The sequence below is a fragment of the Pteropus medius genome, unplaced genomic scaffold (assembly GCF_902729225.1).
Source record: "Pteropus medius unplaced genomic scaffold, Ma_sr-lr_union100, whole genome shotgun sequence".
Classification (NCBI taxonomy): Eukaryota; Metazoa; Chordata; class Mammalia; order Chiroptera; family Pteropodidae; genus Pteropus; species Pteropus medius.
Window position 1 is genome coordinate 558,608 of NW_024350319.1, and position 72,089 is coordinate 630,696.

Consider the following 72,089-nt stretch of genomic DNA (forward strand, 5'->3'; position numbering starts at 1 on the left):
ATGAAGAAATAGAGTAAAAGGATAATATATTGTTACCAAATCAGATTCATTCCAGCATCAAAAAGGTTGTTAAATATTGAAAATCAATCAGTGTAATTCGCTACATTAACAGAATAAAGGAGAAAAATTATATCCATAAACAAAGAAAAAAGATGTGACAAAATTCATCCAAGATTAAATATATAATGAGGAATAGAAGAGTATGTCTTTAATCTGGCATAGTATTTACAAAATTTAAAAAACAAAAACAAAAACAAAAAACCAATATTTAAAACTTTTACCCTGAGATTAGGAATGAGACATGGATGTCTACTTTCCTATTCTTTGTCAACATGACCATGTCAGAAGCAAAGCGCTAGAAGAAAGAGTTGGTAGCAAAATCTCTAGAATCACAAGTGACATGATCATTTCCCATTCCTCCTTTATGCCCCAACATACTTCTATCATAGCACCTAAAACAGTTGATTGTACTTCTATTTATTTGCAAGTCAGCTTCCATTAAGTGATCCATAAATTCTTTGAGATAGGGATCTCATTGACTCTTTGCTATATTTCCCAGAACCTGGTAGAGTGCCTCATATCTAGAAGACACAAGTTGAATGTTTTTTAAATAATAATCCCCAAAGCTTCTTGTCCAAGTTACTATTGTGGGAAAAAAAAAAAACATTTCAAAACTTAGAGATTAAAATGTTAACCATTTTCTTATATGTCATGGATTCTGTGGATAAAGAATTTCAGCAGGGCTTGGTCAGGTGACTCGTCTGCTCCTTGACTGTGGTACTTAGTTAGTAGATAGGCTACTGAAGAGTTTGAGACTATTTCATTAACATGTCTGGGTCTTAGTGGGCATGGCTGGAAGACTAGGCTCATCTGTGACTGTCAGCAGAAGTGTCAGCATATGGCCTCTCCATCATAGAGATCTCAGGGTGATCAGGTTCTAGTCAAGGTGACTGGCTTCCCATAGAAAAAGAGATCTGAGAAAGCCAGGTGGAAGATATAGGACTTTTTTTGGACTTAGCCTCAGAAATCACACAGTATTACTTCTGTTGCATTCTATTCATTATCAGTGACTCATAAGGCCAGCTCAGGTTCACAGTGAGAGAAGTTACCCTCTACCTCTTGGTGGGGGAAAGGGGTAGGACATGACAAGATCACTTTGTAAAACAGCATCTGGGATAGGATATACTGTTATGGCCCTCTCCAGAAATCTGCTACTCCCATGTTGTTTAAAGAGGTTTCCCCAAACATGGCCAGGGTTTATTACATACCATCATTAAAGATATATTTAAATAAAATATTCATAATATGTATTCAGAAAAAAATATCATGTCTTGGAATTAACTAAGCCATATCTTTAAAAAACAGTAGATAAGATTTCCCTCTAAGAATTAGTCTATAAAATCAGCACATCTTCATCACTGCCCCTTCTGTATTAGGAATTTGACCCAGCACCAGTAAAGTGGAAGCTCTGTGAAAGGCTGATTCCTTTCTTTGCTCTGTTCAAAATCAGAATCTCATGTTGTTGAACCTAATGTCTAGCTGCAAGGGAACCAGAGTTTTGACTTCAATATCGAAGAGGCTGAACTCATAACACAGGAATTTTCCTAATTGTAAAACAAAGTTATTCGTAATATGATGGGCACCCATGATTATGAGTACAAATGATCCTTGTATAGAATTAATTTTTCTGCCATATATTTTGTGAATACTTTGCCTAGTTTGTTTTTCCTTTTGTTCTTATTTTTTGGTTTTGTTTTTTTTTTTACATAGAGAAATATATATCTTTTTTCTAGTCACATTTATTATTTCTTTCTCTAGTCAAATCTATTCATCATTTCTTTGTGGTTTCTTACTTTAGATTATGTTTGAATTCCTAAGTGATCTATCTACAAAAAGTACCTCATCACGCCCACGAGAACATTCTGATCCATAGTCTCCACTGTTTTAATTCCAGTCTTTAGCACTGTACTGATATGCTGCTGCCATTATTGTTCAGTGTGTGGAAACGGAAATTATAAATTTAAAATTTTTATTTCAGCCTTCATTAAAATTAAATGAAAATATAGACCTTAAGGCATAATGGTATTTAATCAGAAGGCTTGAGAGGAAGTAATGTTGTTGACATAAGTACTTTGATAATTCAGAGCACTGAGCTAGTCATTCCCTTCCTCCTGAGATAAGGAAAGGAAACTGGAAAACATTTACATTTCCGTCCCCTTAGAAGCACCAGAGTCTAGACAGATGAGGAAAAGAGCAATTAAACTGTAATATATCTTATTTACTTGTATGTGCATAAAATACCTCTGAAAGAATGGACGAAAAACTAACAATAGTGGTTTTCCCTAAAGAGCAGAAATGGGTAACTGTGGGACATGAGCTAAAAGACTCTTCATTTTTATATCATTGTACTTTTTGATTATTTATCATGTGCTTGTGTTGCCTACATAACGAATGTTAAATAAAAATAAATTTAAATTTATATAAATTTTAAAAATATTATGTTATTGAGAAGTATCTAGAAGCTTCTTGTGATATTCAAGGTTTTTAAAAAAATTCTTCCAGGACTATTCAATTCAGACTTCATATTTAATCTCACAAGAATGTAACCTCCAACTGTAAACAGAGAATGACTACAAGATCTTATAAATGTCTTATTGTTCATTTAACCCCCAGCATGTTTGCTGTAGGAAAGGGAGTTTGTTCTCTTAAGTTGAAAATCAAGTATCCAGTCTTGTGTTAAACCAGCTCATCGCTATATAAATCAGATAAGCCCTTCTGTTCATTAGAAAAGACCTGAGACCCTTTGCCTACACTTTTCTCCTTTCACTAAAAAAAAAAAAAAAAAAAAATTGAAGCAATTATGTTTCTTGCAGCAAATAAATAAATTGAAATTTGGGTTTATATTTCAGCCTTCTATGAGTTTGATTAATTAAATAAATTCTTAACAGATTGGTAATGCCACCCTATTACTTGGCAGCCATTCTTCTTCCTGGCATCAAAAATGTAATTGAAAAGTCTATATGTGGGGGTGGCTCCATAGTGTAGTGGTTAGCATGTCTGCTTTACAAGCAGAAGGTCCTGGGTTCGCGCCCCAGGTGGAGCCACAGACCATATCCTGGGTGCGCCAAGCCACGGGTACACCAGGCCCCGGATGCACCAGGCCCTGGGTGTGTGGGAGAAGACGCCCCAACTTCAGAAATCTAGTTGTTAAGGGGAAACAGCAACACTCATAGGTCAGGAGTGGAAGTGGAGTGGGGGGAAAGAATTAAAGAGGGGAAAAAAATAAAATAAAAAATAAAAAATCTATATGTAAGTAAATTAATCCTTCAGTTATGTAAAAACTTAGATGTCTGTAAACAATAGCTAAATTATAATAGAGAAATGTAATATTAAGTAATGATAATAATAGCTATATTAATTGTAAACGTACTCTGTGCCAAGCATCACACAAAGACCTTTACCCATACTATTTTCTCATTTCCAAAACAACATTAGGCAGAAATTGTTACCTTATAGATGAGAAAAATGAGGTTTAGAGAGGGTGTGTAACTGGCCTATGGTCATAGAGCTAGCAAGTGGCAGAGCTGGAATTTGAACCCATGCCTGTTCAAAGACTGATCCCAACCAGTAACTGCTTCTGAGAGTTCTGGGAAATGTTTTGCTTTTTACAGAGCAATTTTTAAAAATTTAATGTATTTTTGAGTTTAAAACTCAAAAAAAAAAAAAAAAGAAATATATACTTCTAGGTTTCTGGTAAAACTATAAATACATATAAGAAGTCAGTCATAGGTAACCCAGCAGGAACTATAATAGACTGCTACACCCTGTCTATTCTGGTAATTCACTGTCAGCATCAGAAGCTGGGATGAGGCTTCTAAGGACCTGGAGCCCAGTGAGACCACAGCTGAAGGAGGAGGTGAAGAAAGAGGCCCAGAGCAGGGGACCACATCCAGGGCTCTGCTTTTTCTAGGGGACTTCTGCATGTATGAGAGACAGATGGGGGAAGAAGAAATGAGACAGCACAGAAATCAAACTGCAGCCTTTGGGAACATGATCCGGTGATTCTTGCCTCTGTCCTCCCTCCACCTGTCTCCAGGCCACCCCCAGGACCACAGACACTATGCTGAAGTGGAGGGCGAAGTGGAAGCTACAGCCCAGTAGCATCTGCCCGGCTGATGCTTCCAGTGGGTCAGAGTGAGACAAGGAGGCCTTGAGCCTGACTGTACCTACAGCCAGGGTCTCTGGCCTTTAGATGTTTTCTCTTGTTTATGTCACCTTTCATTCTTCCAGAGATTAAATGTTTTTTATTATGAAAATTTTCAAACATACAGCAAGGTGAAAAAACTTTACAGTGAACACTCACACACTCACCACCTAGATTCTATCATTAACCTTCTGCTCTACTTGGCTATCACTCATCTATTCATCCTGCTTTTCAACCAAGGTTGAGTCTTGATTCTGGAAATTTAAGATAGAGCAGAAGAGAGGGTCATCTTCAGAGATATGTCAACTTCCAGTTGGACCATTTTGCGATGCAGTTTATCCACTTTGCTTGTTTGTCTTGGGGGTCTTATCCCCTCCACAGCTGCTCAGCTCTAGCTACTCTCAGCCTTTCTTCCTCCTCTCACCATCAACACTAGTTCTTAGCATCTTCGTTCATAAGGTGTTGGCTCCATAAAATATTATGCAGGGAAAGAGATTTTGATGGTTAGTAAGGTCCAACTCATACAGAGTAAATAAGCCTTTCCCTTGGGCATTTAGATCTTCACAGGGATGTTCTGAATAATAATAAAAATATAACAGCTTTCATTTGTATGATGGCTTGGAGTTACAGAAGGACTTTCACTTAACACCTGGCTCACAGAAAAAATGATGACATCTATGAAGCTCATTGGGGTAAACCAAGGCAACTAGTCCATGGGTTTTGGTAGCCCATGTTCAACTTACTGCCCCTGAGTTTGAGGAAACTTGGTATCTCAGCATAACAGCAACCTATCCCAGGCATGGTTGCGAAGCTCCTTTTTTCTAGAAATTAATACTGTGCTAATCAAGGCCAATTACTAGTCAAGAAAGTTGCCCAACATCCCTAAATCTCAACTTTCTCTTCTGAGAAGAATGGGGATATTGATATTAAGTACCTCAAAGAATTACTGTGAAAAATAAAATTGGATAATTCACTTATCAAAGGGGTAAGCCCTTTGTTAACCAATTTATTTCCCTTAAAGTATTTATCCTCTCATTAACCCCTGGTGGTAGGTAATGTTTTTTTCCCCCATTATCAAGTTGAGAAAACTGATTAAAAATAACTTTCCTAAAGTGACATAGTTAAGTAAGAGTCCGTGCCACAACTTGGATCCAGGTTGATCTGGCTGCAATGCCCACCTTTAAACCTCTACACTAGTAATTTTCAGTGGAGGGTGATTTTGCCTCCAGGAATAGCTGGTAATATGGAGAAATTTTTGGTTGTCACAAGTGAGGGGGTCTAGCATCTAGTGGGAGAGAGAGCAGGGATGCTTCCAAATATCCTACAGTGCACATGATAACCCTTCACAACAAAGAACAATCCAGCCCAAATGTCAATAGTGTCAAGGTTGAGAAACCATGTTCTATATTTATTCCCAACAACTAGAGGAGAAACAAAAATCTAAAGATGAAGTATAAGTTTGGAAGCATTGATTGTTGTTTTAGGATAAGCCACTTAAGAGGGGGCAGGTCCCCATCAGGACAAACATTCCAGTGGGAAGACTGATGTTGGACCCACCCATCAGGCATCATCCCTGTGAATCAGGCACCATCTCTGTTGACTAAGAAGCCACATTTCCCATTTGGTAAGAGTCAATGGGTCCAAAGCCACATTCAATTCCTTTTTCTATAGTGTCATTTGTGCTACAGATCCTAAACTCCCTTGGCAAATTGTTTGAAGCATGAGATCCTCTCAGCTGCAGCTTTGTTCAATGCTCTGGGTGCTAGATAATTAAAGCCAAACCAAGAATTCAGTAGGGAAGGGACAAGACAAGCCAGCTTAGGAGCCAAAAGAAATTTCTGTTGTCACTTGCCTTCAGCGTGACTTCCCCAGCAGCTGCTCCTTCCCAAGGCTCAGCAGGAAGGTTGTGACTGAGGAGAAGAGAGCAGCCTCTAAGCCTCAGGCAGCTGCTGTGGTACCCAATCCTGGGTCTGCGGAAGCTTTTGTTTAGTTATTGATGTCTGGGGAAGGAAGCTGGCCCGGCTGGTTGGACCAGGATGGCTGTCACAATCCAAATAAAGCAGGAAAATCATTAGGATGGGAGAAGAGGGGGCCTAGTAAGGTCTGTTTGTGTTTATCAACATGAAAACATGTCCAGGAGGGTGATTATGTGAAAAAGCAGTTTATAGCACAGCTCGAAGGATGAGATCATTAAATTAGTGTGTGTGTGTGTGTGTGTGTGTGGTGGTGGTGATAGATGTTTACTAAAAAAGTAAGTAGCGGTTATTTCTGAGTGACAGGATTTTGAACAATTTCTATGATCTTTAGGCTTTCTGGATTTCTTTATTAATAAGGAGTTGTTGTTTTTAGAACCCTAACTATATTCGTGACAGAGGTGGGAAGAGAAAGAACATGTAGAAAGGGGTGTGCAGAAGCTAACCATCAGGCTTTCAGATACTGCCTGAGTCTTATTCAGGGGCTCCATGCCTGGGACCTTTACCAGAGAGAAGTTAGTTAACATACCCAAAGAAGTGGCTGGCCCATCATGGCCATAGGGCAGGAAACATTGCTTATCAAGACAAGAGAAGCCCTGGCTCCTGCCTCAACCCTCATGGTGCAGAGGCTTAGGAAGCCAGCTGTCTCCCCAGGAGCTCCCCGTTGGCACAATGGTGCGTTCTACACTAGGAATGCCTTCTTCATCAGAAATGAAGTCCCGACTGGAAAATGTCCAGTCCCCAAATTAGAGTCACAGAATCACATATTGGAAGGTGGAAGCTACCCCAGAAGTCATCCCCTAGTCTAACTCCTACCCCTCCTGAAGCTTGAATCCCTCTGTCCTGCGGTTAGTTATTCTGGGCTTATGTCACTCATGCCAGAAAATCCCCAATTTAGGGTTTTAGAGTATTAATGTTGGGAAGTTCTTCATTCTTCTGAGCTCAAACTGGCCTCCCTATAACCTCCACATTTAGGTCCATACAAAACAATTTTACCCCTTTTCCTCTTCCCTTTTTAAAAATCATTTTATCAGTTGTTCCATCACCTTCAAATAAAATTAAAAATTTTTTCTTGGTGTACAAAATCCTTAAGACTTTGGGTTATAAGTACCACAAGTCAGCGGGCTCTAATATAAGCAGGAAATGGGGAAACGGGAACCTCATAGATCCAAAGTGCAGAAGTGAAGGGAGCTGCTGGGACTGAGAACAGAAGTCTGCTTTCCCTTGATCTATACTTCCTTTTTCTCAGGCTCTTGAGGCCACATGGTAGGCAGGACTTGGCCTCCCACAGCTCTTGTTTCCTTCTTCCAGTTACAACAATCCAGTCCCAGAGCTGGAATCTCTTAGTCCCAGTTCCAAACTCCAAAAGAATTATTACTGGCTCGTTGGATCCAGTGCAACCAACTGGGGTCAAGAGAAAGGGGTAATGAGTACATACATAGCTCGTGAGAGCATCTGCTTGAAAGAAGAACTTAAAGAGGTTATGTGACCTGTACAGACACCCCCTCCTCACCTGCCAAAGTGTCCACATCAGCACACAAGATTCATTATGATCTGTACCCAGCAGACCTCTCTTACATCATTCCTTAGCTCCTTTCCTCTTGTCACTCTTCTCCATCTCTTGCTTCTTTGTCCACCATTGTCATTTCTTCTTAGAAAGTCAGTAATGCATACTGGTTAAATCACAGGCTCTACAGCCAGACCGCCTGGGTGCAAACTCAGCCCTGTCATTGGTGGCTCTGTGTCCTTGAGCAAGTTGCTTACCTTCTCCATATCTCTGATTCATCCTTTACAAATGGGTACAATAAAAATGTCGGTCTCGGAGGATCGCTATGATAATTCAATGAGTTACTAGAGGTAAAGCACTTGGAACAGTGCCTGGGGTATAATAATCACTTGATCAAGGTTAGGTATAATGGTGATTCCCTTCTACGCACACCACTACTCCAGGAATACTGGATGCATTTAGTCAGGATTCTCCAGAGAAGTAGGACTGATAGGAGATAGATAGATTTCTAAAAATTTATATTTATAAAGGGATCTATTATAAGGAATTGGCTCACACAGTTATGAAGGCTGAGAACTCCCAAAATCTGCGATTGGCATGCTTGAGATCCGGGAGAACTGGTAGTGTAGTTCAGTCCAAATCTGGAGGCCTGAGACCCAGGAGAGCCGATGGTGTAAATGCCAGTCTCAGGGCAGAAGATCTATGTCCCAGCTTAAGCAATCAGGTAGAGTCCCACTTATTCAGCCTTGTTTTTTTCCCTATTCAGCTCTTCAATTGATTGGATGAGACCCACCCACATTAGGGAAGGCAATCAGCTTTACTCAGTCCACCAATTCAGATGTTAACCTCACCCAGACATACCATCACAGACATACCCAGAATAATGTTTGACCAAATATCTGGGCATTCCATGGCCCAGCCAAGTTGATACATAAAATTATCCATCACACTAAACAACCAGCAGTCCTCTAAACATGCATGAAAAACTTCTACAGAACAATGCTTATGTAATATACATTTTTAGAATGGCCACATATTTTATAGATCCTATCAAACCACTACTTGAATCTGGGTTTGGCTACATGACTTGATTTGGCCACTTGGGAATTAATTAACAAATGAAATGCGAACATAATGGAAAAGGGCTTGTTCTCCGCAGCAGTTTTTGGAACCCAGTCTCCATGTGAAAAGTCTCAACTAGCATGCTAGATGCTGAAAATATATGGCCCAGGTGCCCTGTTGTTCCAGCTCATTGCCAAATATATGACCCGGCCATCAGTGATCCTCCAGCCAGCTCGGATTAGAAAAAACATTCAGCCAAGCCACAAAATCTTAATAAATTTTTTAAAGCGTTATTATTTTTTTAAGCCAGTAAGTTTTTTGGGTGGTTTATTACACAACTATAGATAACTGATACATAAATCGGTACCAGAAGAGGGCTGTCGCTATAACAGAAACTTAGGACGAAGTTAAGCATTGGCAATGAGACTGGCAGGCAAGAAGCTAGAAAAGTGGTATGGAAACTGTTAGCAAAGACTGGGAAAATGATGAGGATGTCCTTAGAGGAGACTGGAAAACCATTGAGGAGACTGATATGGCAGGCTTGAAAAAGGAAGACCCATGTTATTTAGTAGCAGAACAATCGACAAAGTGTTGCCTGCAGAAACCTGAAAGATAGAAAACAACTAGCAAACTTGTGGCTCTGACTAAAGCCATCTCCAAACAGGAGTTGAAAGTGTAAGTTGGGTGCTTTCAGCTGTAACAGAGATGAGCCAAAAAAGGAACTGTTCTGTTTGCAGGCAGAATTCAAAGGAAGTTTAGATGGACCAGGACTTGCTAGATTGGTAAATAAAATGATTTCACATTTTTAGTCTCTCCAGGGGACCAAAGGGTCTTAGAGTAAGAAATGACTCAAGGCAAAGAACAAATCAAAGACCTGTCTGTAAGACCTTTGTCAAGACTTCCCAAATATTCGATTTCAGGTAATACCTAGTGTGAAATAATAGAAAAGAAATATATCGATCTCTGCCCCTGGTTCCTGACACAGAACTCCTAAAAGCCTTGTAGTTTCCTAAATGATAAGAACACCAGCAGCACCTTTTTTTCTAACATTTGGTCGTTGACTCCAGTTCCTGACACAGAGTTCCTAAATCTCTTGAGATTTCCTGGGCGATAGCAGTTTTTTTGTTGTTGTTGTTCTAACGAGGTGACTCTTGGTAGGCCCTGGATGGGGGCTGGTCACTGGAAAAACCAAGCCATAATTAGAAGCTTGGAATTTTAGCCCCACCCCCATCCTCCAGAGAGGGAAGAGGAGCTAGAAATGGAGTTAATGATTGATCACACCTACGTGAGGAAGCCTCCATAAAAGTCTAATAGTACAGGGTTCAGAGAGCTTCCAGGTTGATGAATACATCCACACAGGGAGGGCGACACTCCTCAACTCCAAAGGCGCAGGAGTTCCTATGCTCAGGACCCTCCTAGACCTCACCCTACTTATCTCTTTATCTGTATCCTTTGTCATACCCTTTAATAAACTGATAGATGTGTTTCCCTGAGTTTAGTGAACCACTCTTGCAAATAACCAGACTCAAGGGAAGGAGGTCATGGGAACCTCCGATTTGCATCTAAGATGGATAGAAGTTGTGAGTAACCTGGGGATCTATCTCTTATAGTTGGCAACTGAAGTGTTTGGGGTGGAGGGAACGCAGTTTTGTGGGACTGAGCCCTTATCCTATGGGATCTGATACTATCTCCAGGTAGGTAGTGTCAGAATTGAGTTGTAGCGCTTTATTGCACTCACTTTGTTGTGCCTTGAAAATATTGCACTTACTACAAATTGAAGATAAGATGCTCCACCAGCAAAAAGATTACAACTCTCTGAAGACTCAGATAATGATTAGCATTTTTTAGCAGTAGGTATTATTTAATTAAGGCATGTATATTGTTTTTTAGACATAATGCTATTGTGCACATAACAGACTACAGTATAGTGTAAACATAAGTTTTGTATGTACTAGGAAACCAAAAAAAATCATGTGACTCGCTTTATTGTGATATTTGCTTTATTGCAGTGGTCTGGAACCGAACCCACAATATCTCTGAGGTATAGCTTGTCCTCACATAAGGTCATTTCATTCAACTTCGTTTCGTTAGAACGTTCATGAAATGTCATAGGAACTTAACTCTTGTTTATAACAATTAGCCTGTGATAAAATCGGTTTTGTTGTACTTCGTTTCACTTAAGTTACAGAACCTATCGACGGCATTAAGGGAGGACTTACTGTATGCCTAGAAATTATAGGACACCCAGCCAATCGTGCAGAATTGCTTGGTGTAGGAAACAATATCACAGAAGTGCTGTGATTTTGGTAGTGTGCAAGAAGCATTGTGAATTTGGTAGTATGTGAGAGTAAAGGAGAAATACAGAAGGAAGTCTGGGGTTCTTTTTTAAACCTAGTAAAGCTTCTCAGCTGGACAAAAGAGCTTTTAGAATCTTCTGGTTGCCATCCCACAGAAGCCTAATCTATGAGTAAGTCAGGAAAGAGAGGCCGGCCCATCTCGGAAAGAATGTCGGGGGTACCTTTGTCTAAAGGAGCGAACTATAATCCAATACAAAGACTTTAAGGCAGTTAAAACAGACTGAGACGAGTCAAATGAAATATCTTTGCACTTGAGTTTCTAGGAGTAGGAAGCAGGCTGATAAAGCTACACAGCTGAAAATGGTGGCTATTTCTTATAGAAAAGAGAACATTTCAGAGAGCTCGCATAAACATGGGGTTAGCACCTAAAAGTGAGGGCCTCGGTAAATTGCACACCCAGGTTCCCTGCTCACCTCACCCTAGTGCTGGCCCCGGGTTCGTGTACTAACTTTGCCACTAACTATAGTGTGTCCCTAGGCAGGTGACTGAATTTCTGTGTCTCTGTTTTGTCCTCAGTAAAGCTTGGGACTCAGACTAGAGAATCTTAAAGTTCTCTGAGAAATTTTTTAAATAATGGGGTCCTCTCTGCCACAGTCTGGCTCAAGAGCTCTGATGGTAGAAAATCAGACAAGAGGAGAATTAAACACATGGGAAATGGCTAAATGACCTCATCTAAGCAAATGTGGAGAGAAGCCCTTGTAGTTATCCATTTTAGCTATAAGTAGAAAATAAATACCTTGTCTGATAATGGAGTTGAGATTGTGGCAGTCAAAAGGTCCCGAATCTTGATATACGAGTTAATGAAGTGATGAAGCAAGAATCAGAATATTATGGTATGATCCTCCGTGTGAAACAAGGCCTGGATCAAGCAGGAACCTTTTATTTACACCCATAAGGTCTAGTAGGAGAGGGTATATTATATAATAACTAAATAGTGACTTAACAAAATAGAAGTTTCTTTTCAGCTCAAACAAAGCCTAATTGGTAGAGAGCATGGAGATGGTTGTTCTGCTTTACACAGTCTTTCAGGGACCCAAAGAGATGGAGGCTCTACCATTTTCATCATGGGGCTTCCCCCTGGAAGCAGATATCTAGCCAGCAAACAGGGAAGGAGCAGATGAAAAATTGGGCCTGGACGTGGTGCAGTTCACTTCAGCCCACCTCTCATTGTCCAGACCTCAGTCACATGGCCACACATAACCGCAAGGGGGGCTGGGAAAGATAGTCTAGCTGAATGCCTAAGAGGAAGGGGAAATGGGTGGGTGTGCTCATGAGAGATAATTGGAGGAAGTTCTGAATGACAATAGAATTGAACGTGTTTCAAAGTTATTATGGTTATTATTGTTTTTAGTATTGAAGAGTTAAAGATATATATATAATTTAGAATCCAAATATATAAAGCATATAAAATGCAGAGTGCTTTTTTGAAGCACCGCCTTTGGAACAGGGCAAAATTGGGTTCATGTCTGGCTTCTGCCCCTCAGTGTCCAACACAGGCTTAGGAGACCATGAACCCAGTGATTAAGAGGATGCACTTTGTGGCCAACCATATTTGTGTTAAATGCCATTTCTGCCATTTATTAGTTGTGGATCTTGCTTTATTTTTCTGAGCCTCAGTCGCCATATCCATAACATGGAGATTATATTACCTATCTCATAGGGTTTTTGGAAGAATTAAATGAATATTATTATGTAAATTATTTACTACCTACTTATGCATTGTAAGTGATAAATGATAGTATGTTTATTATGTTTATTATTGTTCTCTAAAGAAGTCAGTTTTCTAGGGAATGTCTCCTTAGAAATGAAAGGTGAAAGCCAAGGTCAGAATTCACAGAAAAACTAGCAAGTCAACCAAAAGCATGGCATAGGCCAGTAAAAGAAATAAAAGGCATTCCTGACATTTCAATAACAGAGGGCTGCTAGTGCAGGTGCCCGAGGCAGCCTGTCACTACAGTTATACTGGAAACCTCAACCAAATTCTCAGACCCCATCCCAGATGGCCTAGGAGCAGAGTCTAATGCTTCTCATTAAAGACACAGCCAGACAGCACTTTATGAGCCTTCCTCTTTTTTATTGTAAAATTCCTAGTTCCTCTCCACTATTCCTGCTTTCAAATGAATGTATTTTTGACAAAATGAGAGCTTATGTGTTGCAGTTTTCAAAAAGTTCAACATCTTACTTGCCATATCGTGATACAAAGCAAAAATTGAAAAGGTGATAGAAATAATTACCAAGAAGCACAGGGATGTGAGAGTTTTTGAAAACAGTAATATCTTTGGACTGGTTACTAGTAAGACCAGAAGAATCCCAAGCAATCATCTAGTTGGATGCTAGAATTTCAAGGCAGAATATTTAAATATGAATCCTGATTCCACCACTAAATAGCAATGTGATCCTGGGCTAGCCTTATTTTCCTCAAATATAAAATGGAGGTAATGATAATACTTACTGTTCACAGTTACTGTGAAGATCAAATGAGATCACATGTAGAAAAACTGCTATGTAAACTATAAAGATCGATATGGATATTAGATGTTTTTATTATGGGTTACCTCAGTTCCACAAATCCTGTGAATCCCTAAGGTCCTCTGCTGAGCACAGGGATGCATTGATGCATGAGGAACTCAGAGCGTGGTGTGGGAGAGAGGTAACTAATTTGACATGGTGTCAGAAAGGATAAGTAAGAGAGTGGCTTTCTCATCCTGCTCTTAGGAGAGGCTTTCTCCTCTGCCGAAGGAGAGGCACTGGCCTCCATAGTTAGGACCATTACTCCCAGATGGGAAGACCAAGGAGCAACCCCTGATCATAGCTGGGCCAATCAGATTTCCTTCCCAAGATTTTGGAATTGGGCTATAGAAGTTGTGCCTATGAAGTCCTGTAAACTTGAGGGCCGAGGCAGGCATTTAGGTGGGAGCTGCACATTTTGGAGCTTTGTATGCTGAAGAGCAAGCAGAGAACTTGTTTGCAAAGAGAAAGGGGCAAATGTGATGCAAGAAAAAGAAATAAGAGGGCAGGTCGGAGAGAGAAAGGGAGAGATAGACAGAGACAGAGACAGACATAAAGATTAAGATAATTCTCCCTGTTTCCAGTTATGAGGTCTAAATGCATCCCTACTTTAGGTAAAAGTGAGGTATTCCTAGAGTCTTGTATTACATCCCTCCCCCAACCTTCCCTTCTCCCCTCTAACTTGATTTTGATTGGATTCCTCTTACCTAAAAACAACAAATCCAAAAGTAAAAGAAGATAGCTGTAAAAAAATGTCCTAAACACATGAGAATAGAGTGTTGCATTCTCTTAGGACAAGTTGGTGTTGAGAGGAGCTTTACAGAGTCTAACTCCCTCATCTCAGAGAACTGGATACCAAGACCCAGACTGATAAGTGTAGACACAGAACTTCAACCTGAGTCTGAACTAGTCTGAAAAAATGATCTAACTCCAGGCATAGAGGACAAAGGCAAACAACGAGCCCCCTTCTCCCTCCTGTCTGCTTGTCTAATCTCACTTTAAACCTAATTTAAGCCTTCCCTCACCTCTGCTACTCTTATACTTCCTTTTTTTTCCTCTTATTTGGCCACTTACCACAACTTCCTTTCATTGCTTTTTATGTTCATTTATCTCCCTTACTCACCTGACTCACCAAGTCTTGAATCTTTTACTCAACTGGGAGGCAGAGTTCTATAGTGGAAGGGCAGAGGGCTTTTTAGTCTTACACAGGGTCAACTCTTGATCCTGCCTTTTACTAATTGTATGACCTTGGGACTAATGCTGGTCAATGATAATGACATTCACTATGTGCCCAATACTGTGCTGAGCATTCACTATGTGCCCGATACTGTGCTGTGTGCTTTATATGTAATCTATTTAATATTCACAACAACTCTAGGTACTAGGAATGGTTATTCCATGTTTACAGAAGAAGAAACTGAGGTCAACAGAGGTGACAGAGATAACTCAAGTATGTGGTTAACAAGAGGCAGAATGGTGATAAATAACACCAGCTCCACAATTTCTAGGACTCGCAGCTTGGTTATGAAGGGGTGCTAGAGAACTTAATTTACATCAAATTTTCCAAACCAAACAAGCTAAGTTAGAATACATTACGTATTAATAGAAATAGCAAAAAAAAAAAAAAATTCTACAAATGCTTGAATTCATTTTTACAGAAGATTAAGAAAAAAACCAAGTGCCTATATCGAAAACTAAGGACACCCAAAAAATGATGGCTTTGGGGGCGCCGATGGCCAAGGTATAGCCCTCTTAGGAGTGTGGCCAGGAATTCCTGCTCTCTTTGGGGCATCACAGTGCTTCTCCAAGACTGCCTGAGGCATGCGTGGTGGAGCTGCTGTCCCCAGAGAAAAGGACAGGAACGGAAGTCTATGAAGGTCTGAGTGTGCTTTCTGCGGAATCAGTAAAGGGGAAAATCATAAAATCAGTTGAAATAGTTTGTCTGTGATTAATCTCTGGGGAGAAAAAATCCCAAAACAAATTCCCAACATAATTAGACTAAGTTAATTGGCTTAGCGAAGCCCACAGTCTCTGCTCTTCATCTGTTAGTTATAACTGGAACCACAGAACCCACCATGGATGGAGCTGGAGCCGAAGAAAAGCCTCAGTGTTTACATCTTCTGTTTTAATATTTGGCACACAAGAACAAGGATCCGAACCCATAGATATCATTCAGACGTTAGCATCCAGAGCCTTTATAGACTCTCAGTTTAGCACTTGTTTGTATTTCCTATTCTCCAGTTTAAACAGAGTCATTGGAAGGAGATTGTTGACAAGACGGGCATGCAACTCCAAGTCACCTCCCCCTCTAGTCCCTCACCGGGGTCTCCTGCATCCAGGCTTTCCCATTGCCTTCTACACCCTCTCCTGAATTCATGTCTCCCACTCTTTCCTCCTTCTCTTCCTTATCCTGTGTCCCTTCCTAACTGGGTTTGTCACAAGAGGTCATGCGTATTGAGGTATTTTGTAAATGGTGATGTACTGTAATAGATACAAGTAGCTCCCACTTCTTAAGTATCTGCTGGTTCCCAGCCTTGTGCTGAGTATCTTATATGTTTAACTTCATTTACTCTTCACAATAAGCCTATGAGGGAGATACTATTATCCCCATCCTACAGATGAGAAATTAGGAAGTAAGGAGGTTAAATAACTTCCTCAAGATCACAGACCAGATGTGCACATCTAAGTTTTAAAATTCTGAAACCATAACCAAAATGACAATGCTATTGTATCATTACAAATAATAATGACAGCTACTAGTTAATGTTATTGAAAATAAGATAATTCTTTTTCAGATTTTAGCTGTCTCTTGAGTCGTTAGCCTTCCAAAGAATGTTGCATGACAACATGCAAATGTAAGTTCCCCTGAAGACCAGCCATGATCATGTGAAAGTATTGCCTGCCTATACCAGGTGATGTCTTTTGAGGCCCAGTACACTCCCTACCCTCCTCAACTTTCCTTTGAACCACACAAGTTGAAAACCTAGATATTACATTTTCCAGAGCACCATGCCATCGAGGCTTTGGCTAGACTCTGCCAATGAGAGATGATCCCATGAGATTGGGAAGATGGATGAGAAGGAGAAGACAGTGTTTCCTGGAGGCAGCCGTGAGGCTCCTAGGTACCGTCCTGAGAGCTATCCACTGGGTGCTGCTGACAGCTGAGATCCTTGTGCCAGCTTCACAGGGATTTCTACACATACAGATTCCTTAACAGTGAGAAGCAGCCTTCCCCATCCTTGCCCCCAGCTCTTCCAATAGTTGTAGGCCTCTATCTCCCTATTTGAATTCGCTTCTAACCTGAAATACCCAGAGTGGCTTTTGTTTTCCTGAAGAACCCTTACTGAAACCCCTCCCAAGGTAATGAAGCATTACTTATAAAATTAATACAATTTCTAAACTAATATATATTGATTACCTACTAAGTTCAAGGCATTATTTTTGATGTTGGATTGGTGACACAAATAAGAAACAATTTTCCCCTTGAAGAATTTATGCTATTATGTTTTGTAAATATTCATTAAATAAATGAATACAAACAATATGAAAAAGAAATTTAGAAACAGTAGTGTAGCTAGAACAATAGAAGGAGTTCGGACTTGAGGGCACTATATACCTAGGTTCTGCAGTCCACTCACGGTTTAACCTTGGATTGTCCTTGAGAGCCTCTTAACATGGCTTAAATTTCAAACTGTGGCAGCAACATGGATCTGGGTGTACCAAGATCAGCCAATTCTTGGTGACTATTGACCTAGGATAATATTTTCCATCTGTAAAATGGGGTTTTCATGTACCAATGTTTGTACATAAAGTCAAGGCTCAAAACTGTTCAATTCCTGCCTGAGCGGCAAAGCGTTTAATGAATAGGGTTCAGAGTGAAATTTTTTGTCTTGCTTCATGTCTTCCTCAGACATTTAAGGATAGTTATGGTGGCTGGCTCCCAGGTGGCCCTCAGTGGTTCTCACTTCCTGGTATTCATTCCCTCGTATAGGCCCTTCCCACACTAAATAGGACTGACCTTTGTCATTAATTGGATACTTCTGAAATGCCTGTGTGTGTCTTCTGAAATTGCAGTGTCCATTTTGCTCTCTGTTGATCACTCACTCTGGGGCAAGCCAGTGATCATGTCATGAGGACACTCAGTGGAGAGGTCCATGTGGTAGGCCATGTGAGTAAGCCATTATGGAAGTGGCTCTTCTAGATCTAATTATGCTTTCAGATAATTACAGCCCAGCCAAGACCTTTTCTGCCACCTCATGATGGACTCTGAGCCGGAACCACACTGCTAAGCCATTCCCAAATTCCCGACACATAGAAATTACATGAGATAAATGTTTGTTGTTGTTTTAGGCCTCTAATTTTTGAGTTAGTTTGCAAGTAGATACCCAATGCAAGTCCCAAAAATTCAATTCATAGAACTGCATTAAATCTCTTGTCCTCTCTTCTCCTCCAGCACTCCAAACTCCTGAGAGTCTCTTACCCTCTGCTTAACAGAACATTCTCACCGGCTTTCCCTGTTCCATCAGGTTCTACCCATGTCTCTTTTTCCTCGCCACCGCAACCCCACATGACATATTCCTGACACATATCTTATCGTCTCATAGAGAACAGTCCTTCAGGGATTATACTGGTCCTTTGTTTTCATTGATTTTTCTTCTGGAAATTTCTCTCGGTCATCTTTATCTTTTCTATTCTCAGAGGTGAGGAGAAGAAGGTGTGGAGAAAGATGCTAAGTGGGCAAAAGAGAAGGAATGGTTGTAAATAGGTATTGCATCACAGAACACATTCGGTTACTATAGGAAATAAAGTGATATGTGTACAATGCCCCATTCAGTAGGTGACAAATACACACCAAGTCCATCTTAGTTCCCTCCTATCTCTCTTATGTCTCACCTTACCTTCCAGCCAAAGAGAACCACTCGGAGTTCACCTCCGTCTTTCACTTCTATTTGCATCAGCATTTTTTGTTGTTGTTGTTCACTCTGACAGGAATGCCATGTCTCTTCTTGACTCCTTGGGGACCTCTTAGTCAATCTACAAAATCAGCTCAAGTTTTAACAGTTCTGGAAAACCTTCTGTATTCTCCTCAGGCCAGCAACGCTATCTACTTTCTTCTTCTATGTTCCCATATCATTAGCTTCCATCTGTTGCTATAATTATTGCTCTCACTTGTCGCTGCCTAATCAGCCCTAAAGGGCCATAAGGGCAGGGAATATATTTTTCACGTTTGTAGCCTCTACTCCAGGCACAGAATTTGCCACAGAGGAGAAAAGGAAAGAAGGAGAGAAAGAAAGAGAAACAGAGAAAGAAGGAAAGGAGGTAATAGACACTGATCGATGCTCAGTTCTAGTGTTGAGCTATGATTGAGCCTACCCCCAGGAGTGGGCCCGATTGGCCCAAAGAAATCACAGTATCTCAATACCCTTACTACAGATTGGTTCAGAGATGAGTATATGATCCAAACAGAGACATTTTCTGAGTCTTCAGGGAAAGACAAGCAGCTTTCTTCTATAAGAGGTACCAGAGATACTTTTTTTTTCCTTCCTGATTTATATGAATAATAAAGAGTATAGCCCTGGGAACTGCTGGCACCATCCTATACTTCAAAGGGAAAATCTGTCTGAGAATAAAGCAAACATTTAGAAAAGAGATGTCAGAAATGAAAAGAAAAAAATAATAATAAACTACATCTTGATCACACTACATCTTGAGGCCTGCATCTAGCTACACCTAAAAGTGTGAACCCCTGGCTTTCAGATAAGAAAATGCTCTTTATTATTAAAGCCAGTTTCAATTGGATGGGTTTTCTGCTACTGGCAACATAAAGAATCCTAACTGATACAAGAAGGAAAGAAAGAAAGAACTTAAATTTTCTCATGTAAAATGTCTAAGATACACACAATTTGATATTTAAAGGAATAAGTTTTATTTATCTGGAAAATTCATTTATCGAAAATTTTTTATTTCTTTTTGATGTCAGATAAGAAAGATACTGCTGTACCTATCTGCCCATCTAGAGGACAAGCTCATTAAAAGCAGAATCTATTTCTTCATTCATTTGACAAATATCGAATATCTTTCAAAAGTCAGGCGCTGGGTTAACACAAGAAGATAAGGTCCTTGTCAAGTGAAGGAGGAAGACACCTCTGTCCATCCTCTGTGGTATCTAGCACAGAGTCCTGTACATCAAGAGTGGGCAATAAAATCAATGAATTATTTCATGACTGCTTGCATGCAGCTGCATAGCAGCTGAGTGTTGGTTACCAGCAATAAGATGAGAATAGGAAATTCGAGACTGGAAAGAATGCTAATTTGGTCCAGGTCGAAGGAATGGTAAAGGGAGTTATAAAAGAGAATGCCATTTGAGAGACTCGGTCAGTCAGAAAGGAGTTGAGTTCAGGGACTAGCTGAAAGAAAAGCTGACTGGTTATGGACTTGCTGGGAGACTTGGAGGCACCTAGAGAGAAAGCACAGTGGGTTTCTCAGGCCCATAGTGAAGTAAATGTGAACGGACCAGGCTAGGGAGGAGGAAGCCAGGAACTATAAACCCCTGACCATTCTGGTAAACCAAGTTAAGTGGAGTCAAAAAAGATTGTCTGCACTACATTCTCCAGCTCCCCGTTAAGTCCCCTCCCCTTGGCACCCTATTGCCAATGTGCTCCTTCTGCAGAACCCTACCCTTGCCTATATAACGGCTACTTAACCTGGCATTAATGCTTGCCCATATCAGTTTCTGATCAATTTCTAGTCTCGTTCATTACCTTTCATCCATGCAGAACTTGGACAATCATATTATTATACTTTGTTTACATTTTTCTCTCTCCCACTGTCTCCTGGACAAGGACTACCTTATAGTCTTCCCTGTGGCCCCAGCACCTAGCTTGGACCTTGGTGACAGGTGAGGCATAGTGGTCAGATGGTTCTGTGGGTAAGTAAACAGGTTCCAGTTTGATGCCTGGTTCCTCCACTTACTATGGAATTGGGAACAAGTTATCTGACTTCTCTGCACTCAACATCCCACATCCATTCATAATGATCTTAGTTGCAGGTACCTCTGGTTGTTACGAGAGTTATGTGAAATAACACGTGTAAAGCGGAGAGACCAGTACCTGGCACAAAGGGCTTAATTTAAAGCTAGGTATTATCAATGCCTGAACCTGGGAAATTCAAGGTTAAGCTCTGACAACTTTTAAAATCCCAGCCCAACTTGAAGAGTCAGATTCTATAAAATCAATCATCATCACAGCTAATGATACACATGTGTATGTGGAGAACTTTGTGGTTAACAAGGCGTACTTTTTCAGTGTCCCTAGCCCAGCACCAGCAAGTGGGCTGTAGACTTTTAACAAATGTCTGCACAACAGGATGCAAGAAGCTGCCAGCCTTTTCCCGGTGTGGGTGGACACCAGGTATTCGTTTTCTAGGGTGGCTGTAACAAATTACTGCAAACTGGGTGACTTAAAATAACAAAAATTATTCTCTCATAGTTCTGGAGGCCAGAAGTCCAAAATCAAACTGTTAACAAGACCATCATTTCTCTAGAGGCTTTAGATGAGAATCCTCCTTGCCTCTTCCAAATTTGGTGGCTCCACGTGTCCCTTGGCTTGCATAACTCCAATCTCTGTCTTCGTCTTCATATGGCCATCTCCTCAGTGCGTCTGTATCTTCTCTTCTGTCTCTTATAAAACATTTGTCATTCGATTTAGGATCCACTCTGATAATCCATGATGATTTCATCTTAAGATCCTTAAATTAATTATAGCTACAGTTTGTGTGCAACATGAGGGCTCTGGTTTCTCGGGGGCTGGGCTGGCCCATGCACAGCCTGGACTTGAGGCTGGAAGATTTGGACCCCACTTCCCAGCACAGGGTTCAGATTAGAGAAGCTTTGTGAATGTGAACTAAGAGAGTGTAGTGTTGGAGCCAAACAAAGCGGCACTGCGGAATGCTGGTGAGGGTCCCAGTGGCAAGGGTATCCCTGGAGTGGATGGGCATCTAAGGGACAGTATAGAACCAGGCACCATCAGATAAATGTAAGAAGCAGGAACAACTAAGGCTCGATCAGATTTTCTTGTTCACTTTCTCTGCTGGGCATTTGGAAGCAGACAAGTATGAGAGAATTCTGAGATTATTGGGCACTTTGACTGAGAGCATGAGTCAGGAAGGACCCACGAGGGAGACAACAGACTCCTGCAAATAGTGCATGTGAGATTTAAGTTAGAAAAAACTTACCCTCTAAGCTAGTAATCTTAAGAGTTGGCATTTAATTGAGCACTTACTATTTCCTAGGCATTGTTCTAAACATATCACATGAATTAATTCTTGTAGTCTTAAATTATAATCTCACGACATAAATAATATTATCCCCATTTTGCAGATGAGGAAAGTGAGGCAAGTGAGACTAAGTAACATCCAAGGTTGCACAGTCAGTAGGTAAGTGTTAGAACTAGCCTTGAACCCAGGCAGTCTGGCTTCAGCGTCTAGGCTTGTCGGCACCACAGGTTGGCTGCCAGTTATGCTGATTAAATTGGAGGAAATGAGAGAAATTTGTTTAATCCTGACAGCTTCTCTGTAAAGTAGGCAAGGCAGGGATTATTGTCCATTTTGCAGATTAGAAAACTGATGCTCAGAGAAAGTGAATGACTTGGTTAATTCCAAGTAGTGGCACAAGTGTTTGGACATAGATTCTCTGGGTCTAGTCCAATGCCTTTTCTACTTCTCCATGTCACCTTCAGCCGAAGTGCTTTTGCATTCCGAGTGAATGCCTGAGCATATATTTTTGGGACATGGGGCATGCGCGAGAAAAAGAAAGAGGGAAAGCTAGCTTTGAAGCGTTGCTGTGTTTTGTGCTAAAACTCTGCCATCTTAGGGACATTCAAGATTTCTGATTCAATTGAACCAACATTTACTGAACCCCTGCTCTATGCCAGGAATACAGAGAAATGGGGAGTTCCCTCTTTGGGCACGTACTGGTCACTAGACCCCCTACCATAGAACCAGAGGCCCCTCAAAAGCCTGTGAATGCTCAATCCCAGCTACAGCCTTACCACTAACTGAGAATGGCCTTCAGGTGAGCGAGAAAGCCCAGGATGCTGGGTTCCAGCTCCCACCCTGACCTAATAAGCTGTGCAATCTTTCTAGGCCTCAATTGCCTTCTCTGTGAAATGAGAAAATTGGGCTGAGCCATTTCTAAGCTGCTGATATATACGAACTTTCTAGGAATCTGAGATTTCCTAAATTAGTTTCCATGGATATTTATCTGTTAGGGTAATAACACTTGTGTGGTTATGATGTGAGTATTAACTCATGTATTCTCACAATCACTCTGTGAGATCAGTATGATTCTCCCCCATTTTGCAGGGGGGGACTAAGACTTGGAGGGTTACGTTCTGGCCCTGTAACCCCACAGCCTTCAAGATTTGAACTTAGGTCTGACTGATGCCATAGCCCTCGCACTGGCTCTGAACAACTCCATTCTGTCTACCCATCCCCACATATCTCCATATGGGCTGAGGTCCACACTCAGTGACCTGGCTCCATAGGGGAATTGCCAGTCTTGTCAGGCTCAGCCTGCCCTCTTGCTGAGGTACGAAAACAAGACAGGTGTATGGTCACATGTCAGGATCGTGGCACCTCAGGTTACTGAGAAATAACTCACTATATTATGGAAGTGAGAGCTGTGCCTGACTTCTGCTGGGCTAGCGTCCCATGTTAGACCCAGCCTAATGGCTTCCTGGCTGCCAGGTCCTTGGCATCCGCCAATTCCAGGAGGTTACCAACCACTGAGCTTTTGAGGTTTGCTCAGCTTTCAAGTCTGGCCACATTCAAACCCTTGCTAGGCCTAGGGCCAGCCCCAGGAAATGCCTTTGGCCATTGCAGCTGCATCCAGATAGAAACAACTTCTTAATGACTAGCAAGGTCCTACTGTACATGGCTGGGCATGAGGGGTGGTAAGAGATCCACCCCTCATAACATCATAGCCCAAGGCAGCTGGTTCACACTGGGAATGCCAATCAGGAACACTCAGCTCCAGCTAGAATCTTACAGCCACGCACTGCCCCGTGATCCCCTTCTTCATCATTAAACACCTGGGCCAGGTATGGAATCCAACCAATTTACTTGTCGTTCATCATCAGCTCTATAATCTCCTGAGTGTGTTCTTCTGGAAAAGGAAGCCACATAGTGGAGTAGTTAGCTTCCTGTGTCACCACCACCTGATTGCCAACGAGGCACTATTCACTCAACTTATTCATCCCTATTCTGCCACTTACTGGCTGTATAGCCTTCAGGAACTTATTTGACCTCTCTGTGCCTCTGTTTCATTACCTATAAAATGATGTTGATAGTTGTAACTCACAGGGTTGTTATAGGATTCAATAAAAAAAAAACAACGTACATTTATCACACTTAATACAATGCCTGACACATAAACATACAGCATACGGTATTAACTATGAGCAATCTACAAATAACAATTAAATCTTTAATAACTAAACATAAACGTGTTATACGTGACTACTCGTAAAGGCTACTGTGTGCCAAACTCTGCAGTACGTGGTAGTGCAGCTATGACTGTCATTTCTGTAGCATTTGCCAATTTTCATGATATAAATACTCCCATCATGACAAATTCCAAGCTATAATGTCATGTCATTGAATGCAGTGTTAGGAAGAGACGCACACAACAGCCCTCATGAGCCAGTGCAAGCCAGTGCCAGCACACCACTGCTTCTGGTGGACATCCGAGCTGTACCTCCCCGGAACTGAAGCCAGAAGAGGAGAAATCAGGAATCAAGGCTTCTTCTTCCATCTCTGGGGAGCTGTTTGTCCCTCTCACTTCTGCTTTTCCCTATATCTTTCTCTAGAGAAATTTCTTCTGCTTATTTATACTACACTTGGCCCAATCTGTAGGCTTCAGATCTTCAGGCCACCAGAGTTTTCAGTTTACTGACTCAGTTTCCCAATACACGATTTCAGAATCTGATCATCCATCTTTCCTTCCAGAGTCAGGCTACATGAGTCATTCTTTAGTCTTCTACCATGCTTTACAATCTTCATGACATTTAACATCTATTTATTATCTATCTTTCTCTTTGAATGTAAGGTTCATAAAGACAGGGACACTAAATACCTGGTACCAAGAACAATGGCCGTCACTTGATAAGTATTTGTTGAATCGATGATCAATGAATGCATGAATTCACAGACCACTGAGGAGATAACAGGTTGCCCAGCCCCAGGCCAGCTCTCCATACCTGGTCTATTCAACTGTGGTAAGAAAAGACAATGTGGCTCACAGGGCAGGCTGCCTCTTATATCTCTAGTTCAGTCATCACTTAGATTACACTAACATTCTCTATGGAAATAACATATATGCCTGGGATCTTATACCACAGGAATTTAGGTTTTCCTGAGATAGCCTGTGAATATTCAGATTGGACATCTCAACTGAGAGTGTAGCTATTTCTTGGTTTGAGAAATTCTAGCTTAAGTGTGATCAATCTAACACACTGTTTGTGAGATTTACACTTTCTGTAGAATACATCTATTGCTTTATCTGTCTGGCACCCCTCCTTTTTTTTCTAAGAACAGAATGCCCCTTTTTCTGGGAAATCCTCTTATTCCAACTCCATCTATTGATTTTAAGTGGGCATCACCATGTACTTTCAAACCCCTTTTCAAGTCACAGTTGATTGGACCGAAGATAAACAAATCACTCAAACTGAGTCCCCTATTTTTATTTTTGACACCAATGAGAGAGAGTAGTTTAGTTTTTCTCTGGTGGTAGAAAAAAGCTGAGAAATTTGGAAACTCTTTGTAGCCAGGATCTTCACCAAGCAAAAGAAGCTGATCTGTAGGGAAAGCTATTGGTTCAATATGCAGAAAAATGGAGAGAGATTATGAAGGGCAAGAGTCTTGACAGCACTTGGTTGAGACCAGGGTGAATCTTTGTTCTTATTGTCATTTGTTCAATTCTTTGTCCCTTTACAATTCCTTCTTTGGTCTAAAGCAGTTCTAAGCTTGATTTTCTGCCACTTTTGCTGACTCAAATTTCCATCACCTCCCTGCCCTGCTCTTTCCCATGTATACAGTTGAACACTTCTGAGGCAACCAGAAAGGTCTCTGTCAGTCAGCTGTCTAGAAACCGAAACCTGGAAATTTATAGAGCTAAAAGCAACCTTATTGCCAGTATTTGAAGTGGGGATTGTGTGGACGAGGACTACTCTGAGGGACAGAATATGAAAAGGAAAGAGAAAGGAAACTACTCAAAGAATACCTGTTTTATGCCATATATGCTAACTTATTATGCAATCCTTACAATAACCATAGTAACCATAAGAAGAATTATCCTCATTTTATAGAATGATGAAACTGAGGTTTAGACAGATTAACTAATTTGCTTAAGGTCGATCCATGGTTGAGGTAGAGCTAGGATTTCAACAGTCTACTCCACTGAGTTCTACGGCTCTGGAATTGACCCAACAGAGGGAAACCAAGAGTCTCTAAAGCCAGATGTTCCCCTCCCTGACCACGTCCACCCCTTGTCAAGGCCAGCATTTTCTCTTGTTATCTGGTCCCACCTGACGAAAGAAGGGAGGCAGTGCCCCAATTCTCTTTGCCCTTACCTTCTGTTCTGTGTGTTTCTTATCCCCCATCTCTTTTTACTCTATATTTTTGTTAGGAAAACAGTAAATATTAAGACAAAGTATTCTGTATATATGGACAAAGATTGTTCATTATTCCTTTAAGTCTAGAAACTAATACATCTGTTTAACATCATAGCTGCTCTGGAATTCTCATTGAAACTTTTTTAGCAGAGTATTCCAAGAATATGTTCTGTTTCCTCTGACTAGGTAATATTTTTCCAGTTTTATTGAGAAATAATTGACATCATTGCATAAGTTTAAGGCGTACAGCATGATGGTATTACCATGATACTATTTAGCTAACAACCATCACCTCATAGAGATACAATAAAAAGAAAAGAATAACATTCTTTCTTCTTGTGATGAGAACTCAGGATTTGCTCTTTTAACAGATTCCCTCAATAGTATGCAGCAGTGTTAACTGTAGTCATCATGTTGTATGTTACATCCCTGGCACTTATCTGACAACCCAAAGTTTATCTGTCTCCTTCCTCTGATTCCCCCTCCCCCCATTCTCTGCCTCTGGTAACCACACATCTGATCTCTTTTTCTATAAGTTTGCTTTTGTTTACTTCCACATATAAGTGAGATCACACAGTATTTATCTCTCTGTATAACTTACTTTGCTTAGTATAATGCGTTCAATGTCCATCCACATTAATGCGAATGGTAGGATTTCCTCATTTTTTATGGCGGAATAATATTCCACTACATATTCTTATATATATATCCCTATATATTTCTATTCATATATATTATATGTCATATTTTATATATTATATATTTATATATCACAACTTCTTTATCCATTCATCCATTGATGAATACTTAGGTTGTTTCTATATCTTGGCTATTGTAAATAATGGTGGTATGAATGTAGGGGTGTAAATATCTTTTCAAGTTAGTGTTTTCATTTCCTTTAGAAATATTCCCAGAATTGAAATCGCTATATCATATGGTAGTTCTATTTTCAATTTTTTGAGTCTCCTCCATACCGTTTTCCATAGTGGTTGTACCAATTTCCAATCCCAACAGGGCACAAGAGTTCCCTTTTCTCATCCATGCCAGCATTTGTTATATCTTTTAGTTGATGGCCATTCTATCAGGCATGAGGTGATATCTCATTTGGTTTTAATTTGCATTTTCTTAATTACTAGTGATGTTGAGCATCTTTTTATGTAGCTATTGGTTTTTCAAATATCTTCTTTGAAAAAATGTCTATTCAGGTTCTTTGCCCATTTTTAATTGCGCATTTTCTATTTTTCTATTGAAATGTATGAGTTCTTTATATATTTTGTATAGTAAATGCTTATCGGATATGTTTTGCAAATTTTTTTTTCATTCTGTAGATTGTTTTTTCATTCTGCTGTTTTTTAGTTTGATATAGTCCTACTTGTTTATATTTGATTTTGTTGCTTGTACATTAGGTTCCATATCCAAAAGATCATTACCAAGACCTATGTCAAGGAGCTTTATTCCTCTACTATCTTCTAGGAGTCTCATGGTTTCAGGTCTTAACATTTAAGTCTTTAGACCATTTTGAGTTCATTTTTTGTGAGCAGTATAAGATAGGAGTCCAGTTTCATGTTTTTTACACATGGATATCCAATGATCCCAACACCATTTATTGAAGAGACTGTCTTTCCTCCATTGAGTATTTCAGGCTCCCTGATCAATTGTTAGTTGACTGTATATGCTTGAGTTTATTTCTGGGCTCTTGATTCTGTTTCATTGGCATATTTTTCTGCTTCTATGCCAGTACCATAATATTTTGATGACCATAGCTTTATACCACATATCTTGAAATCAGGAAGTGTGATGCTTCCTGCTTTGTTCTTTTTCAGGATTTCTTTGACTATTCAGAATCTTTTGTGGTTCCATATAAATTTTAGAAGTATTTTTTCTACTTCTGTAAAAGGTAGCCTTGCCTATGTCCCCATACTTGGTGTTTTCTCATGGTTGCAGACCCAAAATAGATACTGAGTATCTATTTTGTGCCAGCTTTCTTCTAGACACTGATTAAAACAGACACTGATTAAAATGACCTGTGGATAGGTGGGGCAAGAGATGAGCAATTCCTACTTGTACCTCCAAATCTGTTTCACTTTTAAATACTTTAAGCATTTAAGTGTTCGGCCTAGGGGAGGATTTCTAGGGGAGGAGATTATGTAACCTGCTTTAGTAGATCTCAGTTCTCTGCAGCCCTCCAAGATGAGTTTACTCTCATCTATACCTGAAATTACTCTTGCTGCAATAAAAGCCAATATGAAAAGAGTACACCTGCTAGAGTCAGGCAGACAAGAGTGCAAGTCCTACGTTTCTCTCTCTGTGTGATCTTGGGCAATTGCTTTATCTTTCTGTGCCCGATTGCCTCATTAAAAATGAAGAGAATAATAATACCCAGCTGTGAAGGTTCTAGTGAGGCTTGCATGGCACAATATGTAAAAATACCTGGCTCATAGCCACTTTAAATATAGTCATGGAGGCTTTTATTTTTATTCTTGGCCTCTATAGAACTAAAGAACACTACCATGGAGGAATCAGAGGCTTGTGTTTCCCCCAAAAAAGAAAAAAATTACACAAGGAATTCTGATCAATCTTTCTGATAACATCCTCTTCTCTGGCTTTGGAGGGCAACAGAGGAGAGTTAAAATATGTAACCTCCTCTGATGACTGTTATTCTTAACAAAGAAATCAAGTTGTCTTTTGAGCCCCAGTGGAGAGACCCCCAAACAAGTCTTAGCTCTAACCCTTCTTATATGTCTCATGGGGGATAGTTACCTTCTTCTAAGAATATTCTAAAGCATTAACTTTCATACTTACATTTTTAGCAATGGAATCATTTAATCAAATGAAAACCTTTGAAGAACTGCACTATCTAAAATATGAATTTCTTAATTTACTGAGTATCTATTTTGTGCCAGCTTTCTTCTAGACACTGATTAAAACAGAGGAAAGTGGAACTTCCTGGGGCCAAGGTGACAAATCCCTGAAGCCCGCCTATTTATTTGTCTTCCTATCTTCATCCCTATTTGTTCTTGATCCCTAATATATGTCCATAGCTCTCGGGGGCTCCATGGCTTACAGTTTGAAAATTACTGTTCCATGTCACCTTTGGAAGGTAACTTTTTAGAACATTAAGAGTTAGAGGAAGGAAACTCATCCAGTTTCCACTGACTGTGGAGTGGAACCATCAGCCTTGTTCCCACTAGCAGGTGGAGTCTGGATTTGGTAAATGATTTTCTAGAATATTCTGAATGAAGCTGTAGAGTTGAAGCCTTGCCTTCATCTTATCTGACACTTATAATGGTCTGTGCCTCTTCTCTCTGATTTATGGTTTGTGTACTGGCTGCCTCCTAGAACTGGAGTCCTTTAGATCATTTGCTTAAGCTCTGCTTACTTTCCCATCTCCTGCTGGGAAATATTGAACTCTCCAGCCATGGTCCATGGGCCTGCTCCAACCAAGACGCTGCTAATCACAAAAAAGGAGACCACTCTGATTCATTAGTAAAACTGCGGTTCCAAGATTGATAATGGAAGGCGACTCTCCATAGAGTGTAGAAGATGCTATTATTAATCTCCTTTTACAGTGGAGAAAATCAAGGCTTCAACAGGTTAAGAAACTTCCACAAAATCCCTTGCTAGTATATGACAAGATGGAATGTTCTGGCCATGTCATTCTATCTCCAGAACCAGAGTTCCAAATGTTAATATTGCCCAGAAGTTCCTGTCACTATCTTCCCAGTTCTGCGTTGGTTGCATGAGTGGACAATGCAGTTGAGTCCCCAGAGGCCATTCCACTCCATTCCGAGTGTGTAAGAGTAATCTCCCTTGCCAGTGACTGCTTCAAGGATGGGTAGGCCTAAGCCATTTTGAGCCCATGAGATAGGAGGAGAAATTTACTGGGAGTTTTGAGGAAAAACACTTTTTTCGTCTTAAGAGAAGATAACAAAAAACCAGAACAAAGAGGCATGTACCCTTGATTTCTAATGACAATCACCTTACAAAGATGGAGGAAATCAGCCTTGGGATGAAGCCAATACTGCGGACATAAGAGCATGCACTGGTTCTTGCTAAGGCCACTGAACCTCTTGACCACCCAACCCAAAAGCCTTCCTGCTTCAGGGGTCCTCCTTTGTCAGCTAATACTGCTTATGCCATTTTGAGTTGTATTTTCTGCTGCTCAAAGATAAAATCATCTTCAGTGATTCAGCTACTGATATTAGAATTGTTGTGCATTATCATTTGGTCCCGTTATGTTTCCTGGTTGGTAACCTCAGCATCAATATAATATAGTAATTAAAATCTCTAGTTCTGGAGTATGAGTTTGAATCCCATCTCCTCCACTTGATAGCTAGACAACTTTGCTTGGACAATTTGCTTAATTTTATTCCCGTTGTTTTTCATCCATAAAATAAACATAGTGGTAATGTTGCTCTCAAAGGATTGTGAGGATTAAATGAGATAAAGCACATGAAGCACTTAATGGAGGGCCTGACACATAGTGAATACTAGAAATTGCAGTGCTTTATTACGGTTGGCCCCATCTGTTTCCATCTTTTCTCCGTCTCTCAGTAGGCTTTGCAGTGTAAGCCACATAGATAACAGCTAGGATAACCATATAACTTGTCATCCAAATCAGAATTTTTGTCCTAGATAAATGCTAAGCTAGACTACCTGAACAATCTGTCCTGGAGGAATCTGGATGTATGGTCACTTCAGTAATATCAAGAATAGATCCTGGGCAGCAATATTTTCCACAGAGGGTCATCAACCTAAGATATGATTGATTGTTGAGTCCAGTAGTAATTTCTCGGAGGATCCAGAAATATAAAACTGTGGTCCACGATAAAGGAGACCATTCTCAGAAGAGCTGGACTGTGACATGAAGCTAATGTCTAGCATGTTTCCTTTCTGTATTTATAACAGTGGAAATTTTTTACAAGCTACAGGCAGCACTCAGCTTTCCTCTAATCCCATATCTGTAATGCATTTCAAAGTTAGGGCGGGATGACAACATTCGAGGAACCATCTTAACATAATATGAGACAGATTATTACCTCAAATTGAAAAAAAATGACTCTCTTTATTCTGTGCCAAAGGAAATTTCAGGAAATGAATTCAAGCTGGACTCTTCCCTGCTGCCACCTCAGTATCAGGGTGACAGAGTCCCAGGACCCAAGAGCACTGCCCTGTGGCCGACAGTACCAGGCTAATGTTGGAGTTAAGAAATCCTATAGGTTATGTGATGACAATAAGAAATCCTTTAAACTTCAATGAGGGCCTTCATTTTAACCCTGCAAGCTTTAGAGAAAAAACTGCCTGATTCTTGCTGTAGTTTGGAGAAAATAATCTTTCTTATGAACCTGTGAGGTTGTATGTCCTTAGAGGCACACCACTGGGAAGCATATTTGCTCTTTCTCAATAGACACTTCCAGCTTGACAAGTGATTTCAAAACTTGACCTTGGGGATTTTCCCTAGATATTACTAGCTCAGAAGGGAACTACCCTCTGAGAACGGTTTGATCTAGTCCCCTACCGTGCTGGACAGGTGGTTGTCTCCACATCATCTATTCCCATACACACGCCCATGGTGTCCCAGCATGCTGTTTAGATGGACTTGACTCCAGAGCCCTCACCAATGTGGTTCAAGAGTGGACATATGACCTAACTTGGCTTTTAAGGAAAATCACAGCCTCTGTTCTAATGACTCCTCCTTTGCACCAACACAATCGTCATAGAGCTTTAGATAAATTGTTATCTCAAATCATATGAAATTTCAGATGTTTGGTCATTTTTGACCTATAAAATGGCAATTTCATGTGACTCAATCAATTAGCAAGAAGTAACTACTTCCTAAAACCTACAGCCAAGGAGCTTTGCCATACCTCCGAAATGTGTTTCCTACCATTTTTCTCCATCTCCATTACCATCATCGTAGCCTAAATCAATGCCATCTTTTGCCTGGAGGGCTACTACAAACTCCTAAATCATCTCCTGTCCTCACTCCTGTCCCCCACAATCCACTCTTCATACTGCAGCCAGACTGACCTCTTCAAAATGGCAATCTGATCAGATCCTCCCCTACTTGAAATTTTTTAATGGCTTCCCATTCCTCTGAGAAAATTGTTTTAATATTCATAAAAAGCTCCCAAGGCTTTCTACAACCTGAACTCTTACTTCATCCTGAAACTTTCTTAGCTATATTTTACTTCCTCAGCATACCATGCTCACTCTTACCTCCACATCTCTACTTATGCTGTTTCATTAGCCTAGAACTTTCTCTGCCATCACCTGCTGAACTAGGTTATCTGTGGTCAACTTGGTACAGCTATGTCTAGCTAAGATCAGGGACTACTTTTCATAGAACTCCCTTTCTCACGGGCAATGAGAGAGATTCAAGATTTGGAAAGTGGAAATGAAGCAGAGTTTATTTACCCAAAGTCATGCCAGCCAAATATGGTAGCAGTTCGACAATGGTCAGACAGAGAGCTTGGTCAGATGCAGTGGCTAGACAGACTTCTCAGATCTCATCACAGCTCTTACTCATGGTCTAACTTTGGCAGCCAAATGGACACGACTCAGACTTCCCAGGAAACTACAGCTTTTCCACCCACACCAGTGCTTCAGACTGAAGTACTTCGTACCTGCTTCTCCAACCCTCTGACTCCTCCTTCAGACCTTCACTCTCTCAGTTTCTTCCACATTAAAGGAAGATGTAATTCTTCCATTAAACCTCTTATTCCTGTAATGCTTAAAGGGGCTCTTTTCCTGACCAAAGCCAAACTTTTACACCTGTCAAAGTTCTCTACATCCTACTTATGTCAACTTAAGAATCATTTCCTCTGAGATGGCATTCATAACTCTTGGGCTAGATTCAGTCTCATTTTTACATGTCTTTAAATCTCCTGAAACATCTCCTTTCTTAACAGTGTGTATTAGTCAGCTCAGGCTGCCATAACAAAATACTGTAGAGTAGGTGGCTTAAACAACGGCCATATATTTCTCACAGTTCTGGAGGCTGGGAAGTCCAACCAAAATCAAGGTGCCAGCTCATTCAGCTCCTGGTCTAAGCCCTCTTCCTAGATTGCGGACAGCTGCTTTCTCACCGTGTCTTCACATGGGGTGGGGGATGGGGGAAGAGGAGAGAGGAAAAGAGGGAGAAAAGGGGGCGGGGGAGAGAGAGAGAGAGAGAGAAAGAGAGAGAGAGAACAAGAACTCTGGTCTCTCTTCTTATAAGGGCACTAATCCCATCGTGGTGGCTTCACCCTCATGACCTCATCTAAATCTAATTTCGTCCCAAAGGCCCAACCTCCAAATACCATTACATTACTATTATTATTATTAAGGGTTTGGGCCTCAACACATGAATTTTGAGGGGATACAAACTTTCAGTCCATAACATCCTCCTTACACTCAAATTACTATTGAATGTCTATTAATCTTCCCTATTAGACTCTAAGCAATTGAGAAGAATGGGGAATCATTTAGGCATGTGAAAACATTTCTCTTTCAATGCTCGATGTTTCCTCGTGGTCAACAGAGTACCAAAAACATGGTAGCTGCTCATAAATACTTGTAGAATGAGCAACTGGATGAATGACTGGAAGAGAGATTGTATTCTCTCAGAATTTTCTATTACAAAGAGTCTCAGGCCTATGCAGAAATTTTACATATTGTTAGTTATACAAGCATGCAGCAATGTTTTTCAATTTTGGATGAAGACAAATGGGTTGTTGGAAAATCTCCCTCCTCATCGTTCTTGCAAACCAGAGATCTCAAGCACTTGCTCTGGGGAAGAAGAATGAGGAATAATTTAGGCATGTGAAAACATTTGTCACCAATCCACAGACCACTCAGCACTCTATGCCTACATCCTTGAGAACAGGGAAATAAAAGCCTCAGCTTTCTTACCTACACATGATTTCTAAAACCGCTCAGTGACTAAAACATGCCTGTCTATCAGGGCTCTATCAAAGTAAAGTGGTGGTAGAGACAGTACATGAATATTTTGCTTTAATGGTTGGTCAAAAACAATCTATTTGAAAACTATTCTAAACCTTCGGGTATTTCACAGGACATTGAAGTTTAAAAATTCATCTGCCCCCTTTCATTTTGGATGTATATGTTGAACAATTACTATGTATCAACACTGTGCTAAATTCTGGGGGAAAAAAAAATTCTATAGGTCTGATTCCAGCTCCCAAGGGACTCCAAGTCTACTGGGGAAGACAAACAGGTAAACAGTTATAGTACAGTTCAGAACCATAAGTTGAATTTGTTATTTCAAAATCTAAACATCTTAAACAAAGAGCCAATAAAATAGTGGCATAAGGAACAAAGAAGTGTATCTCTCTCTTATATAATAATCCCAGGAGAAAAGGCATTTTTCTGACCTGCACTGTCATTTGGGAACCCAGCTTCCTTTCATTCTATTATTCTACTGACCCCTATAGTATTGTCTTCATCTGAGTGGTTGAAGGTGGGTAGCAATACGTCTGTGCTCCCACTAGCAGAAAGGAAAAAGATTATGAAGGCGCATGAGTGAAATGTTTTATGGCTTGGGAATGGAAGTGGGCATGTCATTGACATGACATTAACGTGAACTTAGTCACATGGACACAGCTAACTGCAGTGTTGGGCGGTGGTTTCTGGCTGTCAGCATGTCAGGTACCACATGCTGAGAAAAGATGTTGTTGGCAACTAACCTTCTTCACCAGATACGTGAGAATGTAATTGGAACACAGGTGAAAGGTGCCTTTCTCAGCGTGCAGGTATCAGGAAAGTTATTCCAGAAGAAATGTCTCAAGCTCTGTCTTGAAGGATAAATAGGACTCGGTCAGTCAGATGAGGCGGCAGAGTGTTCCAAGTTGCAGGAACAGCATGTGCAAAGGAGGACATCTAGTCCAGTGGGGATGTGATTCAAGGGAATAGATGAAATCTTAGTTATATCTCAGTTTTCCATGTTTTTCTGCGATAACATGAAGTCCAGCCCAATCTAATCAGGTATTCAGTCATGCACCACATAATGATGTTTTGGCCAGTGACGAGCCACATATATGACAGTGGTCCCAAAATATTATAATGGAGCTGAAAAATTCCTATCACGTAGTGATTGATTCACTGAATGATTCCCTCAAAACCCTCTCTTCCCATGGCTCAAGGTTAAGGGAAAGTACCATGGCGGTAGATAGGAGAGCTGAAAATTAGCATACCTACAAGTCTCTTCAAAACAGTCCTTCCTACTGATCCAGATTCTGAGCTAGTGCTGGGAGAGCCTCTTAGCAAGTTAGAAACAGCTGTCCTAGCACGTTTTTAGTATGTGCAGGTGTTCTTAGCCTTTTGGTCTCTAACAAAACTCTGAGAAAGCAGGAACGGTCTCATTTGACAGCCTGTTAACACAAACAATAAAGTGTTGTGTTTTTAAATAAGTGGTATTTTAAATTTCTCAATATAGCATGTATGATATGTTTTCAAATTTATTGGTTCTTCAAAATAGTGGATAATTATTTAAAAGTGAAATTATGAGAACGACTCACATTCTAACCCACCATGACAGAGGACCCTTGGCATTCCCCTGCCAGCATTTGTTTACCCTCTTCTACTCCCAGCATCTGGGTGAACCAAGCCTTTTCCTGGTTCTCCTCTCACTTTACCTCCAGTCTCAGGCATGGTCATTCTTTTAACACACTGAGTGCCTACTCTGTGATGGGCACTGTCCTAGGTGCTGAGGATACATTCCTGTACAAAACAAAGTCCCTGCACTCAAGGAGCTTGCATTTCAGTTGCAGAAGAGAAAGGCAATGAACAAAATAAATAAGTGAAATACATGGTATATCAGTATGGGATCGTGCTCTAGTAAAGCACTTCCCAAGTGTTATTCCAATGGTGGAGAAGTTCGTAAGGCAAGAGGCAGTCCTGGGAGCTGGCATTCTTGTCAAGAGGAATGGTGTGTAAACACAATTATAATACAATGCTACTTAAATGAGTCAGATAGTAGGGTGGCGCAGAATGCTAAGTGACTAACCCTGCTCAAGGGCATCAGGAAAGATTTCACTGGCTTTCTGTTTGGAGAGCACAGCATTGTATTATAGAAAAGTAGAGATAACTATCTTCAAATGTTAGCTCCTGGCAGCTTTCCCCAGAGCCCCAAGCAGTCAGGATGGTCCCTCCCGATATTGCTTCTGCTTGCGCATTCATTTCTTTTCTGTTCAGAACTGAGGCCAAAAGCAGTGTTAGGTGAGGAGCTCCTTCTCCCAAAGCATTCTGATGAAAAGACATTGGAGGAAATGGAAGGAAACATGCTTCATATATCTGGGGTCAGTTCATGAGACTCATAGAGGAGGTGGTAGTGTACTGTGACCTCTTAATGCTCCATCTGACGCCCAGCCAAAGGCTTACTCTCCAAGAAGTTGGATCCTAGCTGGGCCTCGGACCATGGGCACATTCATCTATGTCTCTTTTTAGATGAGGAACTCCTGGCAAACACTCACTTTTCCTCACATACATCTTTGCATGACGCGCCTAAGCCTGATACGTGCAGTCCATCCTACCTCCCACCCCACCAAAGCAGTGACTCAGTAAGTGAAGCTGAACTGCAGTGAAATGAAGTGCTTCACAGGCAAAGATTCTACTCCTAGAAGACATTGTTGCTTGTTGGGGTGATTCTGGAGTCAGACTAGGATTCTAATCCTGATCTCTTCTGTGTGACACTGGGCAAGTTTCCCAATCTCTCTAGGTCTCTTTTCCTGTACTTATAGATAAAGTTTGAGGATTAAACAAGGTAATAAAATAATGCTTAGCACAGAGCCAGGCATAAATATTACTCAGTACAGGGCCACTATCACTAATATCAAGGATGGAAACTACAATGAGGGTACTGAGCTCAGTAAAGAAAGGAGGAAAAGCTCCTTAATCATTACAACTTGCCAACAATCTAAAGAGTTCTTCTGATAGGTAGTAAGTCCCCCATCACTGGAGGAATTCAAGTAGTAAGACTGAATGACAGTTTCTCCATCAGAAATTTCTGCACTGGATGAGAGATGGGACTAAATATGCTTCATATGCCTTCCAAAGGTAAAGTTTACTGAGGTTAATTTTGGAGAATAGATTAACAGTTGAGAGCATGAGTTTTGGAAGCAGGTAGGTTGGGTTCTAACCCCAGCTTCACTACTTTACTAGCTCTGTAATCCTAGGAAAGTCATTTGCTTTTTTTGTGACTTAGTTTCCTTATTTGTTAAATATTTGTAAAATAGAGATACTAATAGAATGCAGCATACAGAATTGTCATAAGGATTAAATGAGTTAATACGCATTTAATAAGCTCTTAGTCTTCAATAAGCACTGGTCATTATTTTGTGAACAGTGACTCTTCTTGTCCCAGTCAGACAGTACCTCCTGACATCTGCATAGTGACCAGCTCCAGGATACAACAGATGTGACTTGCTTGAGGTCTCAGATAGTCTTCCTCCCACAAACAACCCATATTTTGATTAAATTGAATTATTAAAGAGAAAGTTAATAGTATCAGTGCTTCTGGGCAAGTCATGGAAACCTACACGGAAAATTTTGAACTCTGGAAAATGAAGGATGACGGTGGCTGTCCAATGCCACTCAAATTTTCCATTGGCCAAAATAGGTTAATGCAGTGCCTCTCAGAGCATCGCCCCCACACACACACTACCCCTGCGCCCCACCTTCCCATTTAGCTTGTTCATCCCATGGGATCTTGCCAAATGTGTTTGTAGAACAGTCTACCAATTAAAAGGCCCCAGGGGAAAAGCTCCTGTACATAAAGTCAGCTGCTTACACACACGATATCTTGAGAAAATCATGCTAAATAAAGTCACAGCATTTGAGTCATGTCCAAGAAATCTCTGAGCACCATTCATATCACCCCCACCCAGTTACAAGAAAATATGGCCACTTTAGACAGAATCCTTCTGTCCTAGAAGCACACCTAAGCAACCTTTGCCTCCTTTTTCTATCCTTTTCTCCTTGATGCCGCTCCACACTTCAAGATCCTTTTATCTTCTTGCTCTCTGCATCCCCTTCCTCCAGGAGAACAAAGAAAGATTTTTCAAAAGTTGTATATTATTGATTGGCAGAAGGCACTTTGCCCGAAACTCAAACACACTAAAGTGTTCTCTCAGCTAGGTGTTTGCGTACGGCTCAGTGTTTCCGTGGGCCCTGCATCCAATTCCACTTCTCCAGGGAGAGTATCCCTATTTTCCTTTAAAGACCCACCTCTCTTCAACCTCAGGCCATGTGGATCAGGTAGACCTAACTCTTCCCCCTAAATTCAGATGTGGGCATGTTATCCAGACATGAACAATAAGAATACCACATGCCTATGGCCACAGTGATAAGTCAAGGGCTTGGCACAAGGCTCGAACTGGCCAGTGAGAACAAATGAACCTTAACCAACTTTAGAACTTTTCCTGATAGAATGTCATTCTAAAGCTATTGGGGATGAAGAGAGAGATTTCCATGTGGCTAGAGAATGAAGCCAGCACTAAGAAAAACAGATCTGAGAGATATAAAAGCACTATGCTATAATGGCATTGTGTGAGTTTCTAGATCCAGCCAAACCTGAAGCTGATAACTCTTGAAATCTTCATTATATGAGCCAATAAATTTCCCTCTTGCAACTGAGAGTCTCCTGACTACCATACATGGATTTTTTTTTCAACTTTTGAATGATAGTCTACTCTTTTTGCCAAAAGAAATCTAAATTTCAGGACTAATGAGATTTTTCAAATGGAGACATATACTAAGAGGGCATCCTGTGTGATGTCATGCTGACTGAGAGAGGAAACCTATTTTGAAGAGATAGCACTTGAGCAAGAAGACCCAGGAACTAGGTTGGAACTGGGAATGTGAAACACATAGCCCAATAGGGCGCACTGGGGCCCAAATAATGGTGATTAAAGAAGGCAGAGAAAACAAAGAAGGAATATTTAAGATCATGGGCAGATTCTATTCATAAGGTAATCACTTCTCCCTTTACACCCAAATGTTTAAAAATCATCTGACACATACTAGCTATGCAATGATTATTATCACTACCCTTATTATTATTTATGGATAGCATCAGGGGAGAGGCAACACAAGACCATACAGGAGTACATTAGTTGAAATTTATTTCAGTTCAAGTAAACAAAACCCAACTCAAATAGCTTAAGCAGAAAAAGAGAATTCCTTAAAGGCTCAGGGTAAGGGCTTAGATGGATCTCTAGGCAACTGGCACCATGGACTAGAACCCAATAGAATTTTTTTCCTCCACTCATGTTCACTTCTCTTGGTGTGTCAGCCTCATTATCTCCCACAGCAGCCTGAATTTATTCAAACAGTGAGGGGCAGTGCTCCTCACAAACAAAGTGGAACTGACTGACACTCACTCTGCCTCTTCATTTCCAAATTCCAAAATCCCAAGGACGGTGTGTGATTGGCCCATCCTGAGTCAGGTGTGGAAGACTGAGGAACGGGCTAGGCTTGGCAACCTACGGCAGACAGTCAGTGCCCCAACCAGATCTCTCAAACCCTTCCCTTCCAACTGCTGGCATCTGCATCCTGTACCCAAAGGCTTCATTTCCCAGAACCATGAAAAACTGCTCTGTTCTAGCAAGTGGCAGACCAAAGTGCTGGGAAAATCTCAGCCCCTGGGAATAGTCCTCAACCAAAGACTATCTGGAATTGATATATAAATATTCCAGCTCCCTCTTCCTTGGGGAGGATAATTCTGAGGTATGTGGTTTACACTTTTTCCCAGAGCTTCCCTGCAGAGCAGTGATCTAGTCAACATCTGGGGTTGCTGGCTTCATAAGCCACAGTTGTCTGCTTTCCCTTCCTTTGTGATTCTCCTACCAAGGTCACCTACACCTCTCAAATAAACTAGTGGTTCAGGCTCTGTGTCTGGGGAAACTCAAACTAAGACATAAATCAAGGAAGGACCAAAATCAGATATCACAAACCCAAATACAAAGCCAGGAAATAAGGATGACAGCTGGTCTTGGGCAAATGCCTGCGACAAGGACTGCTCCTCCCACCAGCTCTACAGCTTGCTGGGGCAAGGTCTTGGACCGGGAGGAGGGCAGTGACATGGGCAACGCTAGAGACAGAACAGACACTGCAGTGCATTTTCTTCCACTGCATTCTGGAACTTGAGTTCCCTCCAGTTCTCTGCATATGAAGTGTGTGTATGGTATGGTTTGTGGAGTGTGCATATATATGTGACGGTGCTTGTATTTAGTGTGTGTTTGTGTATGTGTGTATATGTGTGTAAAATGTCTACTTTACCTCACCTCCCAGCTGCTTCCCATCTGATGGGCTCTGTCTGCACACACAGCAGTGACTTTCTGTGTGACTCAGTAATTTCCTGTGGAAGGGAGAAAATGAGGCCCTGGAGATAGATAGGAACTTTGAAGACTGTGGCGCTCCATCTACTTGTCAGAAAAACCTTTAATAAGTAAAAATGGAAAGAGGGAGGTGTGGCATGACAGCGACAGGGCAGAAACACAAAATGTGAAGGCTTCTGTCCCTGGCACCAAATCAAAGCATTTTGGGTCCTGAGATAAAAGTGGAAATAGTCTGTGGCCACGCTTCCTCTCTGCTCTGCAGCAGCTCCTCGGCCATCAGAATGTGAAGCCCTCTCCTTCCTGCTCACAGGGAGAGGCAGGTGACCTATTTCTCTCCTCTGGTGCTGCTGATGTAGAAAGTTCCCCATAGAGAGAGAAAGTGTAAGGAACATAGGACACACCCCTTGCCATGCTAGTCGTGTGTGTGTGCATGTGTGCAAACATCAAGGAATAGTTTGAGGTAGAGCTGCTTTTAGGTGCTTCTCCAAAGTAGGCCACTGTACAAGATTTCAAGAGCCCAGAGTAACAACCGGCCATGAGAAACAAAACAAAACAACAGGTTGATACATCTTCCTATCTTTGGAAATTTCCAGAGAACAGTTAGGGGAGTAGTTGATTGCCCTACCTGTCCTTAGAAATAAAACAATTCCAAATTGAATGGTCTATATATCAGGCTACTGCCACCCCTCCCTTTAAAATGGCTTTTCTAGAATCACAATTGTATGATGTAGCAAAAAGCTTAACTTCTTAAATCCAGCAATTTCTATAACTGCCCTATGACTCTAGACTATCTCCAATCTGGGCCTCAGTTTTTTCATCTGTTAAATGAGGAGTTTAGCTAAGAAAAAGATTTCCATTTTTTGTTTTAACCTAAAACTCTTGTTCTTAAAAAAAAAAAAAATCCCATACAGAACTTCAGTAAATGAAGCAAAGCAAAGCACCGGTTAAAGAGGGTGATGATAATAGTTCCTATCTCATAAGATTGTTGAGTGGTTTAAAGGTTAATGTAAATAAAGCATTTGGTACACCTTAGTACTCAGTGAATGTTAACTATTATTACTGGAATTGAGTAAATATCTAACTTTCTTTTTCTTTGTTTTCTTATTTTATCTTTCCTTAGTAGCACTTGTTTAGCCTTACAGGTCAAAAACAATCCCCGAGATTATCTCTGTGGAACTCAAATCTCTAGGGATCCAGTTTGAAAACCACCTGGCTCTAGAGCTCATATAAGCTGTGAGCTTCCAGGTTGTATTTGATGAACCAAAGATGGTTACATTTCTTTGGGTTAGAGTCACAATTTTCAACCAATAGATCACATACAAGAAGCTGGTTCTCCTAAGCCAGAGAGCTTGGCCTGCATGGGGAGACCCAGCCACCAGATCAGCCCCAAATCCCTGTGTCAGTAATTCCCAGGTAAGACTCAAAAGGACAAGACTCAGTCCCTCCCAGTGGCCTCACTAAGCCTGTTTTCCAGCCATAAACCACCCCAGAGGCAGCAAGTGGCATGCAGAGCTCTTGGCTCTCCAGGGCAAACCCATGAACTCTGGCCTTCAAAAAACAGGGAGGTGAGATGAAGGAAGTGATCCTCCCTTAGCTTATAACTCTTCTTTCATGATTCCATAGGACCTCCAGAATGAGCTTTTAAACTCTTTCCTGAGTCGCCCAAAGCCCTTGGCCCCTGCCACCTCTGGCTTCATCTCATATCACAGCACCCCTTTGCATTCTACATTCAGTCATACCTACTCACTGGCCATTCTTGTCTACAAGCCTTTCCCTGATTCCATCCACCCAGAATACTTCCCTCACCATGGAGACACTCACCACACCCATGCCAACTGGTTTCCACAACTTCGCCCCTCTTCTTCAGTGTTAACTCAGACATCCTTTCCCTTGCCCACTGTCCCTCACCCCACATTCACTCACAAGACTTGCCTTAGGTCAGGGCCCCTCATCTGCTATCCCCAGCACTCTATTATGTCCCCTAGGTCACCGATGGGTCTTGTCATTGTCTCCAGCACATAACAAAAATAGCTACTACATGCCACACACCAGACCTTATCCTAAGTACTTTGCAAGCAGAAAGTCATTTTCTCTTTGCAATAATCCAAGTCAGGTGTTATTGTTATTACTATTTTACATATGAGAAAATTCAAGGCACCAAATAACTTGTGTAAAGCCACACAACCAAGAGCAGAGCCAGGCTTTTTCTCAGCCGATTTGATGAAGCTCATGCTCTTAACTTCCATACCCCAGGCCTGACACAGAGCAATACACAGATTTCAAATGAATAAACTGATTTTGGCAGACCATCTAACTTTCTGGTTTGGTTTTTTTTTTTTTTTGGTCTATGTCCTATGAAAATGATCCCCATGATTCTCCATGGTGCCTCACCAGTAGCAACGACTCTGGGGGGTGACATGACCAGCCCTTCTCTCCTCACCTCTCCAACCAGGACAGCTCAGCCTTGGTCTGCTTTATATACTGGACTTTGCATTAAAGTTCGTTGAAGAAGGATTTCTACTGCTAAGGAAAGGTAAAATAAGAAAACAAAGAAAAAGAAAGTTAGGCATTTGCTCAGTTCAAGTAATAATAGTTAACATTCATTAAGTATTAAGATGGACCAAATGCTTTATTTGCATTAATTTTTAGCCCACTCAACAACCCTGTGAGACAGAGATTATGATCATCCATACTTCCATTTCATAGGTTAGAAAACTTGAGTCATAGAACATAAAGTGACTTGTCCCTGACTATACAGCTGATAAGAGCAAAACCAGGATTTGATTCAGATCATCTGACTCCAGATTCTTAACCACTGTGACAGACTGAATAATGGCCCTCAATGACCAAAAAACCCTAATTCCCAGATCCTGTGTATGTTACCTTATATGACAAAAGGGACTTTGCAGATGTGATTAAACTAAGGATCTTGAGATGTGGAGATTATTCTGGATTTTCTCGGTGGGCTCTAAATGTTGTCAATTATCTATAAGAGAGAGGCAAAGAGAGATCTGATCACAGAAGAGGAGGTAACGTGATCATGGAAATAGAAATGGGAGCGATGTGACCACAAGGAATGTCAGCAGCCACCAGAAGCTGGAAGAGGCAAGAAACAGATGCCCCCAAAGCTTTTGGAACCTCCAGAGGGAGCAAGGTCCTGCCTACCAATGGCTTGCTTTCAGCCTGGTAAAACTGATTTTGAACTTCTGCCCTCCAGAAGAGTGAGAGAACAAATGTATGTTATTGTAAATTACCAAGTTTGCAGTCATTTTTATAGCAGCCATAGGAAACTATACAACCACCAATAATGCTGCTTTCAGAAGAGTGAGAGAGACTCTAAAGGGTAAGAATTGATAGAAAGAGAGGACTTGGGGCTGCCGGGCTTCGCGACTCAATCACATCTCAGGATGTCTTTTTTACCCACTTCTGCTGACTTGCTGACTCTGTTAACAACATAAGTGTCTGCGCCTCCCCTGGGCCTTTTCTAGGCGGTCTCTAAGGTCTGAGCAACTTGGGGCAGCATTGGGCAGTTCCTGCTTTAGTTTTGTTTTTCTGCCTTTTTTTTTTTTTTTTTTTACATTTTTACAGAGCTGGGGAAGAAGGTGGTTAGAGGAATTCTTCCTTAAGTCAAAAGTATCCCTGGTCACCTTGAACTCCACACCACTCTTTCCCCCAAAATTTCAAAAGGAAAGCCTGGTTATTGCTTTGCCTGGCATTGTGCTGAAGGCTTCTCTGCTGTACAGCTCTGCCATGGAGCTAGCTCTCTCCCCATTCCCACTGCACAGACAGGAACATTTGAACATCTGTACTTCGTTGGCCCACCTTGAGTCAGGTATGGAAAACTGAGGAAAGGGCCGAGTTGTGGGACTTTGAAGCTGAGCATTTTCCTTTATTTTAGTTCAGTTTTCTTGTAGATAAAATGTGGGTTATAACACCCAGCCTGCTTACCACTTAAGAATGGTGTGAAGATGACAATGAGATGCCACTTGCAAAAGCACTTTTTAAATTGTGAAGCTACTCAGCACTCCAATTGTTTCATGTGTAGAGGGTCTATTTCCCCAAAAGTTATGAAAACTTTTTATTCCTAATAACAGTAGGAATAAGAAGACTGCTATTTATTAACTGCTTTCTGTGTACCAAACACATTTCATTTATCTATCCATCATTAATTCAAAAAATATTTATTGAGCACCTAAGTTCCAGGCATTGTGTGAATATACAGTGAATTAAAGAACAAAATTAGAACCAGTCCCTGCTCTCCTAGAGACTGCGCTTTTGTAGGGGAGGCAAACAGTAACTAAGAGAACAAACAAATATCTGTAGAATGACAAATAGTGGTAATTCTATGAAGGGAAAGAGCAGGGTGTGGTGGGAAGGCCATTGAGAATGGGGGTGGTCTATATTAGTGGGAAAGGTCAGGGCTTGTTAGACTTTTTAATACTTTTTATCCCAAGTGTGATGGGGGATATTAGCTTTAAACAACGGGAAGATATTCTAAGTTTTAGAGAATGGTGAGCAGGAGAGTTACTACTTAGGAGGCATTCGCAGTGAATGTATACAACATCCTCTCTGGGAGGCATTATTATTCCCATTGCCATGGGAAACGGATTCAGAGAAGTGAATGATTCATCCAGACTTTTCTAGTAAATGTCAGAACTGAGACTCATAGCTGGGCCTGTGTCATATTTGAGCCCAGACTCTTAACCACTAGCATATTCACCAACTGCTCTAAACTAACAAATTCCCTTGTAAACACATTCTCTATCCACATGCCTACTCATTTCTAATACCTAACACAGTACCCGGTTCTGGAAAGATTCGGTGAGTTTATTTTTTGTTTTGTCTTTTTAATTCGGTTTCCAAAAAGAAGCCCTAACGTAACCCCTCCTAGCTCTCTCTGAGTCCCCAAGGCGCTGACCGCTAACCACTGAACCAGCTCTCACTTCCTGCATGCTGCTGCCCCTTTCCCCCAACCAACCCCTAGCAAAGCTTTGAAATGAAAATGAAATCATAAAATCTCAGAATCCGTTCAACTTCCATTCCTTTTCATATGCCTCTCCATGGATATTCAAAGGCCCGGCCTCAATAGGTTGTAAATCGGCCTGGTGACTGCAATCAGAGCAATTTCACAAGCCAGGAGAGAAATTCTTCACTCCAGGGAGCCTGAGCCTCCTCTCTTGCAAGCTGCCTTCGAGATGTGAGTGAATGCATTCTGTCATTATGCTGACAGACACTTTACATATCTTGGTGGCCCCCTACCCTGTATCCAGGGAGGACGGGGTCCAACACATCTGCCACTGCGAGAGTTCCCTCCCAGCGAACATGGTAAACCAGCTGGGAAGCAGCAGCACTGAGCACAGTCCTTGTCACCCTCGTACTCTTGTTTCTCCATTAGGACCTCGAACGCGTCTTATGGCCTCCCACAGTGCCTCACAGAGAAGAGGATATTTACTGAATGAATGAACTATCCGCTATATAAAGTAGGCGATAATAGTAGATAACTCCAATGTCCTCGAGGTGATTAAATGAAGTAACAGCAAATGAAAATTTTCAGCAGAGAAAGGACACAATAAACAAAGGGAAACTTCTTTCCTCCCTCCCTCTCTACCTTCCTTTCTTCCTTCCTTCTCTCTTTTAGCTCCATTAAGAGTGACGTCTTCTTCAGGCCCTTTTTGCCTCCTGCTTTTGAACCTATTCCTCCTGCTTCTATTTTTAGCAGGAGACATCTCTACCTTGCAAGCTGGCAGAAGAGCTGAGAGCAAAACTTTTCAAAGCAAGTCTCTAGAGCCACGGATCCCTTAACAGTCCTCCAGAGAAGTGTGGGAAGATCTGAGAGCTCAGGACAAGACTTCCCTGGGTGTTTGTCACAGCCTGTAAAGCTTCTCCATAAACTCTAAAGCTGAACTGTTCCTTTGGCCTTTCCCCTGGAATTATTTTAGGGAGAGTGAAGACACAGGTGAGGTTTCTAACTTGTTTTGCCTGTGGGATGACAAGGCTGACCTTTACCCAGCACCCCCACCTTCAAACACAAAGCATTATAAACTAAACAGCATTTAACCACCTTGTATTCTACTTACATTCATCAACACTTTTTTCTTTTCTTTTTTCTTTTCTTTTTTCTTTAGCATTTCAGCTCTCTTTTTTAGCATTTATGACTGAAACTGTATTTTTATTGTTGGCTTATAAGACAGAGCTTTTCTAGGATAAAGATTCATTTTATTGATCTCTATATTAGCATCTGATATATAGTGAGCCTCAAAAAAAAAAGAACCTGTTGAATAAATCAGTAAGTTTATTTAATACTTACAATATACAAGGCCCTGTCATATAAAGATGAGTGAAAAAAAATATCCAAAACTCAAGAAACTTGGAACCTACCAGGGAAGACTCATAAACATACTCAGGTATGTTCTGTAACAGTAGATGCCATGCTACAGAATCCAGTCTTCACTATTAATCAGTTCATCCATCATTACTTCTTAAAATATAGTCAGTGCTATAATAAAACCATTTTTTTTTATTACCAAGGTCAGAAAAGGAGTCATGTGAGTCAATCATTTTGCAGTTTTCATAAGACCAAACTAAACTAACACCTTTTTGCCAGGTGAACTGGCACTCTAGTATTTATTACCATTTCATTGGTATTATTTATAATATGGTAGCAGAGTTACCTAGAAACATAAGCCATAAGCCAGATTTAAAGCTATCTATGTGTAGTATCATTCCAAGTCAGTATTCTTTAAATCTCTACTTAATGATTTCTCTTCTTCCACCCCCAAGTTCATCACAATCACTAGGAAAATAAATCAGAAGTTCCAAATCCTGTCAGAAGCCTGCCAGGAACTGTCTTCATGTTTCTTACTGCTCTCTTCCTTTGAGGTTTCAACATAATCTTTAGTTGCTGTCAGCTCTAAGAGGGAAAAAATCAACACTATATTAATTGAAATCTATAAGAACATTTTCAGTCGTCTCCTTAGAGACTGGGCCTGCAGGTTGGAAGTGAACCATGACTTAGTTACACACTCTGAGTTTCAGCTGGGGACTCATAATTCACATTGTGATTCATGATATGTGGCAGGAGAGCTTATGCTATGAGAGAGCATGTTAAATACAAGACATGAAATGATACTAACAGTGGATTCTTCTCTCTGTAAGACTAGTCTGGCATCCCTGAAAGACTTGACATCTTAATAGGGGGAAAAAGCCATTAAGTTATCTGGACGTGAAAACTTTGTACAATCTTACTCCTCTCTAGTAAGAGTAAAGCCTGGTTTCCAGAATAGGCTCCACCTAACAGTCATGGATACCAATTGTAATGAAGCTTACACTAAAGAGCCATCTAGAAACCTGGTCAAGATCAATTAATCTATCTCACTCTCCATTACCAGTGGCACCAAATATTAACACATTTTCCTGACAGCTCCATTCTGTTTAGTATCAAAAGCATTCTAGTTTCAAGCCAGTGACTTTTCTGGGAATAAGCAGTTCACATTTGATATAAGAACGTCTACCTCTTTACTGCTCAGAGTATATTACTCCTCCTGACTTTCCTGGTTTGTATCATGGTAGCTGCTCTCTTCCATTTCAACTCTGGGACTACTCCCTTGGCCTACTCCAAGTAGGCCGTTTAAGAATAAAATACTTAGGAATAAACTTAACCAAGAAGGAGAAAGACTTGTACACTGAAAACTATAAAATGTTATTGAAAGAAATAAAGATAACACCAACAAATGGAAAGACATCTGTGTTCATTGACTGGAAGACTTAATATTTCTAAGATGTCCATATGACCCAAAGCAATCCACAGATTTGATGCAATCCCTATCAAAATTCCAATGGTATTTTTTTTCAGAAATAGAAAACTCCATTCTAAAATTCACATGGAATGTCAAGTGACTTCAAATAGCCAAAATGGTCATGAAAAAGAAAAATATTGGAGGTCTCACACTTCTTGATTTCAAAACTTTCTAAAAAGCTACAGTAATCAAAACAGTGTGGTACTGGCATAAAGACAGAAGTAAACCAATGGAACAGAATGGAGAGCCCAGAAAAACATTCTTGCATATATGATCAAATGATTTTTGACAAGAGTGCCAAGACCATTCATTCAATAGAGAAAGGATAGTCTTTTCAACCAGTGGTGCTAGGAAAACTGAATATCCCATGCAAAAGAATGCAGTTGGACCCATACTTTATTCCATAAACAAAAATTAGCTCAAGATGGATTCAAGACCTAAATATAGAAATTAAAACTATAAAATTCTAAGAAAAAAACATAGAGATAAATCTTTATGACATTGGACTTGGCAATGATTTCTTGGATATGACACCAAAAGCATAGGCAACAAGAGAAAAAATAATTAATTGGACTTAATCAAAATTAAAAATTATTGTGTATCAAAGGACATTAATAACAGAGTGAAAAGATAACTCACAAGAATGTGAGAACATATTTGCAAATCGAATATCTGATAAGGGATTAATATTCAGACTACATAAAGAATATCTACAACTCAAGAACAAAAACCTGATTAAAAAATAAGAAAAGATCATGGACATGGGCAATGGACTAGTGGTCACCAGAAAGGATGGGGGAGGGGAAAATAAAAAAATAAATTATAAAAAAAAAAAAATAGGAAATGGATTGGAATACACATTTTTCCAAAGAAGATATACAAATGGCTAATAAACATATGAAAAGATGTTCAACATCAATAATCATTAGGGAACTGCAAAATAAAACCACAATGACATAGCACTTCACACCCATTAGAATGGCTATTAACAAAAAGAAATCTTGGTGAGCAGGTGAAGAAATTGGAACCCTCTTGTATTATTGGTTGAAATATAAAATGGTGTGGACACTATGGAAAACAGTATGGCAGTTCCTAAAAAATTAAACATATAATTACCACGTGATCCAGCAATTCTACTTTTGGGTATATAATAAAAAGAATTAAAAGCTGAGATTTGAACAGATATTTGGGCACCAGTGTTCATAACAGCATTATTCACAATAACCAAATTGAGTTGAAACAACCTAAATGTCCATCGATAGATAAATGGATAAACAAAATGTGGTGTGTGTATACACACAATGGAATATAATTCAGCTCTAAAAAGGAAATGCTGACACATGCTACAATATGGATGACTCCTTGAAGACATTATGTTAAGTAAAATAAGCCAGTCACAAAAGAATAAATATTGTATGATTCCATTTATATGAAGTACCTAGAAATATGTCAAATTCATAGAGACAGAAAATAGAATGTGGTTTCCAGGGACTGTTGGAAGATGAGAATGGGAAATTATTGTTTAATGAGTACAGAGTTTAGGAAGATGAAAAAGTTTGGAGATGGATGGTGGTGATGGTTGAACAACATTGTGAATATACTTAATGCTACTGAACACTTAAAGGTGATTTAGATAGCAAATTTTATATTATGTATATTTCATCACAATTTTGAAACAAGATAACTTTATCATCTGGAAGGAAAAACCTGCTCAGGCTATCGCTACTTTTGGAAAAGGATAAATTCTGAGAATAATAAAAATTAGACTTTTGTCTTGGGATACAATTTCCCCGGATATATCTGTCTCTGAGAAATGTGTGAATTATACCTTTACAAAATACAATTGCATTTAATGAGTTCTATTTTGACTAGTGGGTGGCCAGGGTGAGAACAAGGCAACATGTTTCTTTCTTTTTTAAAGACTGTTTACAAGAGAACACTGTAAAATGACATAGGGGAAATTCTGGAGAAAATCAAACTCTTTATAGGAGTGAAAGAAAATCCTCTTTAGAAACTAAAACCTATCATAGATGATGATTGCTAGAGAAGAATATTATAGATTAAATAGTCTGAGTTCTTTTTTAAAAATGAAAGATTGTTTATATAAGAGTAATCCTGCCTGAAGGTGTAGGCAGGGCGATGCACATTCATGAGCTCTGCCCACACACAAAGCAATTCATGGGCACACACACTTTTCTCGTGGGAACAGGTAGCAGCCCACCTCCTGAGGGGATTGACTGGAATTCATTAGCTTCATGAGCTCTCCAAGGGCCAGCTTCTGGCCCCAGCCTGGCCAGCTTAGACACACGCTGTGTCCCCATACTGACAGCAGGTCCAGCGCTCAGGAGCTGACTCGCATTAGCTCCTTTTACAGCATGGATTTAGAAGAGAAGGTCAGTTCATGAAGTCACAGTGAGATTTGTAAAGGTCACAGGACCAAAAATACTTAAGTCATTTTGGCCAGCACAGTTTACTGCCTGTTAAAACTGTATATGAAAGTCAAATATTAATCAGAGAAGATTAATCAGATTGCTTGCTGAACATGAAATCAGAAGTCAGACATTCAGTGTTCACTGATAACAGGCGAGAGCCTCAAAGAGTTTGATTTAATTGTTCTGATTTTACCCTAGGCATAGGTATAGCTTCAAAAACTGCCCAGATGATTTTAAGGTACAATCTAGGTTGCGAACCACTTGGGTAGTGTATGCTAATGTATCACAAGGGCTAGGGACTGTCTGCCAAATATCCTTCATGAAGGTGCCCTCTCTGAATAGTGCTTGAGTACTGCCAGTGCCTGCCTCAGAGCATCTTCTTTTATTTCATGGGAGACCAGCTCCCCGCCCCCACTTTTTTCCTTTCAAGTACTCATTTTACAGAACAAAGAGGTGAAGTAACTTGCCTAAGGTTATATAATTAGAGGCACAATCAAAACTACAATTCTAGTTTTTCTGAACTACACTCTATGGCTTCACTTGGCCTTCTGAGGAATCTGCAGGGACTTTATATTTGAGGATTGCCCTGAAGGAACTTAGATTCTCACAGGTCATGTTAGGTCCCCACACTTTGCGTGTCATAGGCTTTTAGTTTCTTGAAGTATGAGTTTCGGTGGGGACAGAATTAATGAAGTTCAAGTTGAGACAAATTTGCAGTAATTGCAGTCTATACAAATTGAGTACTTCTCCTCTGTGCTTTCTACCGTACTGTGTGTTTACTTCTCACATACCAATCGGTTTAATTGTCTAATTATATATTCATTTCAGCCGTTATCTTATTGATCTTAGTACCCCTAATTTATGGCATGTGCTAGGCTCATAAGTAAGTAAATTATGTTAAATGATCATGCAGTGGATGTGAGATTCTAGGGCTCCGAGAGAGATCTAGGTTGAAGATGTCAATAGAAGCAGCCAATGAATTATGCGATGTATGAGATTCCATCAGGGAAAGAGCCTATCTTCCAGGCCCTGTAAAGCTGACTCTGCTCCAGTCTCAGCCTTTCTTACACATCTGGAGAACATTTCATGCCTCGGTGGTCATTTTTTGGTAAGAAGAAATGAGGGAAACATCTTGTTCACATGAGGGCAATGTAATGTACACTTATTGTTTAAATGTGATACACTTCTAAATCTCTATGATAGGAGATTTTTATGAAGGAGAGCCCCTAAAAAATTTGAATTTAAAATGTGGGCATTTTATTAACAGAAGGTATAGTAAACTTGTCATGTTGGCTAAATGACATCAAATCAGTCACAATTTTTCCTCTATTTCCTGCATGCTACCTTTTTGAAAAATGATAAACAGAATGTCTCTTATTACTTCAATGTGGAGTCAGGAAAGAGTCAGGCCAACCACCTACACCTTCTCTTAGAAGGTCAGAATCACTGGTGTTTGACTTCATGGCCCAGAGGCACTGCAAATTTTTGAAGTGTCTTCAAACCATTAAATCAAGATTAAATTGTATTTTGAATAGTTTTTATGTAAATTATAGTCTTATATTCCAAATTTTTGAAAATTAATAATTCATGATGACATGTATGTTAATGATCAGTTAAATTGAATATCCACCCTTTTCCTACCATTTTTGCTAGGTGGGTGTTTATTTTATTTGTATTTAGGTGTTTGGGTCTCTGAATCACTCTCCTCGGACACACATCATTGAAGCTGAAAAGTTTCCAAGGTCTCCCTTATTATTTTTTATTCTTTCAAAAAAGTACAGAAATATATTTTTTTACCTCCTTTAACTTTAGCTTTCCCATTGTCCTCCATCATTTCAGAATGAAAATCTTTAAACTGTTTTTTATTTAATTTTTTATTAAATAATATATGAAGGTCATCAGTTAAGTCAGAATTTTGTCTATAATGGCTAAAAACGAGATAAGCATTATTTTCTCCATTTTAGGACGAAAAACACCAAGGGCTATGCTTTAACAAAAGAATTCATTTTTATTTTCTCCAGTTTCTGCAGCTAGTTAAAATTCTTTCATTCAAAGAATAGCAATAGACCAGATTTTTGAGTCATCATTTCTCAAAGGGCAGTGTCAAATTGGAGGATCAAAAATTTTCTTTCCTTCTCTTCATTCTCATTGACATAAAGGCAAATACTTAAAACAGTGAGATTAAATTATTGAGACAGTTCTCAGTAAGAGTCATATAAGATTATAGAATCAAAAAAAATCTAGAATTGGGAATAATTAGTAGAGCATTTAACTTAGGGATAGCAGATATTCAATAGTTGATGTAACTCGCCACCAACCCTGATCTATGGCAGACATCAATAATCAGTTATTGAGCCTAAATATGACCTAAAAGATGTCATCTACACAATGCCCCTGGTAGCCATTACCTAGTAATTAGAGGAGCCAATGAGGCTCTACCTAAGCTAATCTAACTGTCTTACATTATGAGAACACTGAGGCCAATAAAGGTGAAGCAACTGGCCCAGGGTCACTCAGCAATACAGAGAAGGAAGCCCTATTCTGTATCATGTAAAAATTCGTTCTTATGAGCCTCGAATCAATTGATGATGTCCCAGAACCCAGCAAAGAATCTGTACAGGGTGGATCCTTTCCACCTGGGAAGACAGACAGTTTCCTATGGTATCAGGAAACCCAAGGGAGCAGCTAGGGACAGACAGCAGAACATTACTGTTCCTCTTCCCATCCCAGGGAGCACCCAGGGAATAAAGAAGAAGAAAATAAAGACCTTCCCACAAGCTTTTTAACTGTGGGATTCTTGAAAATGTGCCATGAGGTAGTGGGGAAAGAAGGAAGGTGTCTCAATAGAAGCAGCAGTCCAAAAGAGGGGACACCCAACTCCCTTCCCATGTGTTCAGGTTCCCACAATCAGGGTTTGGAAGTTCTTCAGAAATGATTCACTATCCAAAAAGCTTTCATTCTCTAGATTAGAGTTTATGGCAATAAAATGATTTGTCTAGCTGTGACTTTGATTGGACTTGACATGGGGAATTGGATAAGAAGTCACCAAGATGAGGAGTTTGGCTGGCTGTTATTTCTGAGAGGGCAGAGATAGCAGGCAGTTGTTCCACCAGCTCCAGATATCCTAAAGCAGGTTTGCCTGTGAAGGGAGTGTGTGAAGTGGGTTTGGCAGCAAAGGAGCTACAGCTGATTGCATTTCTCCTGCCTTTCTTTTGAACTCTGGGTGGGGTTTATGGTCTCCATGATTCAGAGTAAAAATTGGTGTGCAACAAAGCTCTCTTGAGAGCTCCTGGGGACTTGAAATCAAGGCTCAGGATGCTTTTAAAGGAAGGGGCAGGGGGTTAGAAGGCAGCAATAGGGCAAAGTCGGATTTTGAACATAATTCCTTTTTACCCAAATTTAACTGCCTTCTAAAAAGTGCCACTAAACCCTTCTCTACAGGAGTGGACTTTAAGATGTAAACATAAGCAGCAACGTGAGGCCCTGAGATTTACAAGCACCTGGAGAAAAAAAATGTGGAAGATTTCTGATGGCAAGACCAAAGAAAGCTTCCTTCTAAAAGAGAGTGGAGTGAGGGCAAGTACTGTTTCTATGGGATAGACTAAGTCTATTCTACTTTTTGAGTTAAAACACCTACCTTTTCTCGGAATTCATATTGGCCAATGCAATGGCTGTGAGATTAAATAAAAAGAAGGGAGGTTTCGTAAACCCATTTGGCAAAGGGTAGCTGTTTACAGGCCTGCAGGCATTCCATGCTGGTTGATACACAGCCTTTCAGGTTTGCCAACATACTCATATCTGAATCTCAAAAAAGAACCAATGAATCCATAGACTTTGGTCTCTGTTAGGAATTCTTTTGAGGGATGTCTGTTTCATTCACTCAAGTCGGAAGGACCAGAAACTTAATTTAATATATAACCGGAACAAGGGCATCTGTAATTTTTGTTGTTATTTTTATGAAAGTATTACCATATGCTGAGCACATAGCACTTTACATAGACTTTCTCACATTCATCCTCACGGCAACCTCCTCGATAGGTAATCCCCCCATTTTCCAGTGAAAAAAGTGAGGCTCAGAGAAGTCGGGGCCCTGGCTCCAGATTCCACAGCTGGTGAAGAGTCAGAGCTGAGATTTGAAGGCAGGTCAGCCTGAAACCACACCTGGCCCCTGACCAGGGATGCTCACCCTGCAGGTCACAATCATTCAGCAGCCCCATTAGGGAGATCAGTCATGTGAGGAAAACCAGCACTTTGCAATAACGTGAAATAAAATAGAAAACAACAGAGGATATCTTATATAAAGGGTCAATATTGATTTGTGACACATTTGTTTTAATTATGTATGTAATCGTCCTTGGTAGTGATATAAAATTGACTTTTTACTGTGCATCATAGTCAAAAAACTTTTAAGGCCACTGCTCTAAACCACTCAGCAATTCTGCTTCCATGTGTAGGTATAAGCTATCAGACCCTCTTACTGGGCTTTTAAAGATATCTGGAGAGAGAACAAAGGGTAGAATCCACAGATGATCTATTATTCTCAGATTAAGTGTTCAGATTTCTGTTTCTAAAGACATGGCCATTATTCCTATGTTGTGCATAAGAAATTTTACCCCATAACTTTGTAGCTTAAAATAGCAAACATTATTTTCTAGCTTCTGTGGGTCAGGAATCTGGGCCTTGCTTAGCTGAGTACCTCTGCTTCAAGGTCTACCACAAGGCTACAATCAAGGTATCGCCTAGAGCTGTGGTCCCATCAGAATGCTTGATGTGGGAATATCTTCTTCCAAGCTCACCATGTGATTGTCAACAGGACTGAATGTTTTGGAGGCTTCCCTCAGTTTCTTGCCATGTGGGCCTCTTCATGGGGCAGCTCACAACCTGGCAGCTAATTTCCATCAAAGCCAACAAGACAGAAGCCAGAGTCCTTTTGTAAACTAATTTTAGAAGTGACATTCCATCACTTTTTCTGCATTGTGTGCACTAGAAGTAAGTCACTAGTACAGTATAACCCATACTCAAGGGGAAGGAATTACCCAAGAGCATAAATATCAAGAGCCAGGAATCATTGGGAGGCATTTTAGAGGCCACCTACCACAGATGGGCTAGATATTTCATCTAACAAATATTCATTGAGCACCTACAATGTGCCAGGCACTACCTTAGGCAATAAACAGAACAGACAAAAATCCCTGCCCTCATTCTGGTAGGAGATAACTGACAATAAACACAAAACAACATCAACAACAAAGGGAATTAATATAGAATATCAGATGTTATTATGGACTGAATGTTTGTGTCCCCTCCAAATTCACATGTTAAAGCCTTAACCACCAGCATGGCTATGTTTAGGGATGGGCCTCTAAGGAAGAAATAAGGTTAAAGGAGGTTATAAGGGTGGAGCCCTGATCCAATAGGATTAGTGTCCTTATTAAAAAAAGACACCAGAGAATGAGCACTCTCTAATCTCTCTTTCCCTCTATGTACAAGAGCTGAAGAAAAGCTATGTGAGGACATAGCGAGAAGGCAGCTGTCTACAAGCTAGGAAGAAAGACCTTACCAGAAGCAGCATTTGTTACAAGCTTGATCGTGACTTCTAGCTTCCAGAACAGTGAGAAAATACATTTCTGTTGTTTAAGTCACCCACTCTGTGATATTTTGTTATGGCGGGCTGAGAAGATTAATACAGATGGAGATAAGTGCCATGGAGAGCAATAAAGCAGGGTAGTGCCAGTAAAAAGGTGGCAAATTTAAACTAAGTGGTCAGTGTAGGCCTCGCAGAGGTGACAGCCAAGTAAAGCTTACAGGAGGTGAAGAAGTGAGCCAGACAAACAAAGAAAAGCGTATCTGACAGATGGAACAGCTAGTGCACTGGGAGTATGCTGTTCAAGGAACAGCAAGGACACCATTGTGTTTGGAACAAAACGTATGTGGAGGGTGGAGAAGAGAACATGTAGGGTCTCGTTATTGCAAGTGTTTTTGCTTTTACCCTAAATAGAATGAGGAGTCATGGCATGGTTTTGAACTAAGCCATGTTATGATGTAACTAATATTTTAATGTACTCCTCTGGGCTTCTGTGTGGAGAAAAGATTAGCATGAAAGTTAAGATTGGATGCAGAAAGACCAGTTAAGCAATGATGGAGGCTTGGTTGAGGGTGATGGTGGTTACTGGTGGAAGTAATGAGAAGTCAACCTCTTACTTACACTTTCAGAAACAAAATTCGAGTGCATCAGTCTCTTCATCAGCAGAGCTTAATCAAAACATTTTTTGTTTGTAGTGAGTAAAGTGCAATGGGTACTAGACTGGAAGCCAGGAGGCTGGGTTCTAGTATGCACTCCACCAGGTTAGTGGACAGATAAGAGGAAAAACAATTAACTCTGAGCCTCAGATCTAGACCTCTCTGCCTAAAATTACAATTTCATGAGACTGTCAGTGCAAGGTGAATTTAAGACAAATGAACAGTTACATTACTGTTCATTTTGAGCTTGGTCATTGCTTCCAAGAGGGGGGAAAAAAACCATAGAAAATTGCAGAACTGAGCCTTCAGAAACATTAAAAAACAATTACAGGCAAATTGACATCATTGAGAAAAACCCCTTGTTTAATCTTTAGGCAGCCTGGGGCCTAAGAAGACTGAGGAATGTGCATCACTGAATTTTCCAATACAGATGAACAAAACAGAACTCAAACCCAAATCAGACAAGATCCTAGTCGTTGGGAGTCAAGTGATGTTCTGGTTTTAGAGGCAGTCCAATCACTCCGCTCTCTCTCCGTGTACTCACATGTCAAGTTCGATCTGCCGTGACAAGGCGTTGCCCCTCAAATAAAGGGATTACAGAGTATTATTTGCCATCTACATTTCCCTTCGGAAATCTACCGGAGGAGGTTAGTAGGAGCCAAGTAAGGCAGGCATCCCTATACATTCCCGTGAAGCAGGTTGAGACTTGGTGACAGCTGTTTCCAGAGCCCCATCAGGCAGTTTGTCCATGAGAAAAGCACATACATACCACCAAATACCTTCATCAGGAACAAAATTACAATTGTTAACTGTTGGGAGCAATGCAAGGGGTTAGCATTTTTGTACTGCCCTTTTCCTACCTGTTGCCTGCATATGTTAACTCATTTATTCCTGATAATGACCTTGTGGGATAAATATTACTATACCTGTTTTTCAGAAAAAAATAATTGAGCTTGACTTGCCTAAGGACCCTTACTTTATAAGGGCAAAGCTGGGATTTCACCCACAGTGCTGTCATGCTAATGTGTTTTGTCTCAGGGCTTGGTTCTGATTGCTACATCTAATATTCACTAAGCCCTCAATTGAACCTCGGTCACGTATTATTCCCATTCTGGTTGTTTACATTCTAAGAACTAATCTCATCAGTGCATTGGGAAATTTAAGAGCATCAAATAATTTGAGAAATGATGCCTGGCTAGGTGGAGCTGCAAAATAGATTTTAAGACTGTAGAGTGGTTACAAGGTGATAGTGGCCTCTGCAGTCCAACTAGTCTATATTCAAACCTTGAATCCACAACTCAGTATGCGGGGCGCCTTGGACAAGTTACTTAACCTCTAGGTCTGTTTCTTCACGTGTAGAGTGGGAACAAAAAAGCATGTCTACCTTATTTACGTCTGTGTATGTTAAATATAAAACCTCACACGAACCACTTAGAACAGTGCATGGCACACAGTAAATCTCAATTAATGTTATGTAGTATTATTGTTAACCTAGAAAAATACCTTCTTTGAGGTTGTGAAGCTATTTCCTTGTCCTTCCTGACTTTATAGGCTACAAGTTTTTGTGCATTTGTATTTTAATAACAAATACCAGAGACCGACTGACAAAATTCTTTTCCTCCAAGTTATAGGTAGACTTGATCTTGATGGTCTACTTCCCATCAAATAGGCGCCATATTGCTTGTCGATTCAAATCCCAGCATAGAAAAATAACTCTGACGTTAAATCCACCACTGCTGAAATTATGAGCAAATTTCTCTTTAAGTACACTCCACAATGTGAATGCTCTAAATAACTTCCCAGAAGTGTGCTCTTATTCTTTCAGAGACTTTTCTGCTCATAGACATAAAGGAATGATCAGGGTTAGGAGTGTTGCCAACTGAGGGAGTGCATGAATTGTCCAAAAGAGGGGGTTGCTACACGGGTTCTGAGCAATCTCTGCCTCCAAGATCCAATGTTGCAAGAAAAGCAGAAAATCCAGATTTGGGGTTTCTTTCCTTCTTTCCTTCTTTCCTTCTTCCTTTCTTTCTTCCTTTCCTTCTTCCTTTCTTTCTTCCTTCCTTCCTTTCTTTTCTTTCTTTCTTTCTTTCTTTCTTTCTTTTCTTTCTTTCTTTCTTTCTTTCTTTCTTTCTTTCTTTCTTTCTTTCTTTCTTTTATTTTCTTTTCTCTCTCTTTCTCGCTCTCTTTTTTTTTTTGTTTGTTTGTTTGTTTGGTGTGGGCCATAAAAATCTCATGCTCTTCATATATTGACAACTAATTCAGAAGGGAGCCACAGGCAACTAATCAAATATTGATAGCTAATTAAATTTGGGCTCTGTAGGCCAAGAATTTTTTTTATGTCTGGTCTAGCGTAGCTTCCTGATTTGAAATTTTGAGATTACTAATAAAAGAAAAAAGTTAAAGGAATGGAAATAGCCTCAGGGGAAAAATTCTTGCATAAATGTTCTGTGATTTGGAGCCAAGAGCCTATTATCTAGGCATATATGTTTAGACGGGCCCAGAAAACTGCCTACAGAGAAAGGTTTTCTTTTAAATTAATTCACTAGTGCAAAACCACTTGAAACCACATGGTAGGGGATGGCCTTGAGCTTATACAAGGTAGCTGGTCCCCCAGAGTTGCCAACACTGAAAACGAAATGGATTTGGGAGCAGCTGAGCTAGGGCTGCCTATGGAGGCCTGTTGCCATTTAAAATTAGAACCTCAGAAGTATCTATTTCATAGCCAATGTGGAATCCTGTTGACTTGCATTTTAAGTGCAGCAAATACTGTTCTCAGTAGCTGTATTACTCAGAATAGACTAAGTTATCTGGAGTCCCAAATGAATAGGTGGGTAACTCTGAAACATGTTCTACATTGTCTCCCAGAGATCTCCAGAGGCAGTGAATGTCAGTTGCCCACAATGGTAACTGGGTTCATAATGTACTCTTTATTAGTATTCTTCTTTTCAGTGTCTCACTTTCTCATGCATCTAACAGCACTTCCTCAGATTACCTCTCACATAAATGACTTGCACACAAATCTTTGTCTCTAGGTCTGCTTCTGAGAAACCCAAATAAAGACAGCCACCTTCCACTTACCTCCATGGCATCATCTTACATTTGTCATATTATTCATGGATATTTAGAATTGTACCTATACTGCAGTAAAGAGTTTTATGTGCAAAAATATTTTTTAGGAATATGACTAAGCATATAAAATCATTCTCTTTATATTGTAGCTGATTCACACAGGTCAATCCATCTTTAAGTGGCTGCTGGCAGATATAGACTGATGCACAATGATTCCTTTTGTCAGGCATTAAATTACTTTCAAAGTAGAGAAAGACAGGAAAGATTGGAGTCAACCTAATATTTCAAATACACAGAGATTAGGACTCCTAGAGATTTAGTTTCTCTATAACTTTTGTAGTAGGTAACTCTAACTGGAACTACATTACTTTACAAAATAATAATAATAAGGTGAGAGGGAGAATTTATTGATTTACATAACTAGAAAGTGCAGGGGTAGATTTAGCATTAAGCATGACTAAATTTAAGAGCTTAATTATTATTGTCAGACTCTTCTCTCTCTCCAAATAGCTTAGGTTGGTTACATTAATGGTCTCTGATGAATCAAGCCTGCAGTATCCATAACTTAGTAGAGACTCGGCTTGACCGTGGGAATTGCTTTGACCAATGGGACATAAGCAAGCAGAGGATTGAGAAAATATTGGGATTGCCCTCTTGGAATTCTATCACCATGTGAAGAAACCTAATCTAGCCTCCTTGAAGAAAAAAGACCACATGGAGCCAGGCGCCCAGCAGTCCTAGCTGACTTATAAAAAAGAGAGTGGGGATCTTGTCTTAAACTTTTCTGTCACTCCTAGACCACCTAGAGAGACATGGGGTAGATGTTTGATAAATACTTGCTGACAGATTGATTGATTGGACTTAGAAGGCAATCTCCTTTAAATCCCTGGGTAATCGAGAACTACTTAATGGGGAGATGAAGAAGGAGGATGCATCGTTGATGATAGATGTGTGTCAGGTCACATGTTTCTCAATGTTCATCAATATCTAGTGGACTTTGTTTGCATTCTCTTTCCTAAAGCTTCAGATTCCCAAAAGGCACATTTAGTGTTATTCGGTTAGTTAATCAAATAAATAATTTCATAATTAACAACATCCAAGTTTAAATATTAACAAATAAATGAGTATTCAGACAAGAGAAATCTCACAATAGGGTAAAATGAGCACTTGATGAACAGAGTGCATATGCTAGATGAATAATAAATTGATAGGTGTCATAGAACCATAGAGTCTATGTCTGCCTCATTCATTCAACAAACACTCAAGCACCTATTATGTTCCAGCCACTTTTAGTCCTGGAAAAGGCAGCAATCATCTAGTCCACCCACATGACATCACTACTGCTCAGTTAACAGATGAGAAAACCAAGACTGAGAGAGAGAGGATCTATCCAAAGTATCACACCCAGGACTAGAACTTAGTTCTCTTCCTGGACTAGTGTATTATCTCAGGATCCCTAAACACCACCAGCTTTATCTCTAGTTATGTGATCTTGATTCAATCATTCATCTTCTCAAATCTTATTGTCTGTAAAATGATGAGAATGGGACAGATGAGGTCTAACACCCTTTCCAGGTTCAATCTGTATATAACCCTATCTATCTTCCGAAGTAAAGCTACAAGAAATGTGTTTGAAAGTTTAAGCTTTTAAATGGGAGCTAAGGATGCCAGCCCTGAAGGCGTAGCCTTTGTATATATGTAGTCTCAATTTAACCCACATTAATAAAATGGGATTTTTCCGTAAACTAGATTAGAGGACCCCTGAGGTGGAGGAGAGGCTTTTAGCATGAAATCCCCTAGTTGAGAATATTCCTTAAAAACAGTCTGTTCTGAGTGTGTGGGAGAAGGAAAGGGCACTTATTAATTATTACAATAAAAAATACATGACATAAAATTACCATCTTAGCCATTTTTAAGTGTACAGTTCGGTAGTGTTAGATATATTCACATTGTTGTGAAACAGATCTCTAAAATTTTTTCATCTTGCAAATCCAAAACGCTAATACCAATCAAACAATAATTCCTTCTTTCTCCTCCTACTTGGTAACCAGCATTCTAGTTTCTGTTTTTATGAATGTGACTACTTTAGATACCTCATACAAGTGGAATAATACAGTTTTTGTCTTTCTGTGACTGGTTTATTTCATTTAACCTAATGTTATAAAGTTTCCTCCATGTCATAGCGTGTAACAGAATTTCCTTCTTTTCTTAGGCTGACTAATATTCCATTGTATGTATATACCATATTGTCTTTATTTATTCATCCATTGATGGACGTTTAAATCTCTTCTACCCCTGGCTATTGTACTAGTACTTCTATGAACATGGCTGTGCAAATATCTCTTCAAGAAATTGCTTTCGATTATTTTGGGCATATGTTCAGAAGTAAGATTGCTAGATCATAGGGTAGTCCTATTTTTTTACTTTTTTGAAGAATTGCCATACTGTTTTCCATAGCAGTTGCATCATTTTACAATCCCACCAACAGTGCACAAGGGTTCCAATTTCTTTACAGCCTCATCAACACTTGTTATTGTCTGGCTCTTTTTTTTTTTTTTTTTTAACAGTAGCCATCCTAATGGGCGTGAGGTGATAACTTATGGTGGTTTTGATTTGCATTTCTCTTATTAGTGATGTTAAGTATCTTTTCATAGGCTTCTTGGCTATTTGGATATCATCTTTGGAGAAATGTCTATTCGAGTCCTTTTCCCATTTTTTAATGATGTTTAATTGATTTGTCATTGTTATTGAATTGTAGGAGTTCTTTTTATGTATTCTAGGTATTAACCTCTTATCAGATATATGATTGGTAAATATTTTCTCCCATTTTGTATATTACCTTTTTACTCTGTTGATTGTGTCCTTTGATGTACAAAAGTTTTTAAGTTTAATGTAGTCTCATTTGTCTGTTTTTGTTACCTATGCTTTTGATGTCATGTTTAAAAAAATCACTGCCAGGTCCAATGTCATTAAGCTTTTCCTTATGTTTTCTTTTAGAAGTTTTATAGTTTGGAGGTCTAATGTGTAGTCTTTAATCATTTTAAGTTAATTTTTGTATGTGGTATAAGATAATGGTACACCTTTATGATTTTGCATTTGAATATCCAGCTTTTCCAACACCGTTTGTTGAAGAGACAGCCCTTTCCCCATTGAGTAGTCTTAGAATCCTTGTCAAAGGTCATTTGACCACATATATGAAGATTTATTCCTGCACTTTCTATTCTATTCCATTGAGCTATGTGTCTCTTGTTATGCCAGTAGCTCACTATTTTGATAACTGCAGCTTTGTTTGATAACTGCAGCTTTGTAATATGTTCTCAAATCAGGACGTGTGAGTCTTCCAACTTTGTTCTTTTTCAAAATCATTTTAGATAATCAGGATCCCTTGAGGGTCTATGTAAAGGTCACTGTTTTCGAAATCAGGACAAACTCTACAATTTTCTCTCACATAAGCACTAAAAGTTGCACTCACGAGACCACTTTCACTCCTCAGCTAGCATGTTTTTCCTTCCATACTCCATCACAGAATACATCACACTGTCTTGAACTTGCTCATTTACTTAACTATAAGATTCTTTTTTTTCTCAGGACTTTAGAATAGTGCTGGGTTCATAGTGTGCATGTAATACATAACTTTAAATGAATAAATGCAAGTAAGAATGAATGAATAAGAGACTTCAAAACCCAGAAGTGCCTGGAATGTATGTTGAACTTTAACTCAAATAACAAATCATAGAGAAGAAGGTCCTAGCTTACCTCACCAACAGCATCACTTTTACACCACAAAAAAACCAAAAAGTCATTGGACCAGTAGTCCCTCCCACTATGGTGTGGAGCTGAGAGACACACAAAAGGTGTAGCAAAAAACCTTCAAGAACACAACCTGTTTCCAGCCAAGGACCTCATGAGATGGAGACCTATCTCCACGCCTAGGAGCTTATATTCTGTTGATCTTGCTGGACTCTTTTTTAAATCAATGCTTCTTCTAGCCCTTCTCCCTGCCTCTCAGAATATTGGAATAGTAGACCATGCCTGTCTTAGATTGAGTTCTCTAGGAGCAGAGTCTAAGGCAGGAGTTCTCATGCAGGTGATTTAGTGAGGGACTACTTTCAGGTAAAACTTGTAATGGATTGAAGGAAGTGGGAAAGGTCTAGGAAGAAGCTGAGCAAAGATGTGGGTTCATCAGAAGTCTGGCCTCAGCCCGATTCCACGGGGACCTCTGGAGTAGGAATGGCACCAAGAGTAGTCCTACTTTCAGGCAAGGAGACCAGCCTTTGGCACCCTGTAGCAGTCATTGGCTGTGGCAACCATACAGAAAAGTGTATAACCTCTCACATATTCCTGGATGGGAATGAATGATTCTCAGGAACAAGGAGGGAGGCAGCTTACAGCCATTAGCAGCCATCACTGGAGCAGCTGGGGGAGCTGTGTGCAAGCTCAGAAAAAGGCATGGGGAAAAACACCAGCAGCACTAACTATACTTCCTTTCTTAGTGATTTTGAGCCCTCTCCTTCAGAACAGCGTTTTCTTTCTTTCCCTTCAGGCAGCTCCAAGCTCTCTTTCAAACTAAGGGCCAAGAAATTTAGGGAAACATTCACCAATTTTCCGACTGCTGCTCCTTTTACCCCTTTCTCAGCGTGGCTTCTGAGGTCTGAGGGACTGCTGGCCTGAAATTCCTCTAACTCTGGAAATTCTCCTGAGTGAAGGTGCTTGCTAACTTGGGACCCAGGAAAGGCTTTGTTCTTTTTACCTCTCCAGCTTAATGGAACATTCTGAGTCTCGAAGCTAATATTCGAAAGGGTTCAAGAGTCTTTCTCTTAGCCTGAGCTGACTCCATTCCCACCACCATTACACCTCTGACCAAACCTTTATATATAACAGCACTGCTGTTTTTGTTTGTTTATTTGTTTGTTTTTGTGTGGTTGCGGAAGGGGGAGATGTGTGTTGACAGTCACTGGGGAGTGAAGGGCTGCACACCTCCCTGCCTCTCTGGCCCACATGTCTCTCTATCAAATATATAAAGATATATGTGAGATGACCTAACTCCTCTCAGCAGTTAGAAGGGAAATCTGGTTCTAAGAGAGAAGCATTTTGAGTCTAGTGCTATTCACAGTAAAGTGATTTGAAGAAACTTTGTAATGAGACCCAGAGCAGAGTGCCCATAGACTAGGCCCAGAGAATAGGTTCTGTTGCAGAATTTGGACCTTCCAGAGAAGTTCTAGATAACCAACTTATGTAAGACACACAGTCTTGTCACGGCCAATACATAAAAGTGTAGGTGGTGACCAGAAGAAGGTCCAACAACGTGATGCATTGTATTAACTGCCTGCCCTTCCTGGGTCAACGGGAAAGAGATTCAACTTATCTCAGAACTTTGGTAATAAAATTCAAGGTGACCCATAGGAAGAATTGCAAAATGATGGGATTCTCACTAAGCTGAAATTGGTTTTCTTCAGAAATACAAAACCAATACCACGTGTAACCACAAATATACCTTCATTTTCTGAGGATGACACCATCTAACCAGTGTGAGAAATTCATATTACTAATGTTAATGATGTTGACCTCATTTCTTGTGAAATAATAGCCCTTTCCATTATTATGCTAAAAATGAGGCATTTTCCTGCCCCCTCACCCCACATCCCTGTCCTGGTTTCCATTACAAATCTTTACACTCACCAACAACGAACAGTGTCATGACAAAATGTCTGTTCATAGTCCCTAGATTTCTTCTGTGACCATGGAAGGAGTTAAAGGAGTGGGTAGGAAAAAGATAAGTTCTCCTCAGTACATGTGTCTCTACTATGAGAGGACACCTCGTAGTAGCTTGGTAGGTTGGGCGGGATGGCTGGGGTAGAAAGCCAGCTCACTTCTTTCCCAAGACTGTTCACATATTTCCACTTCTTACAGGTTCTTATCACCTCTCTAAACGTTCAAATTCTTTACCTACATTTCTCAGTTTGGCCCTATGATGGTTATTTCCCTGACATCTTTTAGCCCACACCTGTTTTTTCCTCTGTTCTGCTCTATGATTCTGAACCAGAGGTTCTACGTACTACTTTTTCCAGGATTCCTTGACAGCTGGTTTCCTGTTATTTCTGATAGTAGGAGTCACTGGCAGGATATAGAAAGTAAGAAGATGATGAAATTATTCTCCCTCCTCCCTCTCTGCTTCTACCACTTTCTCTGGAAGTGGTTGCATCCCTCTGGCAATTTCTACCTTCTCTATAGTAGAAGCACTGTCCATGGTTCCAACTAAGCCACATAGCTCTTCTTCTCTGCACATCTGGGCCCTGGTGACACCTTCATCTCCTTTTGGCCCCATATTAACCATCCTCTTTGCGCTTGCACGCTCTCTCTCTCTCTCTCTCTCTCTCTCTCTCTCTTTGTCTTTCTCCCCCTTCCCATTCCTCCCTCCCCGCTCCCTACCTCACTCCCTTCCTCACCCTGTCTCTCTGCCATTCCATTACCTACGTAACCAATTCTCTGTGTTAAATTCCTTCTGTTTAAAATATCTAGACAGATTTCTGTTTGCATGGCCTGGACTCTGATTAATACAGACCCCAACACACCTTTCCACTCATATCTCCTGCTTATCATTTAAATCAGACTCTGCCATCCACCTATCTCACTTATCCTGTGCTCTAGTTATACTCTATTTACTCCCTCTTCACTTAAATTCTATGCTACCTTTCAAAAAAGACCATCAAAAACAACTTTAGTCAAGTAAAACTAACTTCATGAGACTTACTGCAAGAAGAGAAACATCACCTTCTTGAGCCTTAGTAACATCTCAAAGAGGAAGTCAAGGAAGGAACAATATAGAGTTTTGGAGCTTGCACTAGGCAACTTTAAGAAAGGTTTTATAAGACAGGGAATTTATTGAAATTGGGCAGAGTTTCAAACATAAAAGCTTTGGATATCAATTCACATAAGATGAGAGCCTTAAAGTGATTACATTAGTTGGGTCGCAGTATTATTTTCCAGAAGCAAGTATTTTCTAAAGCAGGTAGCTAAATCGTCTTGTTTGGTCTTAGTATTGTTACCATAGAGGCAGAGAAGTTCATATTTTGTTTAATGCAGAGAGAGGAATTTACATTAATTTCAGTTCTTACTAAACCACTTTTCCATTTCCATGTCTTTATTTACAATGCTTATTGCCTGTAGAATATAGTTTGTCATTCACTGCATATTTACTTATTTATTGAAGATCCATTTACTGAGCACTTAATATATGGCATGCACTATTCTAGGCACTGAGGGACACAGTACTGAGAAAGAGAGATGAGGTCCTTGAATTCATGGAGTTTATACCTAATTAGGAGAGAGACAATAAAGAAATAATAATAATTTCGAGTAGTAATAAATCCTATAAAAAAATAAGTTTGGAGAGAATGTGACTGTGATAGGGAGTGGGGTGTTATGTTAGATAATGTATTGAAATTCTACCCATCCTTTTAAAGTCAACTAAATTAATATCACTTCAATATTCATTGTCAACAACTATGTATATTAACATGGTATTTTGAAATATTGTCTCATTTTTCTTTCCTCTTAGTAATTCCTTTTTATCCTCCAGAACTTCCACTATTAAAACTCTACTTTTAGACAAAGCTTATTGTCCCAGCCAGCAAGAAATAGGAGTCAAAATCTTGGCTTTCAGTTCCAAAATATCAAAGAAAAACCTGGAGGATTTATATGATATAGTTTATACTATAAATTAAGGGATGGAAAGATTTCATGGTGACCTAAGATCACAGGATGTGAGAATATTTTCTGGGCTAGGAATGTGAGGGTAGGTTGGGAGAAAGAAGAAAAAGGGAAATAAGCTTAGAAGTGAGAGAGAGCTCTGGTCCCTTTTCCTTTTGGGGATCAATCCTGCAGGTTTTATGTCACCAACCACAGAAGTTTGGGGAGATCTCACGCAGAGCAAGAGGCCTGTACCTCACCTTCGTAAGGCGGCTTAAAGAATCTTGGAGGAGCTTCTCAACCAGCACGCAGTCGAGCAGCAATGGCTATAGAATGGACCTGGGCATTCACAGAGATTCGTGGGTACTCCTGAGTGGTACAAGCTAACAGCCAAATATTTCCATGCTCCAAGAGGCAGAGAGGACTAGGGCAAGAAAGAGACCTCATGAACACTACATGGAGAGCCAGTGAATAGATAAGATGTGGATCGTGCAAGTTGAAGGAACATGTTGGAACCTCATGCATACAGAGAAGACCAGAGATGTCACATGACCCCAGATGCCCCTCCCTCTATAACACGTGTTTTAGTTCACTAAGGCTGCTGTAACAAAGTATGACAAACTGAAAGGCTTAAACAAGAGAAATTTATTGTCTCACAGTTTGGGGTGCTAGAAGTCTGAGATCAAGATGTTGGCATCGTTGGTTGCTTCTGTACCATGTCTCTCCTCTACCTTGTGGCGATTTGCTGGCAATCTTTGGCTTGAAAACGCATTACCCCTTACCTCTGCTTTCATCTTCACATGATGTTCTCTCTCTGTGCATGACTGTCTCTGTATACAAATTTCCCCCTTTTATAGAGAGACCAGTCATATTGGAGTAGGGCCCACCATAACGAGCTCATTTAACCTGATTACCTCTGTAAAGTGCGTAACTCTAAATCAGGTCACATTTTGAAGTATTGGATAGTAAGACTTCAAAATATGAATTTGTGGGGGACACAACTCAAGCCATAACACCATATATATAAAATCTTTTGGAGAATGAAAGGAAAAGAAATCTGAATTTGACTGAAGAGTTTACCAAGAGACTGAGTTAAAACTGGCAGAACTGAATTACCTTGCATGTCAAATAGGATTTAACATGGCCCGCCTGGGGCCCACCTCCTGGTATTCATGTCTTTGTATAATGTCCACCCCTTCAGTGTAGATGGGACCTGTGACCTGCTTCTAACCCGTAGAATATAGCAAAGACGATGGGATGTCACCCTTATGATTATAATCTGTTGTAATCTTGCCTGGCCACCTTTACATACTATAAGACTCCATCCTGCTGATAGACTCACCCAATCTCCCTTGCAGCTTTGAAAAAGTAAGCTGCCATATTGTAAGAAAGCTTATGGAGAGGGTCACATGGCAAAAAACTGTGGGTGACGTGGGAGCTGAGAGAGACATCCAACAGCAACAAGCTGGGGTTCTCAGTTTTACAACCACAAGGAAATAAATTCTGCCAAAACCCAGAGTAAGTTAAGAAGTGGATTCATCACCAGTTGAGCCTCCAGATGAGAACCAAGCCCTGGCCAAGACCTTGACTGCAGCCCAGCTGAGGACTCAGTTAAGCTGTGCCCATACTCCTGACCCATGGAGACTATGAGATAATAATGGTGTGGTGTTTTAAGCTGCTAAACTTGTGGTGAATTTTTACATAGTAATAGAAAGCATACACCATGAATTAGTAATATTGAGTTTTATCCTTAGATAAAAGAATTTGTGGGGCAGGAGGTGGGGAAGACTGGGGACACAGTGACTTTCAATCATAGAGAAATAGAGAAATACATTTTGTACTTGTGAATACTTAGAGACAATCATACTTACTCCACCTCACATCAAATTAATCTTTCTTCTCTGTTTCTATTGCTTTCCCCCCACAACCCCCACGCCCCTGCTCTAGTTTTAACATTGTCTTAGGCATTCGATCATTCACTGTTCCTGGGTTTATTTATTTACTCAAGAAAAATACCCAAATGGTAATTTTGCTCTGATGTGAATTTTAATCATAAGTGCATTGAAGATGGTATGAGACCAAAATGGTTTATTGGTAAGTAAGCCTAGCAAAGTGGCTGCGCTCAAATTTCTCTATAGGAGGAGTTTAGGACCTGCAATCTATTGTAATCTTGCCTGGCCAACTTTACATTAACTTTGATCAAGAAAAATGGCAACATTTTTTAAAGATGCATTTAATCACTCTTTCTATGAGAATTAGAGAATGTCAATTGTCCTTATCAAAAATCATATTCTTGTTATTATTAATTGGGTGACTTGGTAGGGTGCTTTTAGAAAGGGGGGAAAGTTTACTCCTTGTTACTGTTACTGCTAGCAGACCACCCAGAATTCAGAGCTCAATGTGGCTTTGTTGTTCCCTTCTCATTATCAAGTATACAATAACTCTAGTGATGTAACAAGAACATTCCTTGAGAGAGGAAAGCCAAATGATAGTGCTGATGACAGTAATAAAGAGAAACTAAAGAAATCTGAGAAAATACAGGCATGTGCATTTTAAGGGTTAGCAATCGTTTTAAAATGTGTCCCCTGTGAATGTCAAGAATCTACTCTAAAATGTATTGATTGTAGAAAATTTGGCAAGAGAACGTACTAAAAGGGAGGGGCACACCCATACCCTATTATCTCAGAATAACTCAACAATTTGGAATATATGTATTTCCTGTCCTTTTTCTATGTGTTTTAAGTATAATCGAGATGATAGCATTCTACTTTTTCCTTTTAACATATCAAGGCAAGTTTCCATACCAATAAAACACCTCTGACAAATACATTTTAAAAATACATTCTATGTCATTACATTAAAGTAACATAACTTATAACATGATTTACTTAATCTCCTAATTAGCTATTTTTCTCCAGTTTCATCACTAGTATAAAAAAACACCATAATGAACATTTTATAAATAAATTTTAACTAATATTTCACATTCTTAGGAAATATGAATACAGGGATATATGGATATATGCGTATGTATGTAAGTATGTGTGTATATCTATATATCTATATACACATATATGTGTGTATATATACATATAACTAGAAGTGATACAACTGAATCAAAAGGTTGTGAACAGTTTAAAATCTTTCATTTTGTATTACAAAATACTTTCCAGGAAGGTTGGTCTAATTTGTACCTCTACTAGCTGTGTAAGACACAATCCATCTCACCACAGCCTTACTAGCATTGTGAATTGTCATATTTAATAATTTGGTCTTAGTGGTGATATGACAGAAGGATCTAATTCATTTTCATCCAACTCTACTTTGCAATGTTTTAAGAACTATTTGTTGAATAAACTTTCCCTTCACCACCGATTTACTTTATCTCTTTCATTGTTAAATAATTATACATGCTAGTCTTTTTCTGGGCTTTCTTTTTGTTCCATCCACCTAATTTTTGCACCTGTCCCACACATACTGATTTACTAGAACTTCATAATATGTTTTAATTCTGACAGAGCAAGTCTGTGTCATTAGTCTTTTCTGTCTAGTTCTAAGCTAATTTCATCTTTTAAGAAGATTTTTGCTTTTAACCTCTGCTATTACATCAATTATATTTTACCTTAAGTTATGGCTACATAACTTATCTCTCTGAAGAAACAGAAAGCTCTTTGAAGTCAGAGATTTTTTAATATTCTTCTTTCTTTGCATGCCCCTCTTTCTGTGCCACAATTATTTGCTCATAAATAGAGTGAAAGCCTCCCAACTGCAGTCAATTGGTTTCTGTTGTAACCTACACTCAAACTGGCCATATTCTCCTCCTTTCTGAACATCCCAGAATCTGAAGCAGCTACTCTCTTTCCTCTATTTCTCTCTTCCCTTAGTTATAGTTCAGTCACATCTGGCAATCCCTTAAGCAGACAACATAAAGAATTGACAATTACTATTGAGGGTAATTTGTTCGGCACACCGCCCTATACACATCCTCCCTACCCATAGGCACTATTGAAAGATGAACTAATAGATCATTACCATTATACAGGACGAAGGAAGATACAGCTAAATATTAATGAATTTTATTCAGTAATTGCCCACATAAGAGACAAAATTATCATTTAAAAGAACTGTAGTTACTAATTGGGCTCATTACTCCTTCAAGGGTGAAAGTTCCAGTGAACAGAGGTTATTACATATTGCTCTAAACTAAAACTACCTCTACCTATCATCTGTGACTATTTGTGTCTCTAA